This window comes from Littorina saxatilis, linkage group LG8 (assembly GCF_037325665.1).
Source record: "Littorina saxatilis isolate snail1 linkage group LG8, US_GU_Lsax_2.0, whole genome shotgun sequence".
Lineage (NCBI taxonomy): Eukaryota > Metazoa > Mollusca > Gastropoda > Littorinimorpha > Littorinidae > Littorina > Littorina saxatilis.
Genome location: NC_090252.1, coordinates 44,390,677 through 44,462,765, shown reverse-complemented (window position 1 = coordinate 44,462,765; position 72,089 = coordinate 44,390,677). Strand labels below are relative to the sequence as shown.

The 72,089-nt window shown below is 41.6% G+C and overlaps 2 protein-coding genes and 1 long non-coding RNA gene across 4 annotated transcripts; 2 read left to right on the top strand and 1 right to left on the bottom strand.

Moving 5' to 3' along the window:
• The first annotated feature begins 13,602 nt into the window (after window positions 1-13,602).
• On the top strand, window positions 13,603-19,924 carry LOC138974366 (kelch-like protein 17). Its single transcript, XM_070347082.1, has 4 exons — window positions 13,603-13,712; window positions 16,272-16,294; window positions 16,636-16,992; window positions 17,463-19,924. The coding sequence occupies exons 1-4, from the start codon at window positions 13,603-13,605 to the stop codon at window positions 17,996-17,998; spliced, it is 1,026 nt and encodes a 341-aa protein (XP_070203183.1). The 3' UTR covers window positions 17,999-19,924.
• Window positions 19,925-33,459: 13,535 nt separating this feature from the next.
• On the bottom strand, window positions 33,460-52,991 carry LOC138973626 (uncharacterized). Of its 2 annotated transcripts, XM_070346356.1 has the most exons (6): window positions 52,901-52,991; window positions 52,221-52,325; window positions 37,369-37,489; window positions 36,380-36,649; window positions 35,560-35,787; window positions 33,460-34,575 (listed from the first exon to the last, which is right to left on the bottom strand). In XM_070346356.1, the coding sequence occupies exons 3-6, from the start codon at window positions 37,477-37,479 to the stop codon at window positions 33,496-33,498; spliced, it is 1,689 nt and encodes a 562-aa protein (XP_070202457.1). In that variant the 5' UTR covers window positions 37,480-37,489; window positions 52,221-52,325; window positions 52,901-52,991; the 3' UTR covers window positions 33,460-33,495. The 2 variants fall into 2 exon arrangements, with proteins under 2 accessions (XP_070202457.1, XP_070202455.1); XM_070346354.1 differs by lacking the exons at window positions 52,221-52,325; window positions 52,901-52,991 and having other exon boundaries at window positions 37,369-37,722.
• Window positions 52,992-60,136: 7,145 nt separating this feature from the next.
• On the top strand, window positions 60,137-68,027 carry LOC138973625 (uncharacterized). Its single transcript, XR_011458084.1, has 3 exons — window positions 60,137-60,526; window positions 61,293-61,343; window positions 67,943-68,027. It is a non-coding gene; the product is annotated as an uncharacterized lncRNA (long non-coding RNA).
• Window positions 68,028-72,089: the final 4,062 nt, after the last annotated feature.

Genomic DNA, 72,089 nt, shown 5'->3' with positions numbered 1-72,089 from the left:
CTTTCATTGAAATGGTTTTTAGAAGGAAAACATCGGCGCAGCTATTTTTTTTCGAAGGAATGGAGACAACAATGTCGATATTGTGTATGCATTTTCTGTACCATGGCAGTCAATTTCCACTATCCAATGACCAAATTAATTATTTGTGCTTAATTTTGGAGCTTAATCCGTCAATCAATTTCACGGTAAATATTCGTTTATTTGATTCAAGGGACTTGTACTAGTATCAAAAACATAAGTCAATAAAGCCACTGGATAATGAGCTCTGAAATAACAACGCTAAAGTTCAACATTACAATATACGAACCACTTATTTGACTGTTCGAAGTTGGTTCTCTGAGAAAGAGAGTGTTGAAGAACAGCACCATGTCGTCATAGCTCTTGTCGGGAAGAGGAATTTTGGCTTCAGATTTCTCCTTGAAGTCAGAGAAAAACATTTTCCGAAACACGGGAGAGTAGTGCGCTAGCACAGCGCGGTTGGCGTGGAGTTCCCTCCCTTCCACTTCCAGAATGACGTCAGTGGTTTCATTTGGGTTTTCCAACACGTTGGGTTTTTTTTCTTCCTCTTCAATGGCTGCTTCGGTACTTGAATCTTGAAAGAATAAAGTCAGTCCAAGCACAAAATGAACAATTGAGCATACAACATGCCCCGCCTCTCTCTCTCTCTCTCTCTCTCTCTCTCTCTCTCTCTCTCTCTCTCTCTCTCTCTCTCTCTCTCTCTCTCTCTCTCTCTGCCGGGTATCACTCTCTCTCTCACTCCCTCTCTCTCACTCCCTCTCTTTCACTCCCTCTCTCACTCCCTCTCTCACTCCCTCTCTCTCTCACCCCCTCTCTCACTCCCTCTCTCACTCTCTCTCACTCCCTCTCTCAGGCTCTCTCTCTCACTCTCACTCTCTCTCTCACTCTCTCTCTCCCTCTCTGTCTCTTTCTTCGTCACTCTCTTTCTCTCTCTCTCTCTCTCTCTCTCTCTCTCTCTCTCTCTCTCTGTGCACACATTATAGCATAATTTATCATCTGTGACTGTCACACACACACACACACACACACACACACACACACACACACACACACACCCCAACACACACACGCACATTCACCCACACACACACACATACACACACAAACACACACACACACACACCAACACACACATACACACACACGCAAATTCACACACACACACACACACACACACACGTGTGATTTACCTGACTCAGAATCCGACATGTTGGTTATTCACACCAAGTAATCTTCCGAAGAACACAGAAGAAAGTTCCAGCGTCTGATGAGCACAGTGTGTGGGGTATCATAAACCAGCAAGCGTGCAGAAAAACAGCGAAATTGAAGTTGAAGTGTCTCACCGTAACACTGAATCAGCATGTGGTAACATGTTCTGCAAGCCTTCTATAATACAGACTGTTTATTTAGAATTCTCCCGCTCACTTCTCGTCGTACGTAGATTGAACTGAAAGTAGCGCTTCTGGAAAGTTCATTGAGTGGATTGAAGACTGCATTCATGAACAGACTCACACTGACAACATCGATTTTCTTTATGCCGCCGAGCCCGTTTGCGGCGTGCGTGTTTATGTGTGTGTGTGGTGTGTGTGTATGGTGTGTGTGTGTGAGTGTGTGTGTGTGTGTGTGTGTGTTTGTTGTTGTTGTTGTTGGTGGTGGTGGTGTGTGTGTGTGTTGTTGTTGATTGTGGTGGCCGTCGTGTTTGTGGATTTACCACAATATGCGGACCAAATAGGACCAAATGGGGTCGTCCGTCGCTATATCGCAGCAATTTGCGGACATCGGCCAAAAAATGCGACTATTTGCGGACGTCCCCAAATAGGCGGTCTTTGGTCCGCAAATTGCTGCAATATAGTGACGGACGTCCGCAAATTGCTGCACCCCACTAAAAATTAATTTGCAAGTTGTCCTCATATTGCTGCGATATAGGTGTGGACAACGAGCCCTGTTTCACACAAATTTCAGATCCATTGTGATATCCATTTTCAGATCATACACAGATTTTACACATTTGCAGAGCATCTCTGTATTTAGTGCCAACTGCTGCCAGCGATGTTATGTCGTTTTTAAACTGCTGTAAAATATTAACCAGATATAGCACGTCAAAAACAAAAGCAGATTTGCGGAGGAAACTTTATGGCTGTTCGATTAGTGCATAGTTTGTAGTTGCTGTATTATTTTTACCTCCTCATAAAGTGTGTGATACGGGGTAAGGATGAAGTGACTCTTGATTGCATGCAAACACGCTACAAACATCGTAAAAATGCATTGTTTTGTTCGAGGTTAAGATAGTCGTTGACGAATTGCATCCCTCTTTATGATCTACCAACGTGTTAGATAATCACATAAGTAAACAAGGTGTCGTTAACTGCAACGTGTGTGTACTACATGTACATACATGAACTAGATTGTTTTCTCTTTTTTGTGTATATTACCACCGTTATTCTCAACAGAGCCAGTAAAGAACTTTGTTTGTTAGTTTGTTTCTCTGTTTGTTTCTCTGTCTACGGATTAGACTTGTTTCCCTGGTACTCTGGGGTCAATGTGTGTGTGTGTCCTTGTAAAATAAAGTTCAGTGCAGTTCAGTTCAGCTCGCGGCGAGAATTGCCTAAGAAACGCTAATTCCTCGCCACACTCGCCAAATCTAGCGTCTAAGAAACGGAGGACTGGCTGTACAAGAGCAGTACAAAACATTGAAAGGAGGAAGGCCCAGCGACTGTGCTCTCTCTGCCTGCTTCTGTGGATTAGGTCAGCACGTTTTTCGCGTGGAATTGCGTTAAGTTACCGCACACACGTAGGCAGTCTCCAGTTATACGGCAAATAGCAGATCGTTATCATACACACACACACACACACACACACACACAACTACACAAGAGGTGTCTTCTTATTCCTAGCCGAAGGAAAGCAAGTCAGAGTGCACACTGTTCAGTTCACTCCTTGCACGCATATGAAAGCAGCTGTGCGGGTTTGTTGCTCAGGTTTAAGGAGTTTAACATGCAGGTTTCATGTTCTATTCGACGGATGACTGATTTTGTGTAGTTTATTAAAGTATAATACTTGTGAAAGTCCCCCCCCCCCTCCTTACCATACCTCTTTCAACCGATACCCCCATCCCTTCCCCCCGTCGCAACCCCCTCCCCCATCTTAAACTTGTTTGACGAGTTCGGGGTATACTGCATTGCTCTAAGAAATAACATCCTGTTTCTTTTACTAATTTGAATGGCGATAATAATTTAAGACCCCCCCCCCCCCCTCCCATGGATGACCTACTTTCCCGTCCTTGCCATTCGCTCAAGAAGCAGGTAAGGTGTTTCTATAACATAACAGACGACTCTGTGACATTGGTGTCTCGAAACAGGGTCGATGGAGGTTTCAGAAATGTTTACTTACTGCAAGTGGAGGAGAGGCCCCTAATATGGATGTCTTTAGCTTCACGCTGATAACTAGCTTGTAATCTTGCGAACAAGTTTAATGGTAGTTTTACTCTTTTTAGTTAGCCTTTAGGCCTAATTGGAGCAAACTAGGTTTGATAGAAATTGATCCAAAAATGAATACAGAAACATTCACAACTGGTCCTTATCAAGCGCCCATGCTCCTAATGTGGACCAGTAAAGAGGCTAATCACTGTAAAAAGGCTCCTATACTTCAAAATAGCATGATACTTTTTCTTCAGCATTCCAGAAATTCTGGTGACGTGTGAGCTCGTTTGCCCATTTGGGTTCCCCATAGTCAGCTTCACTCCGCTTTCGTTGGGTATAGGCATGCTGGGTATTTTCGTGTTTCCATAACCCACCGAACTCCGGCATGGATTACAGGATCTGTTCCGTGCGCACTTGGTCTTGTACTTGCGTGTACACACGAAGGGGGTTAAGCCACTAGCAGGTCTGCACATAAGTTGACATGGGAGATCGGAAAAATCTTCACTCCTAACCCACCAGGCGGCAGCGACCGAGATTCGAACTGACGACCCCCCGATTAGGAGGCCGACGTCTTACCAGTGCGCCACTTCGCCCGAATGATACAACTTAGTGAGCAAGTCAGACTGATTAAAAAAAGCTTCACATTTATCTGTTTCGGTTCGACAAGAAAATTATTTGAAGCACAAGAGGACACTAAAGAAACATATCAAAAATACAAAGAGAAAATAAACGAAATGTCCGTCGGTCCGTCCGTCCTTCTGTGTGTGTGTGTGTGTGTGTGTTTGTGTGTGTGTGTGTGTGTGTGTGTGTGTGTGTGTGTGTGTGTGTGTGTGTGTGCCTCTCTCTCTATCTTCCTCTTCCTCTCTGTCTGTCTGTCCGTATGTCTGTTTATCTCTCTCTCTCTCTCTCTCTCTCTCTTTCTCTCTCTCTCTCTCTCTCTCTCTCTCTCTCTCTCTCTCTCTCTCTCTCTCTCTCTCTCTCTCTCTCTCTTCCTCTCTGTACATACTTAGCAAGAGATTGCCGGCGAAGGTTACCCGAAGTTGTCACTCAGCGCTTTTTCAAGAGGCAATTGTTAAAGCAAGCTTTGTCATGAAAGACTGATGGAAAGGGCTTTCAAGTCCATGAGGAGAGAGCAGCAGACACAACAATTGCATTCGGACTTGTAAAGGATCCTACTTCATAGGTCACACATCATTACGTCCGGCTGAGTTGGCCACCGTCGTCAGCTGGATAGTTTATGTTATTCTACATACGTGAGAGAGACACTCGTGATATAATAATCGTTCAAATCACACGTGTGTATATCATGTAAATGAGGTCATATCAAGCAAGTCTGGCAGGGACCTGTTTTCCACTGCTTATGATGCCAGAGTCACCGAGACGAACGTCATTATAGAAAAAAAATTGCGCTCGCTAATTACCCTCGATGAATTTTTAGAACTAACACCTCACGCCACACTTTCAGAGTGACGTTTCTTTACTTTGACGTAATATATTGCACGAGGCTTTAGAAGAGATCGAGGTTCCAAAACAAGCGTCTTCAATATAGCTGCCTCGACTGCAGGAAATGTTCAGTAAAATACACGTAAGTACAGTGTGTAGGATAAACAGAATACTACATGGCTTGCTGTGTCGTACCAGATTTACACTCGTTGCTTTTTCAAATAATGAACAGCTCGCTTTCGCTCGCAGTTCAATATTTAAAAAAAAAACTCGTGTAAATTTGGTACGACACAGCAAGCCATGTAGTATTCTCTATGTCTCTGTGTTCCCGTCAAACCAACTGAGCTACACCCGTTTGTTCTTTTAAACAAAGGTGGTTAATTTATATTCAGAATTCATTCTTATCATACTGACATAATACAGTTCACTTTTGTTTTAATTTGCCAAGTTGTACCTGTTACTCATTTTCGTAAATGTTATGTCATAATGATAAGCGCACCAGCACATTGTGTGTAAAAAATGTTAGTGTCTCGGATGTTTAGTTTTTTGTCCATTTGAACTTGTTTAAGTTATTAAAAATGAACGGCAGAACACAGCAACTGACGTAGATTTGGATCGTGGGTGGCACTCGAACTTCCCAGTAGTAGTATAGTAAGGGGGATCTCATGCCTTTTTGAGGACGCCATTTTGAGGACGCATCTTGAGGACGCAATCTTGAAACGTCTTGAAACATCTTACGTTTTGAGACCATGTCTTGGAACGTCTTACATCTTCGTCTTCGTTCACATCTTTGTCTTAACGCCATCTTGAAACGTCTTACGTCTTGAGACCATGTCTTAGAACATCTTAAAACGTCTTGAAACGTCTTACGTTCAAATCTTCGTCTTGACGCCATCTTGAAACGTCTTACGTCTCCATCTTTGTTTAAATCTTCGTCTTGAAACGTCTTACGTCTTGAGTTTTGTTTAAGTCTTCGTCTTGACACCATCTTGAAACGTCTTACGTCACCATCTTCGTCTTATAACATCTTACAGTCTAATCTTTGTCTTGACGCCATCTTGAAACGTCTTACGTCTCCATCTCTATCTTGACGCCATCTTGAAACGTCTTACGTCTTTATCGTTGTACGGATTGTGCAATCTTTGCCTCTAGCTCTCATTTTCTTTGTTTTTAAAATTATTTATTTCGTTGTCGAGGGTATAAAATAAGGAACCTAAGGAAGTGTATGTCGACTTACAGCAATGGATCCACGATGGAAACATCCTTTTACCTGTGTCTTGACGCCGTCTTGAAACGTCTTACGTTTCCATCTTGAACCATCCCTTAACCTGTGTCTTACGTCTCCATCTTCGTATACCATTTTGTCTTTGTCATTATCAATGTACACAGTTTTGTCTTTCCACTGACCACACCATACACTCAGAGGATAGCTGGTGGTGGTGGTGGTGGGAGGGTGCGGGGTCGATTGCATCAGACGATCAGTACACAAGGTGTTCTACATATGACAGGTCGGTATAAACTGGTCATCAAACCATGATGCAAGAGTTATTGTTGAATAAGAAGTTCCAACTGATTGTGCATACACCAACAACTTTAGTGGCACAAGCTGTGGACAGATTTAAAACTCTAAGCCTAGGAGATAATGAATGAGGTGGGGGACAGCAAAACAAAATAAACAACACATGGAAAGAGTGGAAGGTTGCTGGGGTCGATTGCATATACGGGTACATAGGGTATCAAACTTATGACAGTTCGGGGTGCAAGCTGTAATTATCAAATACGCACAGAGAGCAAACGTTCAGAGAGATCGAGAAAGAGAAAGAGAGAGAGAGAGAGAGAGAGAGAGAGAGAGAGAGAGAGAGAGAGATGACAGTGAATTATTACTTTACAGGCCATTGGCCCCTGGAAAGGGGTAATATAATTATTCAGTGACTACTTTACCTAAAGCTTGCAGCGTAGAAAAACACTATAATCGGCAATGCGCGATGACGTAGGTGTTCCCATGCACGCGTGATGCGTCGGCCATCTTGGTAAGCAGCACTGAGAGGTGACTGTGCGTGAGGCGTGCAATGATACATGTTTCTGTTTGTCGTTGCAAAGTGATGGGGAATTTGTACTGAAACCTGGCCATCCCTATTACGCCCAGGTTCAGTGTCAGCTTCTTGCAACCAAGGCTGATTACTGTGACTTTGTTGTGTGGACCACAGTAGATTTTGGTTGTGAGGGTGGAGCCAGACGCTGCCTTTTTGCAGCGCGCAGAGGAAAAAGCCAAGGCATTTTTTCAAAGAGTTGTCCTGCCAGAGATGGTTGCAAAACACTTCACAAACATTCACACAGCTTCAACATCTGTGATTGTCACTCCAGATTCACAGACACAGCATCTAACCAGAACTTCTGAAAGAATGCCACTCAGTCCTCAGAAAAGCAATCCTCCCCCGAAAAGAACCAAAAGAGTTATTTGTTCCAAGGGCAAGCCCAGGAGAAAAGTCAGTGTGTGGTGTTTGTGTCGCAAGCCTGAAAGTGGTGACATGGTTGCTTGTGACAGTGAAAATTGCAAAGTTCAGTGGTACCACACGGCATGTGTTGGACTTGATCATTTGCCAGGGAAAGATGATGCTTGGTTTTGTCCGGCTTGCCTTGACATGTCACTTTAGCTTAGTGTAGCTGTCTGGGGGTTTTCTGTCAGTGTCATGCTGTTTGAGGTTATAAGACTGAGTGACTGCATATTTTGAAGTATGTATTTGCCTAACTGTGCAAGTCTTGCACACTTACTTGTTGTTTCATTTGTGTGCCAAATCTGAATTCACACACACACACACATTACAAATATTTGGTTGACTTCATAAACAAATGTGTTCTGTTTTTATTTTTTTATTTTTGTACTGTGAGCACATGCACAGAAAAGTACAACATTGGAAAAAGAATGTGCAGCTGTCTACTAGTACTAGACTCATAGAATGTACATGCATGTGTATGTTATAATGATAATGTGACACAAAATAAATCTTTCTTCTGTCCCATACACATGACTTGAGCTGTTCATACATATGTGCCTGTTTCAGTGTTTGTTGGTGTGACTGTTACTTAATGTAAGCCATTTAAACTCTGAAAATAACAGAACAAATCACCATGTCACTGCACATACAAGTCAGAGCACAACACTTGAAGAAAGTTGTAAACACAATTCAGCTGATACAATGGGATGATTCCAGAATGCTATACACACACATCTTCAGAGTCAAACACAATCACACCACACTTGGACACATGTTGGTCAGGGCACAGCAAACAACCACTATTTTGTCGAGGAATGTTACATCCTCGCCTTCACAAGGCAGTATTAGATTGATGGGGATAGTACTACTCAGAATGGTATATTTCATTACAACATTGCCAATTACACGTTCAACATGGATCCTTAAATGTGCAATTTTCCTTGTCTGCTCAATGTCCTGGGAATGCATCTGACACTTTCCCCTAGTAAATGCAGGGATTTTCACCTCTGCACATGCAAGACCTACAATCTCCTCTATATCAAAGCCGCGATCTGCTAGCACTTTGTCTCCTGGTAACAGATGATTCAGAAATCCACTATTTTCTGTTATCATCTTATCACTTGCCTTCCCTTCCCACCCCTTCGACAGAAATGAAATAACCCCCTGTGGTGTTATGCCTATGAGATATTTCATGGTGTGGTTGTGTTTATAATTTGACCATGTCTCTGAGTGAGCCCTACAATTTGAAGGTTTTTCAATAAAAATCTCAAAGCAGTCAATGATCACAGCAACATTTCTTCCAAAGGCCTCAATGAACTCATGTGGCATGCTGTCATGCAGAGACTGCCTATCTGGCCAGTGAATAAGTCCCACTAAGCGTTCATACAGAACATTCATGGTTTCCATGATGACAGCCGAAGAACTTCCCAAACGCTAACTGAACCAGTACTAGCACTAGTAGCAGCCGAACCACGCAATATCCTGCTTACCAAGATGGCCGCCGCTTAGAAAACCACTGGCTGTGACGTCACGATCGCATTGCCGATATGGTGTAATGAATAAGACCGGTACATAGCTGCATTCTGCTCCTGTTATAGCACACGGCGGGTACAACGTGTCCCCAATGTGCAGCAGAGCGGAACGACACAAGGGTCCGGGTAGGATTGTACCTGTCATCATGGCCTGCCTTTTATGACAGCCAGTGTTGTGTAGACTTGTTTTCTCTGAGCCTCAGTGTACTTGTCATGCATCATGGATTACCTTTTTGCCCACCAGTGTTGTGCAGACTTGTTTTCTCTGAGCGTCAGCCCCCACCCACACACATACATACACACACACCTTGGATTATCTCTTTTATAAACAGAGAGATTGCGAGAGACAGAGATAGACAGACAGACAGAGACAGTCAGTCAGCGAGACATTGAGACAGACAGTGAAACAGAAAGGGGGGGGAGAGACAAAGACAGAGACGGTTGGGTAGTTATTGTTGTTTAACGTCCCTTTAGCCATTCTGGCGATACCGGACTGGGACAGAGGCAGACAGACAGACAGATAGAGGTAGACAAATAGAAACATAAAGAGAGAGAGACCCAGTTTTTGTTCTGCGTAAATGTTTCAGTTTTCAAAAACACATGCATAATTGCATTTCTGCCGAGTAAGGTCCTCGGCTGCGTTCACCAACTTCCCTGGCAAAAACTCAAGTTGGTGTGTCATCCTCATCACAATCTCTGAAAACCCATGTCTGAACCTCGCATTTTTCATGATCCGCTAACTTCGACCATTATCTTAAATATTTACTGAGACTCGGCGTGTATCCTCTATCCTCCTCATGTGTGGGTATCATACCACACAACGTCATAAAACCTGAATAGTTTAAAGGTGGTCGTCTACATTTTTGCTTTTTTTCAATAAACTTATGGTTAGATTTCGTTAAAAAGTTATGTCAGATGATGAATGAACCATGGGGAAAAAAGTTATAGAAAAAAAAATATATGTAAAAAAAGATTTTATTTTTGGGTAGCGTGACTCACGCTTCCAATATTTTGTTTTCTGTTTGCTGAGAACATGTGCTTTGCCTGAAAATACTGACCAATCAAATTCATGTCACTATGCTTATAGCCACGCCCAAACAAGTGCAGCAACAGTTTGACACTGGAGCGCTACTACGCTGGAATACTACAATGAATTTTCAAACGGCTACACTGGCTTCGTCTTTCCTGATCGAAAGGGGGTGTATTGTTGATATTTGTAGATAATAGACTGCATTTTAATGGTCAAATGGCGATTTCGGTATAAAAATGAAGACAAGGGCCTTTAATACACAAAAAAACGGCCAAACTACTTTATCCCAAATACATTGTAGCTAACTCATGACATTACAGCATGTGCAAACTGCATACGTGGGAAGCGTGCAAAGGTCAAACGTACCAATATTCCACAAAAAGTAAGAATCTGGGAGAGTTGATGATGCTGAAGCAACTGTTAAAATCGCATTTAAGCAAATATAGTATGTGGGTACAAAGAAACATATATGCTGAACATTCTTCATCTACAAAATGTTAAGAACAGGCTGTTTAGCGCCTCTCTGAGCAACAAATATAGAGCCACCCATCTCAAGTTTTTCTCGCGAGCTAATGCGAATCGTATATTTTGTGTTACGCCAACAAAACACGATGTATCTATTTTTCCGGCGTGAAGATAAAGGACTCCTCACGGTCACACGATACGTGTACCCGGATCCTCGAGACGTCTCACTCTACTGCATGTACGGGTCGCGAAGAGTTCATCGTGGGATCGTGGTGGTTGGGGGTTGAGCGTTGGGTTAGCACAAATACAGATACAAATATGTATTTGTGTGTAAGTTGATACGTTTACGTCGGACAAAAGCTGCTGTCTTTCACATTTCTGTAACCCGGTTAATTGAGTCACGACTTGCTATAATCACGAGTACGCTGACGTTCGAAGCAAACACAGGCCGTGAAAACAGGCTTGCCTTTTTGAAAGGAGCAAGCATACCCGGACTCTTGTTCGTCTCATGTAACTGCACATCCAGATCGCGATGAACTCAGCCGAGGACCTTACTCGGCAGAAATGCAATTATGTATGTGTTTATGTATGGGGATCGCCATAACGGTTAAAGGGACGTTAAACAACAATAACTACCCAACCGTCTTAGTCTTTGTCTCTCTCGATCTCTCCCCTCCCCTTCCCTTCTTTTCCTCACCCCCTCTTTCCCTTAATCCCCCCCCCTACACTTTATCACAAACATCATAGACAATAAAAAAAAAAATAGGCAGAACAAGTAAGTTCTTTTTGTTTTGGCCTGCCGGTTTTTTTTTCTTTTTACATTTAGTCAAGTTTTGACTAAATGTTTTAACATAGAGGGGGGAATCGAGACGAGGGTCGTGGTGTATGTGTGTCTGTCTGTCTGTCTGTCTGTCTGTGAGTGTGTGTAGAGCGATTCAGACTAAACTACTGGACCGATCTTTATGAAATTTTACATGAGAGTTCCTGGGTATGATATCCTCAGACGTTTTTTCATTTTTCTGATAAATGTCTTTGATGACGTCATATCCGGCTTTTCGTGAAAGTTGAGGCGGCACTGTCACGCTATCATTTTTCAACCAAATTGGTTGAAATTTTGGTCAAGTAATTTCCGACGAAGCCCGGAATTCGGTATTGCATTTCAGCGTGGTGGCTTAAAAATTAATTAATGACTTTGGTCATTAAAAATCTAAAAATTGTAAAAAAAAATAAAAAATTATAAAACGATCCAAATTTACGTTCATCTTATTCTCCATCATTTTCTGATTCCAAAAACATATACATATGTTATATTTGGATTAACAACAAGCTCTGAAAATTAAAAATATAAAAATTATGATCAAAATTAAATTTTCGAAATCAATTTAAAAACACTTTCATCTTATTCCTTGTCGGTTCCTGATTCCAAAAACATATAGATATGATATGTTTGGATTTAAAACACGCTCAGAAAGTTAAAACGAAGAGAGGTACAGAAAAGCGTGCTATCCTTCTCAGCGCAACTACTACCCCGCTCTTCTTGTCAATTTCACTGCCTTTGCCGTGAGCGGTGGACTGACGATGCTACGAGTATACGGTCTTGCTGCGTTGCATTGCGTTCAGTTTCATTCTGTGAGTTCGACAGCTACTTGACTAAATGTTGTATTTTCGCCTTACGCGACTTGTTCTTTCTCAGAAAGATTGGGCCTTTTGAAGACAAAATCCAAGTTCAGTTAACGTTTCATTTCCAAAGACGATCGTGTAATTTCTTCCCTGTACAGAAAGAAAGGGCTTCATTGGTGTTGACATTTCGACATTTCATCAAGTTTCTTTTTCCCGGAATTGTGTTGTTATTGTTTGTCCTTGCAAAGGTCTGGCGATTTTCTTTTTACTCAAATTTATATGAATGACTATGCTCGTGTTGTTTTCAGAAGAGCCAGTCCTTTTCTCTCTCTCTCTCTCTCTCTCTCTCTCTCTCTCTCTCTCTCTCTCTCTCTCTCTCTCTCTCTCTCTCTCTCTCTCTCTCTCTCTCTCTCTCTCTCTCTCTCTCTCTCTCTCTCTCTCTCTCTCTCTCTCTCTCTCTCTCTCTATCTCTCATGGTTGGCCTTCTTTGCCTCAAAGTCCTTTTTTTTTCTTTTTTCCTTCACTTCTACTCACACGACCTAACTTACATGCTTTCGGGGTTTGTATTAACTCAATCACACGGTTGAGCACAAAACTTACTTTGTGCAAAGGGGTCTATCCCTAGCAAACGACCACCCCCCAATTTTGCCCTAAATCTGTGCACAGGGGGGGGGGGGGGGGGTGGGCTTATGCTAGGGATTTTACGGTATATGTTAAGCAACAACTTCATAAAAAAAGTCCTGGAAAGGCAGCACTCGTTTATGATTTTATTGCCTTTACAACGTACTGCTCCTGTGTCAACGGTATTTGCTCAACCGACCGCTCATTTTCTCTTACCAGCTCTGTAGATTAGCATATGTAAGTCCAGGATTTACCCTTAAACAACAAATGCAGCAATTTGACTTATTCCTGTAGACTCCCTGTGGAGCATAGGGCCGCAAATGCAGCAATTTGCGGACCACTAAAATTCAGAGCTAGCTGTGTAGTTTTGAGGTCCGCAAATTGCTTCGAAATCGTGACTTGTCCGCATATGGCTGCTTTTTCAAATCGTTCCTAACGCTATATTTAGCGAAATATCGAAGTAAAAGTTTTTTTGACACCTTTATATCGAATTCCCTAAACATTCCATTTATTTTCAACTTTCTATTTCTTCAAACAAAAAAGTCAAAACAGGTCCTCATATTACCGCATTTTGACGGAAGTACAACAATGATACACAATGTCCGCAAATAGGCGAAAATCCCCCTATGTGTGGTGGTGTGTGTGTGTGTGTGTGTGTGTATGTAGCTGTGTGTTGTTTTTATTGTTGTTCGTGGTGGTGGTGGTGGTGTGTGTCCCGGGGTGATGTGTGTGTGTATACGTGCGTGTGTGTGAGCGTGTGTGTGTGTGTGACACGGCTATAATAAATACTTTCTATTTATAACTCTACAGCTCGGTTCTAGCAGAGACTGTAGAGTACACAGAGACGCTTCATTCGGCGCTGAAAATTGAAACAGGAAGCCCTGTGGCGCCACCACGCGGAAACATGTAAAAACCTACTTTCCCTTTCCACAGCAGTAGCGATATCGTGCAGCACAACCATGGCCGCACCAGAAAGAAAACACAGCGGGGCATGGTCTTTGGCCATCAATTGCTCAAACTCACATGCCAAAGGCTTCAGGATGTTCAAATTTCCTGAGGAAGAGACCAAGTGAGGATTGTTTTTTTGTTTTTTTTCTCTCGTTAAATGTCGGAAATCAGTAAAAAGTGTAGCGTCGAACTGCGTGTATTCTACCAGAACAGAGAAAACACACACTGTATACAAGCTCAACAATGTGATTGCGCAGTTGTTTAATTAACATCAGGCTTAATTTTGTTTTGAAGGACAACTGAACAATTGATTCTATTCTTCGTCCAAGCGCAAAACTGAGTCGAAAACTTCTCAAACTAGAATACTTGTGACGATGCTGTTCAGTCATCCAGTCGGTCCGTACCTCGTTAATTCATCTCAATTCATGTGTGTGTGTGTGTGTGTGTGTGTGTGTGTGTGTGTGTGTGTGTGTGTGTGTGTGTGTGTGTGTGCGTGTGTGTGTGTGTGCGGCGTGCGTGCGTGTGTGTGTGTGTGTGTGTGTGTGTGTGTGTGTGTAACTGACTCAGAGAGAGAGAGAGAGAGAGAGAGAGAGAGAGAGAGAGAGAGAGAGAGAGAGAGAGAGAGAGAGAGAGAGAGAATGACAATGACAATGACAAATCTTTATTTTTCGAGGGTGACAAGAATAAGCATAGATATGCTTTTTTGCATCTGGCCCTCGCCCTAAAGAGAGACTAAACTATTTTACTATAACTATGACTAGGAAAAAAAAAAAAGAGAGAGAGAGAGAGAGAGAGAGAGAGAGAGAGAGAGAGAGAGAGAGAGAGAGCTTTCTGAACAAGAAATAAGCAACCGATAAGAAATAAGACAATCATCGATCGATCAAGATTCTTTATTTAAAGTCAGCTAGGTCACAATAATGTTGTTTAAGTTGCTGTATTTTACAGTTTTCCTTACATGATAATTTCTTAGCACCGTGCAATTGACTACCCATTTCACTTTAGAGGTGCTGGGACGACGCCAAGTTGACTAAATGCCTTAGTTACCGATTTGACCGGGAACTATTTCGTTAACGATTTATTCCTGACATATTTTCTCAGGCTTAAGTGACCATGTATACAGTATGTATTTGTATTTGACTAAAACACACAAAAATAACGACGGTTAGTTCGTGAAAAGACACTGACTTGAATCATGTTTGCATAACTACAGCGATGCAGCGGGTATTGCCGCCTAAGTAAATTTGATTTAATTTTAATCTACACCATTTTCTGCGGTGTTTTTATGGTCATTTAAAAAGGATGTTCACAAACAAACATATTTTTTCGTTCAGTTACTTTTTGCAGCACTGTCAGCCGGACAGAACAGACAGTATGTTAAAGGCACAGTAAGCCTCCCGTAAACCATCACAGAGCTCTCCGAGCGTCTAAATACAGTACAAGCATACTTCCATTTGAACGCTCACCGAACGGGAACATCCTGGCTGCTTTCTGTCGAGCGTGAGACATTTTCAAAGAATTTATTTTCGTAGACTTGTTCCGTTAACAACAACGGCGCCTCGTTTTTGCGCTAGACCTAACTTTTAAAATCTAAATAATAAATTGACAGCTTGTTACACAAACATTCTTTAATCATAAAAGAATTCGTTTTTCATCAAGACAAGATCAGAACAATTCGAAGTTGTGAAAGTTTAAAAAAAGAAAAGCCCGGAAGCAGGGTCACGCAAGGGTCGTAGCAGACGACGGCCGGTTTATCAGTGCAAATCGCCTTTCCTCTCAACAGTCAAAAGCCATCGCTAGAGTTCTTGTGAACCACAGCCGTTGTTTCGTGCATAAAAAAACGTGCTATTGTAGATAAGCTCACGTCGAGTCGCATTCAAATGACTAACTATGACGACTGCATTGTGAAAAGGGAAAACTGGATCACACGGGTTCACGATGGCTCAGGGGTAAGATAAACCACGCAAAAATAAATTCTTTGAAAATTGTTCGCTCTTTACGGAGGGCACCTAGGATGTTCTCAATTGGTGAGTGTTTAAATGAAATGGTGTTTGTACTGTGTGTAAAAGCCTGACCGTATCTGTGATGGTTTACGGGAGGCTTACTCTGCCTTTAATATAAACGTGATATAAACACAGCCGACAGCAGCCGCTATACGCGAACTTCCTTGTGCGGCAGGGAGTGGCTCTTTTCCCGCGCGCTGGCTGGCCGGTCTCACTTTCGCACCGCAGCCCAAAGAAGGATGAAGCGTCTCTGTATACTCTATAGTCTCTGGTTCTAGTCAAACTGAGGTCACGGAACTGAAAGTAGGATTGTGAGAAAGCACCTATTGCGGACATAACTGATATATATAGTGGCTCCACTTCAAAACCGAATGTAGGATTGGAAGAAGGACCTGTGTGCTACATTGTATAATTTCTCCTTTGCCTTTAAACTGAGGAAAGGAGACACCACACAGGGTAAATGCACCCGGAATGTTTGTGTTGACTGCGTCGTTATGCCACTGCTTTGAATCATAATATAACTCCGTGACCCGAATGCAGTAAAGACTGAGACGAATTCTTGCACAGACAAGGCTTGAGGCGACCAGTGTGTGAAGGGCGTACTTGACTAACTTACTGTAACTGTCGGTTTTCAAAGAAGCTCCCCCATTACTCTAACGTCAACACCTGTGATTCTTCAGCATAGAGCTTGACCCAACAAAAGGTAGGCAGTTTGTAGGATACATGAACAACGTGTACAATCGGTAGTAGGCCTAACTCAGTATCATGGCATACCGTACTCGGCAAGTGTGACTGCTGTCGTTCTGTAATGGCGGCCGCATTTCTGAGAAGTTACATTTTATTCACGAACCAAGGACCGAGCTACACGTAGATATAGAAGCAATTGTCCTTTCTGTGTTCGCTGTTTACTCAAATATATATATTTAATTTTAAAAGATGTTGTGTTTTGGTTTGCTTTTCCTATCCGTCAGATCAATTGCTTGATTAGTGTTGGGTTGTTAGTGTTTTTTTTAATTTATTTATTTTTTTATTGTTTTCTATCAGTCTATTTGATTTGTCTTTCAGTTGAGGCTCTTCAGAAGGGCCATGGCGAAGTTGACGAAGCCACGGCCGCAGATTCAACAACACCGCCAAAAGCAGAAGACCCCTGTGACGCACAAAACGTGCTGGCACTTCCCGACGAGACGAGTGACGTCATCCTCGAGGTGGAAGGGAGAGAACTCCACGCCAGTCGCGCTGTTTTGGCGCACTACTCTCCCGTCTTTCGCAAGATGTTTTATTCCGACTTCAGAGAAAAATCTCAGGCCAAAGTTCCTTTGCATGGAAAGGAGTTCAAGAGCGTGGTGAAGTTCTTCAACGTTATGTTCCCTCGTACAGCTGCGTCAAAGACCTTGGTTGCAGGTATGTACCATCGTTTTCTCAGTTTCTTTGCTAGCCTCCATGAAAAATCCGTGTCAATTCTTATTCAAGCATTCCTACATTTGCTTTCAAATTGTAATACACATGCAGAGGCCCGCCCAGAGAGAAAGAGAGAGAGAAAGAGAGAGAGAGAGAGAGAGAGAGAGAGAGAGAGAGAGAGGGGGGGAGAGAGAGGGAGAGAGAGAGAGGTTAGATAGATATATATCAAGAGTGTGTTGTCCTATACAATTGTTGTTATATTCGTTTACATGCAGGCAGGGTGTGCCGAAGAAAATTGTCCATTTTTATGTAATATTCTAATTATGGACAAAGAAGTGCTGTTTTTGTTATTGTTATTATAATTGTTATATATACATTCCTTGGATCTCCAAAAGTGTTCAAAAGTGATCCTCTGGTGTAAAAAAGAAAGTGTTCTTTGAATGTCCAAAACTTATGGTGTTTGTATTTTGCAGATGCCAATCTTATTGAGCTCCTGACCTTGGCGGACGAATACCAGGCAGACCAGGTCAAGGTCGTTTGCCAGTACTACATAGGGGAGCAGCTCTCGCTCTACTTCCATAACTTCTACAACCGCCATGCGAGGGACGCAGCAAATAATCCGGCACCGCTGAACACCCCACGACTTGTAAAAGGCAACATGGAGGGTCAGAATGTCAGCAAAACGGAGCTGATACAAAAACTGGTGTTGTATATGTGGGCTTGTGACCAGTACGAATTGCCTGAGCACAGAGAAGTCGTGAAATCTCTGCTGGTTTCTTTGATCAGCAAGCTGAAAGAGGTGACCGAATCTCGGCACTATCCGTCTCTTCCACCTCTCAGTAAAGTCGACCTGCTCGAGACCCTTTGCAGTAAATTTGAAAAAGGCTCTTCCGAACTCCAGGACTCCAGCTCTGAAGGACAACCTCTTTTACAAAGTTCCACACCATTCGGTTTCGGTTCTGACCCAACAACTGTCGCATACAAAAACCCGAGGGGTTTAAGAAAATAGGGAAACTTGGACAAAATTGGAATATTAATTTGTTTGCAATGTACTGGCTTTGTTAGCGCCATAAAACAATTATATATTAGAAAAGTAACATGTCGAGCACTTTTCAGAAATTGTACAGATCAACCAAACAACACCTATGCTTAAAGATACTTATTTTAGCACACAGTTAATCCTGGTTGTATACATGTTATAGGGAAGGGAGAAGACGGAAGACTTTATTGGTGTGTCAGTTTTTGATGTTGGTTTTTGTATTTCACAATTATCTTATGTGGAATGACTCTCACTGTGAATGCAGTATTAGTACGTGCATCTTTTAATATGAGATTTACAAGCAATCCAAACGGGCTTTTTCATACCACTGTAATAAAGGGTCCAGCATAGCCATGACAGTTAAAGGGACGTTAGAAATCACAACTGTGAGACAATTCTACTTTCAGTAAATTTGGTACCAGTATCCTGTACAACTGAAATAATTTCTGCAGATTTTTTTTTCGGCACTTGTTATACACACCGCAATTTCTAACTCGAGCAACGCTTTTTCTCAACTCAAACAAAACCCCACTGAATTACGCATTTAAGATACTATTGATCTGACCGTCTTGTAGGAGTTGCTGGCGAATGCGACTGAACAATCATAGGAAAATGTCACAGGTATGTTAATGAGTTAGAATCAAAGTGAATGAATGAGCATCCAGGCGCCTGTTTTCCCGTGTGCTGAAGTTTACAGATAAAACTAAGCCTGTCTGCCAGCGGCCCTTATAACTGATAACATCTTGTCGAGTAGTCAAGGGAAATAACCAAATTCTCACACAAGAGTCACTGTACATTGAATTTGACGACAACTTTTGTGCTTTCGATATACATGTTTTTGTAAAGTGAAGGCAGTCTTGCTGCATGGTGCCTTCGTTTTAAACCCTGATCCTTATCGCATAACCTTCAACGCCATCTGAGAGCGTTTTTCCTTGGATATGTAATGAATAAAATCTTTATCTATAGGTGCCCTTATCCATGACAAATGATGTCACTGAGGCTCAGAAAGGGAAGGTTTAAAGGCACAATAAGCCTCCCGTAAACCATCACAGATACTGTCAGGCTTTTACACACAGTACAAACACCCTTCCATTTGAACGCTCACCGAACGGGAACATCCTAGGTGCCCTACGTAAAGAGCGAGCAATTTTCAAAGAATTAATTTTTCGGATTGTCTCCATCACAATCGGACCGTGGTGCGTTTTGGCGCTAGACCTAACTTTTAAAATCTAAATAATAAATTGACAGCTTGTTACACAAACATTCTTAAATCATAAAAGAATTATTTTTTCATCAAGACAAGATCAGTACAATTCGAAGGTTTGAAAGTTTCAAAAAAGAAAAGCCCGGAAGCAGGGCCACGCAAGGTCGTGGTTCTCGTAGCAGACGACGGTTTATGCATATCGCCAGTTCCTCTGAACAGTCAAAAGCCATCGCTAGAGTTCTTGTGAACCACAGCCGTTTGTTTCGTGCATAGTCAGAGGTATGTATAATAACGTGCTTTTGCAGATAAGCTCACAGCGAGTCGCATTCAAATTACAAACTGACGACTGCATTGTGAAACAAGTCGCGTAAGGCGAAAATACAACATTTAGTCAAGTAGCTGTCGAACTCACAGAATGAAACGGAACGCAATGCAATTTTTCAGCAAGACCGTATACTCGTAGCATCGTCAGTCCACCGCTCATGGCACAGGCAGTGAAATTGACAAGAAGAGCGGTTTAGTAGTTGCGCTGAGAAGGTTAGCACGCTTTTCTGTACCTTTCTTCGTTTTAACTTCCTGAGCGTGTTTTTAATCCAAACATATCATATCTATATGTTTTTGGAATCAGGAACCGACAAGGAATAAGATGAAAGTGTTTTTAAATTGATTTCGACAATTTAATTTTGATAATAATTTTTATATTTTTTATTTTTATGTTTTTAATCTAAATATAACATATTTATATGTTTTTGGAATCAGAAAATGATGGAGAATAAGATGATCGTAAATTTGAATCGTTTTATAAAATAAATATTTTTTTTACAATTTTCCGATTTTTAATGACCAAAGTCATTAATTAATTTTTAAGCCACCAAGCTGAAATGCAATACCGAAGTCCGGGCTTCGTCGAAGACTACTTGACGAAAATGTCAACCAATTTGGATGAAAAATGAGAGCGTGACAGTGCCGCCTCAACTTTCACGAAAAACCGGATATGACGTCATCAAAGACATTTATCAAAAAAACGAAAAAAACGTTCGGGGATATCAATCCCAGGAACTCTCATGGAAAATTTCATAAAGATCGGTCCAGTAGTTTGGTCTGAATCGCTCTACACACACGCACGCACGCACACACACACATACACCACGACCCTCGTTTCGATTCCCCCTCTATGTTAAAACATTTAGTCAAAACTTGACTAAATGTAAAAAGGAAACTGGATCACACGGGTTCACGATGGCTCAGGGGTAAGATAAACCACGCAAAAATAATTTCTTTGAAAATTGCTCGCTCTTTACGGAGGGCACCTGGGATGTTCTCAAGCGTTGAGTGTTTAAATGAACGGTGAGCGTTTAAATGAAAGGGTGTTTATACTGTGTGTAAAAGGCTGACAGTATCTGTGATGGCTTACGGGAGGCTTATTGTGCCTTTAAGCTTTATGTGCTGGTTATTGTTGGTTTTATAACACACACGCACGCACACACACATACACACACACACACACACACGCACACAAACACAAAACCCTGATGTTTGTCAAAACATGTTGCATGTTCCTGCTTCCCAAACAAATGACTGCACAAAAGCACAAGTGTACTTACTTACTTACTTAGGCCATTATGAACCCCCGGGGGAGCATAGGCCATCGACGACAATTCTCCATCCGACACGGTCCTGGGCTGCCCTTTCGATCTGGCTCCAGGTCTTCCCCTGCCTGTTGATCTCTGCTTCAGTGTCTCGTCTCCAGCTGTTGCGCGGCCGGCCTCTCTTCCTTTTCCCTTGTGGATTCCACTTCAGGGCTTGCCTCGTGATACTGGATGCTGGCTTTCAAGTGTACACCCCAGCCCTACACATTTACCGAAAAGGTGTCTGATAGTGGCAATCGTGGTACTGAACGGGAAACTCTACTTTCATTGTCCGGTGCATGTGGTCTAGGTCTCATTTCATACATGCATTTTAACCACCCTTACAAAATAAAAAGCCACACATCGTGTAAGCTAATTGACTAAAAAACGAACCCTTTGATTTTTAACAATCTTGATAACAGATTTAGGTAAATGCCATGCAAGGAACATTTTTATTGATGTGGGTCGATGCTTAGATCTGGAAAAGCACCAGCTCACTCCATGGGGAAACATTTGCGATTTGAAAAGTGCTGTTTCATGAGTTTCAGATATAGACAAGGTAGTAGCGATTTTATTTTTAGCTAGCAAAATCAAACTAGCCCTGCAGTCACGTCGTCGAACGGCTTTCCCTGCCACCGTGGGTGGCAGTTTAGTATGGAAAGCCGTTTGGCTCATAACTATTACAGCTGTAATTTAAAATAAATACACCTGTATTTAATGATAAATACAGCTGTATTTATTTCTTAAACGTATACAATAAGTATACAATATTAATTACAGGTGTATTTTTTTTTATTAATGACAGGTGTATTTTTTTATTAAATACAGGTGTATTTACTATTTACTACAGGTGTATTTATTATTAAATACAGGTGTATTTATTCTTAAATACAGGTGTATTTATTTTTAAATACAGGTGTATTTATTATTAAATACATGTGTATTTATTATTATATACAGGTGTATTTATTATAAAATACAGGTGTAATTAATAATAAATACACCTGTATTTAAAAATAAATACACCTGTATTTAAAAATAAATACACCTGTAATTAATAATAAATACACCTGTAGTAAATAGTAAATACACCTGTATTTAATAAACAATACACCTGTATTTAAAAATAAATACACCTGTATTATTCAGTTATTAGTCACGTGGTTAAGCGACTTAAAAACTTGGACTGGGAATCCACATGAAAAACACTAAGCTTAAATACGCGTCTTCATCGCCTCGCTTTGCCGCCTTTTGACAGAACAGCTCAAGATGGCGGGGGCGGGGGCGGCAAATGTCCCTGATGTTTTGGAAGGTTTGCGAGTGCAGTTTAACGCTGTTGCCCAGGCTCGCACAGCACTGGGTGGGGGTAAGTTAATTGTTTTATCAGACGAATTCGGTTCTGGTAATCTTGAACTTTAGCGTGTTAAATTCATAGCTCATAATTCAGAGGCATTTAAGTCTCCAAATTTGTAGAACCTGTACTTGTAATCATAACAAGTCATTTTAGATCCCTTTGAAGTTACGGAATGAACTCCGATGAACTGTACGAATGCATTTCGTTTACATGGGTCAAAGAAGGAATTATCCGTGTGACCGGACAAGGGAGACAACTCTTTCGTGTAGATGAGGTCCCATGGTTGACAACGTACGCCATTTTTGGTGCATTTTCGTCACTCTAAAGTTCAAGATTACCTTTGTGTGTGTGTGTGTGTGTGTGTGTGTGTGTGTGTGTGTGTGTGTGTGTGTGTGTGTGTAAACTGTAATCCGTTGTAAAGTGTATAATATGATTATTTGGTGGCGCCGGCAGTGGTACGTATATAATCTCATATGGAAAGCCGTTTGGCTCATAACAAACCTTGATTGATATGGGTTAATCTCCAGAGCTGTGTACCAGGGAAAAGCATGTAATGAAGTAGACTTTTTATTAAATTTAACTTGAGACATTTAAGCTCTACAAATTAATTTCATTCACAAATACTAGTTTCATAAATATCCTTGGCCTGCAGAGATAGAATAACAAATACCCGTCTTGCTGCAGTTAGTTGCCAACAATATAGGAGCCTTAACGCTTAACAAGCTTCCCTTTACATAATAAAGCAAACATACTGAGTCATCGGACCAAGGACAAATCAAGAGAGCATTCTGGAAAGGCATATCTTTTCTTCAATGACTTCAGTGCCCTTTTGTGATTGGTCAAGACGTTTCGGTGTTATAAGTGGCAATATAGTCAATGTCGGTCGCGCTTTTAATAATACAATAGGGGCAGCCGTCACTAGAACAGTGAGATCGATCGAGCGTAGAGCATAGACACTACGAACAGCTGGAAAACCGACGTTTCAGTAACAGACCCGAATGCTCAATAACTCACGAGTACTCTCGAATTGAAAACTTTTCTTTTTGCCCCGAGAGCAGCGAGTACCGTCAGCTCATTTGGTTGAGCGCCAGACCGCAAATCCGGTACGTCGGGTTCATCGTACAGCCAGAAAATTTTAAAATCAAAATCAACTGCTTCTTCCTTTTTTCTAAACTATAAATTTCAGTTTCTTTAAAATGTGTGTGTAGAAAATCTACCACAAGCATCCGATTGGTTTGAACGGTTTCTTTGCTTTTTGGACGCCAAAAGGCAATGGGAGAGAAGTTACTTTTGGCGTCGATCGATTAAGGGACGTAACCCAATAGTGATATTGCAGAAGGAAAAAGTATGACGGCTTACTAGTGCCAAAACCTCATAATTGTAATTATCAAGGGAAAATTAGTAATTTTCCCTTGATAATTACCATTTTCACGTGTTTATTACTAATTTTCCCGGGAAAATTACTAACTTTCACCTGTTAATTACTCATTTTTAGTTTTGGCTCACTTCCTGACGGATTGCTAGTGCCAAAACTAAAAATTAGTAATTTTCCTGTGAAAATGAGTAACTAACAGGTGAAAACAGTAACTGACAGCGTTAATTAGTAATTATCACGTGATAATGGGTAACCCCAGGTTTTGGCACTAGTAAGCCGTCATAGGGCTTACTAGTGCCAAAACCTCATAATTGTAATTATCAAGGGAAAATTTTCTCTCGATAATTACCATTTCACGTGTTAATTACTCATTTTCCCGGGAAAATTACTAACTTTCACCTGTTAATTTCTAATTTTTATATTTAGTCAAGTTTTGACTAAATATTTTAACATCGAGGGGGAATCGAAACGAGGGTATGGTGTATGTGCGTCTGTCTGTGTGTGTGTGTGTGTAGAGCGATTCAGACTAAACTACTGGACCGATCTTTACGAAATTTGACATGAGAGTTCCTGGGTATGAAATGCCCGAACGTTTTTTTCATTTTTTTGATAAATGTCTTTGATGACGTCATATCCGGCTTTTCGTGAAAGTTGGGGCGGCACTGTCACGCCCTCATTTTTCAACCAAATTGGTTGAAATTTTGGTCAAGTAATCTTCGACGAAGCCCGGGGTTCGGTATTGCATTTCAGCTTGGTGGCTTAAAAATTAATTAATGACTTTGGTCATTAAAAATCGGAAAATTGTAAAAAAAAATAAAAATTTATAAAACGATCCAAATTTACGTTTATCTTAATCTCCATCATTTTCTGATTCCAAAAACATATAAATATGTTATATTCGGATTCAAAACAAGCTCTGAAAATTAAATATATAAAAATTATTATCAAAATTAAATTGTCCAAATCAATTTAAAAACACTTTCATCTTATTCCTTGTCGGTTCCTGATTCCAAAAACATATAGATATGATATGTTTGGATTAAAAACACGCTCAGAAAGTTAAAACAAAGAGAGGTACAGAAAAGCGTGCTATCCTTCTTAGCGCAACTACTACCCCGCTCTTCTTGTCAATTTCACTGCCTTTGCCATGAGCGGTGGACTGACGATGCTACGAGTATACGGTCTTGCTGAAAAATGGCAGCTACTTGACTAAATATTGTATTTTCGCCTTACGCGACTTGTTAGTTTTGGCTCACTTCCTGACGGATTGCTAATGCCAAAACTAACAAGTCGCGTAAGGCGAAAATACAACATTTAGTCAAGTAGCTGTCGAACACACAGAATGAAACTGAACGCAATGCAACGCAGCAAGACCGTATACTCGTAGCATCGTCAGTCCACCGCGCACGGCAAAGGCAGTGAAATTGACAAGAAGAGCGGGGTAGTACTTGCGCTGAGAAGGATAGCACGCTTTTCTGTACCTCTCTTCGTTTTAACTTTCTGAGCGTGTTTTTAATCCAAACATATCATATCTATATGTTTTGGGAATCAGGAACCGACAAGGAATAAGATGAAGGTGTTTTTAAATTGATTTGGACAATTTAATTTTGATAATAATTTTTATATTTTTAATTTTCAGAGCTTGTTTTTAATCCAAATATAACATATTTATATATTTTTGGAATCAGAAAATGATAAAGAATAAGATGTACGTAAATTTGGATCGTTTTATAAAACATTTTTTTTTTTACAATTTTCAGATTTTTAATGACCAAACTCACTCATTAGTTTTTAAGCCACCAAGCTGAAATGCAATACCAAACCCCGGCCTTCGTCGAAGATTACTTGACCAAAATTTCAACCAATTTGGTTGAAAAATGAGAGCGTGACAGTGCCGCCTCAACTTTCACGAAAAGCCGGATATGACGTCATCAAAGACATTTATCAAAAAAATGAAAAAAACGTATGGGGATTTCATACCCAGGAACTCTCATGTCAAATTTCATAAAGATCGGTCCAGTAGTTTAGTCTGAATCGCTCTACACACACACACAGACAGACAGACACACACACACACACACACACACACACATACACCACGACCCTCGTCTCGATTCCCCCCTCTACGTTAAAATATTTAGTCAAAACTTGACTAAATATAAAAATTAGTCATTTTCCCGTGAAAATCACTAATTATCCCGTGAAAATGAGTGACTAACGAGTGAAAACAGTAACTGACAGCGTTAATTAGTAATTATCACGTGATAATGAGTAACCCCAGGTTTTGGCACTAGTACGCCGTCATAAAAAGTGCATCGGGTGAACTCATATGCACCAAATGTACCAAGTGTACCGTCTGCACATTCCAAACTACGACAATGTTGTTTTTTTTTAAATTTTTTTCCGCATTAGCTTGACCTCTCATAATCCTAAAACCACAAGTTTAGACGCATATATCTAGAAATTCGATCACCACCTTGAGTGAAACTCATGTATAGCCTACCTTAGTTTGTTGATTTATGTACAATGATTTCATTTATTTTTGATATATTTGTTTTATTGGTTTTTGACTTTCCCAGTCTTTATGTTACTGCTTTGAGTTTTGTCTTTAGTTCTTTGTACATTTGAGTACGTTTGTTTTGTTTTATGTGTGTTTCTTTGCATAGCTGATACTAGCTGAAATAAAGTGAAAATCCAAAGTGTGTGTGTGTGTGTGTGTGTGTGTGTGTGTGTGTGTGTGTGCGTGTGTATGTGTGTGTGTGTGTGTGTGTGTGTGTGTGTGTGTGTGTGACATGAGAGTTCCTGGGAATGATATCCCCGGACGTTTTTTTCATTTTTTCGATAAATGTCTTTGATGACGTCATATCCGGCTTTTTGTAAAAGTTGAGGCGGCACTGTCACACCCTCATTTTTCAATCAAATTGATTGAAATTTTGGCCAAGCAATTTTCGACGAAGGCCGGACTTCGGTATTGCATTTCAGCTTGGTGGCTTAAAAATTAGTTAATGACTTTGGTCATCAAAAATCTGAAAATTGTAAAAAAAAACTTTTTTCATAAAACGATCCAAATTTACGTTCATCTTATTCTTCATCTTTTCCTGATTCCAAAAACATATAAATATGTTATATTTGGATTAAAAACAAGCTCTGAAAATTAAAAATATAAAAATTATGATCAAAATTAAATTTTCGAAATCAATTTAAAAACACTTTCATCTTATTCCTTGTCGGTTCCTGATTCCAAAAACATATAGATATGATATGTTTGGATTGAAAACACGCTCGGAAAGTTAAATCGAAGAGAGGTACAGAAAAGCGTGCTATCCTTCTCAGCGCAACTACTACCCCGCTCTTCTTGTCAATTTCACTGCCTTTGCCACGAGCGGTGGACTGACGATGCTACGAGTATACGGTCTTGCTGAAAAATTGCATTGCGTTCAGTTTCATTCTGTGAGTTCGACAGCTTGACTAAATGTTGTATTTTCGCCTTACGCGACTTGTTAATTCTATAATCGATTGCCGTCATCGACCATGTGCAAGAGAGTGCAGATATTTTACGCAGTAAATAATGTATACCATGGCATAAATAATTTGGCACATTCTCGTGGTATTTTCAGATGAGACTGCATCACACAGAAGCCAATAGGAAGGAGCCACCAAGGTGAACTAATGTAGTAATGATAGCCCGTCAAGATGGTAATGACATTAATTCTTTAACGTTGCAGTGCATGTATGTAATTTTTTTAATTTCGTCTCCACTTAAGGGGTTACTTGTGTGTTCAAATCGCGTGAAAGAAACATTACACATTTTGTGCACAGGTTCCTTTAAGCAATATGGACACATCTGTGCAAAGAAAAAAGGGGGTCAACGTATTAACTTTTTTTTTAGAATTTTTTTACTGGGGGTTGTCAAGTACGATTTTGCGAAAAACACTGCGATTTTTAACATGATCCCAACTGACATATTTAGCTCTACAAATAATAAATGAGACATTAGTTTGTGTATATAAATGAATGGAGAGTATAACTTTATCATAAAACGGTACTTATCAACGTGCATTTTCAGAAAATGATCGAGGTTTATCGAGGGCGTACACATAAAATTATCACTCCTTTAGTAGTAAAAACGTATTTTAAAAAAATTCGCGTGAAAGAAACATTACACATTTTGTGCACAGGTTCCTCTAAGCAATATGGACACATCTGTGCAAAGAAAAAAGGGGGTCGACGTATTAATTTTTTTGTTAGAATTTTTTTACCGGGGGTTGTCAAGTACGATTTTGCGAAAAACACTGCGATTCTTAAGGGGTTACTTGTGTGTTCAAATCGCGTGAAAGAAACATTACACATTTTGTGCACAGGTTCCTCTAAGCAATATGGACACATCTGTGCAAAGAAAAAAAGAGGTTGACGTATTAACTTTTGTTTTAGAATTTTTTTACTGGGGGTTGTCAAGTACGATTTTGCGAAAAACACTGCGATTCTTAACATGATCCCGACTGACATATTTAGCTCTACAAATAATAAATGAAACATTAGTTTGTGTATATAAATGAATGGAGAGTATAACTTTATCATAAAACGGTACTTATCAACGTGCATTTTCAGAAAATGATCGAGGTTTCTCGAGGGCGAACACATAAAATTATCACTCCTTTAGTAGTAAAAACGTATTTAAAAAAAATTCGCTCGACAGAAAACATAACTAAACTTGAACACAGCTAAGTTCACTGTATACATATACAATACCTGTAAACAAAATAAGTTGTTGCCTTATTGTCTGCTTCACAATTATTCCCGTACCAACCCCAACCCCATTATCTTGACTGACAAAAATGATAAAAAGAAATAATTTGGGAGCGCTGGACTTGTGATACATGAGTTTGAATCAGGGTGAAGGGTTGGGGGTCGGAACATTTGTGTGCAAAGTTTCATGAAGATCTGTCCAGTAAATTTCTATGAATCGCACACCACACACACACACACACATATATATAATATATATGGCCTGGGGCGATTGTAGCTTCCCTTCTTCGTGTCCAGCTCTCTCTCTCTCTCTCTCTCTCTCTCTCTCTCTCTCTCTCTCTCTCTCTCTCTCTCTCTCTCTCTCTCTTTGCGAATATGATTTTGAAGCGCATTACATAAAGTCGGTATCTGATATCTAAAGTCCTGATATTTTGGATGCGGAGGAATTTTTCCTGGTGATGATCTGAGGTAACGGAATTGTTCATGCATTCTGAGGGAATTTGACAGGTATCGGGGTGTGTGTGTGTGTGTGTGGGGGGGGGGGGTTGGTGGTGTGGGGGGGGGGCTTTTGGTGTGGGGTAAATGATTAAAAACGCCTGCACCCTAACTATGAAAGCAGCCACACGCATACTCACAGAGACACAGAGGCACGCATGTTTGTGTGACGGTTTGCACGAATGACCATTGAAAATTAGTTTTTGATAAAAACAAGCGACATTTCCTTTGAGCACACAGGTGCTCAGCCAATAAGTATTGAAACTTGTTCAATTATCTCAAAATGTCATAACGTTTGGCAATATAATTATTTAACAACAACAAAAAGACTACCGGATTCCGTACATAAAAAATCAGGGACTGTAACAACAATTCGCGGTATTGAACTGTGGGAGCACGGACCTACATTCTAATGGATGGCTGGCTTTGGATCTAGGTCACTTTAGTGGGAATATCGGTCAACTTTGAAACCTGAGGACCAGCCACTTCCGGTTCCCCTTTCAGAGTAATGAGATTGCTGGGGCCGTAGAATTTTTCATCCAGTTTTGTCCTTTTTTTCTCCAAAATTGATATTAGTCGGAAGAAACAAGCACACGTGTGACACGTGTGGTGGGGGTATTTCCCGGCGAGTTTTCAGTGTTGTTGTTGTTGCGAAGCGAAGCGGCTTCCCAGTGCGGAAGGCAGGCAGTTTGTGCATCAAACAGTGTTGTTGTGATGGATGGATGAGTGAGTGATGAGGGTGAATGAGTTAGTTAAACTGTGACTGAATATCTATTGATTTATTGATATTAAAGTGAACATTAGGGGGGGGGGGTTCGAAATGCACCATTGTGCACTCGCCTTGATGTAAGGAACACTACTGCAGTCTCTAACAGCTTCAAAGTGGGTTAGACAGGCTCTTGATAAAGACTGAGGCAAAATGTGCCAAATCACACATTGTCTTGAAAGAAGGAAAAATCTTCATTTGTCACCTTTCTGCACTTTTTTGACTTTGAGTGCATAGCCACAATGGTCACAGACAAGATGCATCAAACAGATTTGAAAAAGACCCCAAACTGAACTTGTTATGACTATTTGTAACCCCTCTCACCTTTTTGACTTGGCCGTACCCAAGCAAAAAGGCAAAAAAAATCATAACTAATTCCATGTTGACTTTTTGGTGGGGTGGACCTATTGTTCCAGACTCGCCTTGATTAGAGCAACACTAGTTGGCGGGGATATAGCTCAGTTGGTAGCGCGCTGGATTTGTATTCAGTTGGTCGCTGTCAGCGTGAGTTCGATCCCAGGTTCGGCGAAAATTTATTTCAGAGTCAACTTTGTGTGCAGACTCTCTTCGGTGTCCGAACCACCCCCCGTGTATACTACATTGGGTGTGCACGTTAAAGATCCCACGATTGACAAAAGGGTCTTTCCTGGCAAAATTGCTTAGGCACAGTTAATAATTGTCTACCATACCCGTGTGACGCTGCCCTACACGCCACCAGGCGTGAAAGGCAGTAAGTAAGTATACCCGTGTGACTTGGAATAAGGCCGTGAAAGGTAAATATGCGCCGACATGGCTGCAATCTACTGGCCGTATAAAATTTCATCTCACACGGCATCACTGCAGAGCGCCTAGAACTGTACCCACGGAATATGCGCGATATAAGCCTCATTGATTCATTGATTGAATCCCTGACTGTTGTGTAGTGAGAAAAAAATCTTCATTTTTCCCCTTTCTCCACCTTTTTGAGTGTCAGTGCATAGCCACAATGGTCACAGAAAAGATGCAGCAAACAGATTTGAAAAAGACCCAAAAGTGAACTTGTTATGACTATTTCTAACCTTTCCTACCTTGTTCACTTGGCCGTACCCAAGCCAAAAAATCATAACTAATTCCATGTTCACTTTTTGGTGGGATGAACCTATTGTTCCAGACTCGCCTTGATTAGAGCAACACTAGTGCAGTGTTCAACAGCTTTTAAAATTTGTTTTGACCTCTTGACAATGTACATGTAAACATGTAACCCTAATCCCTGACTGTTGTGCAGTGAGAAAAAATCTTCATTTCTCCCTTTTCTCCACTTATTTGTGTGTCAGTGCATAGCCACAATGGTCACAGAAAAGATGCATCAAACAGATTTGAAAAAGACCCAAAACTGAATTTGTTATGAATATTTCTCATCTTTTTTGGACTTAAAAAAATGTGTAAAAAAAAACACATTTCTTCATTTTCCCCCTTTCTCCACTTTCTCTTTCATGAGGAAGGGATAATCACACATAGTACGCCAGTGAGGTTAGAATGGTGAGGTGGGGTCTGAGGCTGGTAAGGGATTTGGGGGTAGGACCGACGAGAGGACACGGATTCGGCAGTTCGCCGTGTCGAGTCAACTTCATATAGATCTGTGTAGGCGATCAACAGCCCCAGCTGATCTGGATCTGTTCAAGTCAAAAGTAAAGTCAAGGATACGAAGAAGTTTACCGAAAAACATCGATCCCAAGGACTCATGTTGTAACTTTTCAAAGCAGTTACATTCAATCAAAGCTCTATCCACATTAAACCGAACGGGAATCGTCGAAGATCCACGCAACTTCACTGCAATGTCGAAAACGAACTCATAATGTCACCGCAGATCTATAGTTGGTTTTGGTTTTGTGTCGCAGCAAAGAAACGAAGCAAATCTCCGGCTTTTATTTCACACTAAAAAACCGTTCATTTAGCGGGTTATTAAAATATATTTCTTTGAGGTTGCAAGGCAATGGCATCGCTGAGATGTACTCCTTCGAACACACGACACAGGTTAGAAATTGACTTCATTTGGGCGCTTTTTACGGCCAAAACAGAGTGAGCTTTTTGACGGGTTTATGGAAAAATCACTTCGGGGGCAGGTCTAAAATCCTGTGTACAGTGCCAAATCATACATCATTCAAAAGAGCAAAGTATGTTCTTTATTCTAACATATGGGCTAGGGTAAGTCATAGATATAAATAGACAGTGTCTGTCTATTATATCTGTAGGCAAGTGTATTCCATTCCTTCGATAGTCTCGTCATCTACACTTGCGTGAACAATGCAATTTTGAGTCTGTTTTGCATAAAAGACCTGCGAGATTTGTAGAAGTCAAAACAACAACTTACAGTCCAGCCTCTCAACTTTCGTTCCATGCAATTTGTTTGTCTGTACGTATAGACTGAGGGGTGCCCCGAAATGATTTGTAATCACAACATTCACAGACTTCAAATACGCCATTGAAAACTCGTCCACGTGCGTTTTAGATATACTTGGGTGACTAAAACTGTCGTACCTACCAAAGGCCGCTTCGCGTAAGAAAATGACTACCAGAGTCGCAAGGCTCGGGATTTTTTTACAAGAAATTTATATTTCGTTGTTCTAGTCCGAATGAATATGAAGATATGGCGAGTTGAAAACGCCGATTCTTTCGCCAGAAACACGTCTGTTTCCACACCGGAAAGAAGGAATGGACTGAGCTACTAGAAGCACGGCGCCGTGCGTACAATCGATCGAATGATGTTATTCACACAATACCATTTGGCGATCTCTAAAAAATCATTTAAAAACGAACTAGTTGACATGTAATGAAACTATTTACTGAAATCAAGAAGTATCTTAGTTCTAGCCGTGCATATGACACACCCTTTCGCGAAAGCACACTGAACCGTGCGTATACGCATTCGCACCCGCAAACCACCAACCCAGGCGGGTTATCCAGATCCAGATTCAGATCCTGATCCAAGGGAAGTAACTCAGTGAGTATAAACATGAGCAAGAACCGCAACCCGAACACACTCGTAACACCTTAACACTTCGCAGTATTCAATGAGTACCATAAAATGATGTATTTAACCACAACTTTTCGTCGACGACGCCATTTTGAAGACGTATTTTTGTGTGTGTGGCGAATAGACGATTTTTTAAAAATAACTCTGTCAGGATTAACAAGCGTTGTGGAAGAGTTGTGCCCCTTACCTCGTACAAACAAGAAACGTGTGGTCGACCCGTTAAAACCACGATATCAGGGAAAAACTATTTGATCGTAGAAGTCTACAGGACATTATTTTACCAAACAGGATAGGATCTTCACTGACGTAACGGTCACGTTTCATGAAATACGAGTATCGAGCAATTATTGATCTGAGCTCGCTTGTCTAAACGGCTTTGTGGTTGTTTGATTTACATGCACAAACATACAGAGACGTCAAGGCAAATCCATGTTATTTTTGACTTAATTCCCCTTCGATTTTCTACGGTTTACACCCACACACACAAACACACTCGAACGCACGTAACCCCCCCCCCCCCCCCCCCCCCGCCGCACACACACCAACATTAACACTAACACATCGGTAAAAATATAACAATATTTTAATGAGACGAATTAACGGAAACATCTTCTCACGAACCAAAACAACCTCACATGATTTTTAATTTCTAGCCGCGCTCCCTTCTTTCCTTACAGTACAATTCAATCCAATCCAATCCATTACAAATCAATCCAATCCAATTCAATATAATACAGAACAATACAATTATTCATACATACAATTATAAATTAGAAATGCCGGAACGCGGGAGAGTAGTGCGCAAGTACAACATCCCCCCCCCCCCACCCCTCCCCCCCCCCCCCCCCATCACCTTCGCCTCACCCTTTCTGTCTTACCCCCAACTTTATTTCGACGGACACATTTTGTTTCGTGCACTTTTCACCAAGTCTGCTACCACTTTGGGAGGGATATAAGTCTCAGCGTTTTCGCCTTCACGTTTCATGTCCTTATTTTGCCAGACGGAATAACCAAGTCCTCTCCATCCCGCGATCGCCCTGAACGGTTTATGTGCCATACTGAAACTTGTCGGATAAAACTCCACCAGCGAAGCATGTCTGGGCAAGAAGAGACTATGGACGAGCCCCGCCCCGTGCATGCCAATCAAAACGTCTGTCTCGGTCACGCGCCGAAACTGCTCTCTCATTGGCTCGGCGTCAAGCTGCCGACCTTCGACCCGGTCGTTGGGGGCAACGGCCTTGACCGCGTTGAGAAGTTGCTGCTCGTTGACAATTTTTCGGCTGACTTTTCCCCCTTTGTTGCGCGGATGCGCTACATAGTTGTGCCGCCATATGAAGAGAATGTTGAGACAAGCACAGTCGAGCACTCTTGTGTCATTCACTCCGTAGCCAGCCAGAACGAAACGCCGAAACTCTTCAATGTAGTTCACTCGCTCTGCGTTCATCTTTCTCAGGGGGCTATTGTGCGTGTACGGAATCCACCCGAGGGCAGAAAAGCGGGTAGGCCCGGGTAGATGACCTGCTCTGATGACCTCCCCGAAGAGGGTGGTCCACACGGAGTCCGTGCTTCCCGCTGGGTGGGCGTCGACCCAGAGAATGGTCACGTCCTTGGGCTGAGCGTTGAAGGTCAACATGGCTAGGAAGGCGTTGTAGAGAGTCAGCATGACGAAATAGATGTTGACGTACTCCTGACGTTGAAATGTTAACGTCAACCCTTTGACGTTTTTCACCAATTCTGTGACGTTTTGCACAGATTTTCGCCCATCACTGAAAGATTTTCCCTTGCCATCGCTTCTCTTTTCGTTTTGGATTGTATCATCTCTTCCATCAACACGGAGCGTTTTTGCATTTGTATGGTTTGTTGTCAGGCACTTGACGGCTGGAATCCAGGTGTTGAGATGGTTCTTCTCTCCCCCGTTGAACTTGGCTTTTGGTGGAAGCTTGCACTCCAGTTGGAAATAACCCTCCTGAATAAAAAGAGTATTTGTGATTAAATTTAAAGCCAAGCGATTGTGGTATAAACACGTGCCCGCACCCACACACAAACACACCCTTTACCGTACCCCCCCCCCACACACACACACACACACGCACAAGCTTTACGTTCAATGCACGATATGTACCTTTTTTCTATCCAAAACAATTGGATATTCTTAATTGTACAATTATAGACATTGGACATGCAAATACATGCAAAAAACACGCGAGGTACCGTGAGAACAGAGAAAGTGAATAAACTTGTGTCGGTTACGGGCATGAAAGGGACGTTAAACAAAAATTAAGTAGAAGTGCAATGTCAAGGCACTGCGCACCCCTAGTGAAGGACAAATCGGCTTTCTCTCTCTCTCTCTCTCTCTCTCTTATTTCTCTCTCACCCCCAAAGTCACAAACACACACACACACTCACACGAACACACATATACACACACACAATCTCTCTTTTCTTTCTCTCTTGCTATCTCTCTCTCTCTCTTTAACACACATGCTCACACAAACACAAACACATACGCACACACACACCCACACCCCCGCACACACACACTCACAATAACACATGTGCATACAAACACACACACACACACACACATACACACGCAAAGCGCGCGAGAGAATGGCCCAAGAGGGGATGACGTCACGATGCATTGACGTCAAAACATCTTGACGTCGTCTACTTGCGCGAGCATTATGTTGTAGACTCGGAGTGTACACCCGCTTATTGTGGCCTTGGGTGGCGTTTAATCACAAATCGAATCCGTAGAGAACACCCACGGTATCTAAGTCAGTTCCCAAAGTTTGGTGAACTTCTGTCCCCAACTGTAGCCACAGTTTGGCAAGAAAAAATGCTTCTTTATCATGTATTATCGGGAAGAACATTTCTCAAGTCGCGGAGATAAAAACCCAACGAACTTAGCCTATATGCGTGTGACTGTTGGATATTTTTTTTTAATTACCTTCACCGCGATATATTCATATGTTTCCGGTTGGTTCCACACTGCTTCCATGTCCTCTCCTCCTTTTGGTCCGGGATGACGTTGTGCGGGGTCTACAATGACGTCATACAAGAGCGCCATTTCGTCACCGTAGAGGTAAAAGTTGTCTGCCTTTTTCAGGAGTGGGTTCAGTAACCACTGACACAGCGGCGAACCGGCTAGTGGTATCTTTCTGCCCATGAAGTTAGCCTGCACAAAGTGCACACGACAGGTTCTGAGATAGAGGGAAGGAAGGGAGAGCGATATATATAGAGAGAGAGAGCGAGAGAGAGAGCGAGAGACAGAGATAGAGAGAGACAGAGATAGAGAGAGACAGACAGACAGAGACAGACAGACAGACAGACAGAGACACAGAGAGAGACAAGCACAGACACCCATATGCCACACAGACATACACAGGGAGACAGACACAGAGACAGTCAGACAGAGAGACAGACAGATAAACGGACAGACAGACAGAGCAAGAGAGAGAGAGATGTTGACAGAGAGGGACTCTCTCTCTCTCTCTCTCTCTCTCTCTCTCTCTCTCTCTCTCTCTCTCTCTCTGTGCTAACCAATCTAAAGGTATCATACAGCTATTCCAACAATTGTAAATCAACAGTTAGTGGGGCAAAGGTTTGAAGCTATAAGGCTCTCTTCCTTTCATGCATGCATCTTTCCTTCCTTCCTTCCTTCTTTCTCTCCTTCCTTTTTTCTTTCCTTCCTTCCTTCCTGTGTTTCTTCATCCTGCGTTCCTTCTTTCTTTCCTCCTTCCTGAATTTCTTCATCCTTCCATATTTACCATTCTAACGACGGCACACTCCTGATCCAACAACTGTCCATCAACAGTGAAATTGGCAAGGGGTGGCAGGGGCCGCACCGAATCGTGGACATTGGCTGCTGAGCTCTTTTTCCACGCGGTTGTAACTGTGACGTGGTGTGTTCTGAATGGTTGTTTTTGGTGACCCGGAAGAACTGAGTCAACCAGTCTTTTGTCAGTGTTGTCGGTTGGGTAAACCGGTGCTGGGTCTTCGTCGGGTCCAAGGTAGAAAGTTGGTTCTCGTCTCGACGTCTGCAATTCAGAATCAGTAAACTCCGGTGAAGAATAATATGTACGTGATTCAACACGGGGAAATGCACGAATTATTTTGTGTCAACAATTCGCCACTTAGGCTAGTTATATCCCTTGAAGATGGAAGTAAAATTTGCGGATTTAATCAAATTTCACAGTTAAAAGTACCGCGTTTCTCTACGAGTTTGTGTCAGTCACAACAAGCCACCAAGGTACTCTCCGTGTGTAAAGTTTGGAGCAAGAGACAGAGCTAGAGAGAGACAGAGACAAAGAGAGACAGAGAGAAAGAGACAGAAAGGGAGAAAGAGAGACACAGAATGAGAGAGAGACAGAGAGAGAGACAAAAAAAGACAGAGAGAGAGAGAGAAAAAGACAGAGAGAGAGAGAGAGAGAGAGAGAGAGAGAGAGACAGACAGACAGACAGAGACAGAGATAGAGAAAGAGACAAACAGAGAGAGAAAGAGACAGCGAGAGAGAGAGAGAGACAGAGACAGAGAAAGCGAGAGACAGAGAGAGAGAGAAAGAGACAGAGAGAGCGAGAGAGATAGAGAGACAGACAGACAGACAGACAGAGAGAGACAGAGAGAGGGAGAGAGGGGGGAGGGAGGGCGCCCAAGAGTGACAGAGAGTGGGATACACAGACAGTCATACAGCTAAAGAGAGGGGCGGGGGCTGGAGGGAAGGTTGTCCAGACTCAGAGGGTCCAACATGAGGTGTACCTCTATGGGGGTCATCATGACGTTAATGAGGCCAACGAGACACACCAACACAATGCAGCAGGCGGTCAGCTTGTTGATGCGTTTTGGTCTTAATGCGCGCACGCATCTCATCTCGCTCTCTCTGAAAAAAAATAAATTAAAAATAAAAATCAGAACCAAACCAAACATATCGTCCGAAACTAAACCACATTGAACCATTTTTAACTGAACTATACTAAACTTATGTCACCAGCTAACTAGCTAACTTCAAACCAACCTACCCTACAAACCAACCAGCCAACTAACTTGCTAACTAAGTAACTACGTAACTTAGTAAATAAATAACTCCGGCCGTCCGTCTATACAGAATCACCCATTACTCAGTTGAGTAAAAAAAACAAGTCGCGTAAGGCGAAAATACAACATTTAGTCAAGTAGCTGTCGAACTCGCAGAATGAAACTGAACGCAATGCAACGCAGCAAGACCGTATACTCGTAGCATCGTCAGTCCACCGCTCATGGCAAAGGCAGTGAAATTGACAAGAAGAGCGGGGTAGTAGTTGCGCTGAGAAGGATAGCACGCTTTTCTGTACCTCTCTTCGTTTTAACTTTCTGAGCGTGTTTTCAATCCAAACATATCATATCTATATGTTTTTGGAATCAGGAACCGACAAGGAATAAGATGAAAGTGTTTTTAAATTGATTTGGAAAATTTAATTTTGATCATAATTTTTATATTTTTAATTTTCAGAGCTTGTTTTTAATCCATATATAACATATATATTTATATGTTTTTGGAATGAGAAAATGATGGAGAATAAGTTGAACGTAAATTTGGATCGTTTTATAAATTTTTTTTTTTTTTTACAATTTTCAGATTTTTAATGACCAAAGTCATTAATTAATTTTTCTTATTGAAATCAGATCCTTTGATCGGAAAAAACCTGCGCCTTGGGGCCCATCGGTCCCAAAAACATGAAACATATCAGTCACTGCGGACACTGGGCATAAAGGATGTGAAGGGATTGCAGGAAGCCCTTTTTGTTTCCACGGAGCGTTCTTTACGCTGAATTGTCTTACTCCATTGAAAAGTTATTGACACACTGTCCGTCTCCAAAATCACCACGCGATCTCGTGTAAGCTGCTTATCGGGATCAAGATTCCCGTTGTCCTGGAACAAGTTCGATTTTTTGGAGAACTCCACAAAGAAAAAAAAACACACCAAACACGCCGCCCAAGAACACAATGTCTTGTTTACAATGTTTACATAAACATTATTCGCATCCTTCATCTGGAAAGAAGGAACACAAGGGCTTGGTCAGACATATGATCACACAGGTTCACGTTGGGGGGTCTCCCCCGGTGCCAGAAAGTCAACAGCCGCACTAACTCTTCGCGCCGCCTAGGCTCGTGAAGACGTGAAATAGTGTCAGCCATAATGTTTACACAACCGGCCACATGCACCGCCGCAATGCTACAGTTTACTTTAGCACATTCCCATGCCATTTTCCGAAGTAAGCTGTTGACATACTTATTAGTAGATCTGCCTTTATTGATAATTGATTTTGTCACAGTGCTATCAGTATGCACAATCACTTCTTGTCCGCACCACATCGGTGCCCATCGTGTCACAGCTTGTAACACAGCACATACTTCTTTAAAGTTTATGTGTAAATTGTTCGCTGCCGGCATGTCTTTTTTAAAATAGGTGTACTGCCAGTCGCCCTGCCAAAAGGCACCTGCTGCAATATTACATGCGTCCACATGGACATGCTGTTTTGCATTGTGGAAATAATACACTGTTCCATTAAATACATGCATAAAAGAAAGCCACCATTGCACATCTTTTTGGAATTCGCTAGAAAGCTTTGCTTTGTGCCGCTGCTGCTGAAGGGGTTTTATTGTGTCCAGTATCCGCCGCAGAAAGAATTTTCCTCCTCTGACAGCTTGACAGGCCCAATTAAGAGAACCCGCGATGCTTTGAAGCTGAGTTTTTGTCGCGCGCTTCTTTCCTCGAAATTGCAGTAGTCGCCGCCGCAGTTGCTGCAGTTTGTTACTTCCAAGTGACAGAGTGTTGTTTCGCGTGTCGATGTCGACTCCAAGAAATGTGATACGTTGGGTGGGCCCCACCACCTTCTTCCAGCTAATGTTGAAGCCTAGTTCCCTCAATAATCTAATCAAAGAAAATAACATGTCGTTGCACTCCTCTTTTGTTGCTGCTACTAAAAGAAAATCATCTATGTATGCTAACACACCAGGCATGCCTCTCCTGGCCATGCACCTGCGAATTGACTGTGAAAGTCTATGAAAATGTGACGGTCCTACATTGCTACCAAATGGAAGTCGACTGTCAAACAAATAAGTCGGTCTGTTTTTACCTTTGAAATGCCACTTGAGTCCCGTTACACAATAATCATCCGGACTGATGCACACTGAGCGATATGCGGACTGCAAGTCGACTTTAGCACACCAATAATCTGTCTTCGCTAAGGCGCACGCATCAGAGACTGTTTGAAACTTCACTGACTCAGGGATGGAGTAATCGTTCATTGCCCTACCTGTTGGTTTGCTGGCATCATGAATTAGCCTAACGCTACCATCTTCTTTGGGGATCGCGGCTAGTGCGCTTACGACCGTTGGCTTCTTACTTGCCACTATATAATTTCCTTTTGCTATTTGATCTAACAGTTCTTGTTCTACCACGTCGCGATGATCGTACGCTGATTTATGATTGCTTTGTTCTGCTGCTAACACACATGTTTTATGTTTTTCTGTTACCCGAAAACCGTGCTGTATACCGTCTAACAAAAATTCTCTGTCACAATCGCCCTCTAGCACTGAGTGCCACATTTGAGATTTTGCACTAATAGATGCATGATTTCCCAAAAACGCACAGTCATGAGGATCTAATTGAGGGAACGGGCTGGAATAGGTGGGGCCTACCGTTGTGTTGTCAGTTCGCTGCGCTGTATCCTAGGCACTGGTGTTTGCTGTCGCCTGGTGGTCTTTGCCGGGGTGCTCCTTTCCACACGTGTCACACACGTGTTCGAACCTGCAGCGGGACCCGTAGAGGCATGTGCCTTTGTTTGTGTACTGCAGGCACACCTCCTTCCCACTGGGTCCCACAGGTCGTCGAATACCGCCGCTTCCCGTCATGGCCTTGCCGCTTTTGTTGCCAGGAACTTGTTGGGCACGCTCACGGAGAATCACTGTGGACAGGTGGGGGTTGGGGGTTCCCCAAGCAAACCCGCTGGTAGACTGGCGCTTCCTGTACTCGTCATCGTAAAGGAGCACCGACTGCCAGGAAAATCTTGCGCCGAGCTCGCCCACCATCTCTGTATAACAGAGGTAAGCTTCGTGGTCGAAGTCCACGGCGGTGTTCATGAGTTTTGCCATTATTTTAGCATTTGCCACGATCCAGTGGCAGGGGGATACTTTCTCCAACTTTGATTTGTTGGCCAGCTTGAGCGTGACACCTCCCCCGAGTGTCACCTCTTCCTCCACCGCCATAGAAGCCGGTACGAAGTCAACAATTCGTAAATAAGTCTCACCTGGTGAAGCAGACTGTATGGCCATGTTGCCAAGAAGACCCTGGAGCGGTGCCACTTGGTCGGCAGCACGCAACGGCCCTCCCCCGTACTTCTGTTGCAGGTCTGCCACTGCCGCTTTTAATTCCACTATGTGGCCTCGTTTTAACTTAAGGCTTTCCAGGTCCTTTTCTCCTGCATATTTCAAGGCACTGAGGCTTGTGAACTCCTCTTTTTCCAGAACCTCAATTACAGGTTGGGGCAGATTTTTTGCCCAAGAAGAAAAATTGAACTCCATAGTTTGCAGAACTGAAAATCGCTGAACTTGCTTGCTGGCCGCTGCGCTGCTACTAATGACTTCGGTCCTCGCTCTCTCTCGCTCTCTCTCGGACTCCCTTATCTGTTACCATTGTTTCATTCCAGACTGCTCTCCTTCACTCATCACCTCCCCCCTGCCCTCCAACCCTCTTCATTCCCCGCATTCGTTCCCACGGGACTCTGCTATCACTTCCTCCTGCATTACCTCTACTGACACCTCCTCCCCCCCCTCCTTTTGCTGCATATCTGTCTCGTTTAAATAGAGTTTATGGTCGCTGACCGCTCCCTCTAAACTCACACATAATTTTTATATATTTAATTTTTAGAGCTTGTTGTTAATCCAAATATAACATATTTATATGTTTTTGGAATCAGCAAATGATGGAGAATAAGATGAACGTAAATTTGGATCGTTTTATAAATTTTTTATTTTTTTTTACAATTTTCAGATTTTTAATGACCAAAGTCATTAATTAATTTTTAAGCCACCAAGCTGAAATGCAATACCGAAGTCCGGGCTTCGTCGGAGATTACTTGACCAAAATTTCAACCAATTTGGTTGAAAAATGAGAGCGTGACAGTGCCGCCTCAACTTTCACGAAAAGCCGGATATGACGTCATCAAAGACATCAAAAAAATGGGAAAAAATCTGAGGATATCATACCCAGAAACTCTCATGTCAAATTTCATAAAGATCGGTCCAGTAGTTTAGTCTGAATCGCTCTACACACACACACAGACAGACAGACAGACAGACACACATACACCACGACCCTCGTCTCGATTCCCCCCTCTATGTTAAAACATTTAGTCAAAACTTGACTAAATGTAAAAAGAAAGAACGGTAAGTTATTGCAACGTTTATTTTTTGACAAAAATAATTATTTACATAGTGGACAGTCTTAGAAATAATTGAGAAAAAAACAGGAAAGCTAAGTATAAGCTCACACACACACACACACACACACACACACACACACACACACACACACACACACACACACACACACACACACACACACACACACATATATATATACCACGACCCTCGTCTCGATTCCCCCTCTATGTTAAAACATTTAGTCAAAACTTGACTAAATGTAAAAATAAAGACAATTAAAGGACAGTTGTCAATCGCAATCATACAGTATTACTAAAGAGAGAGAGAGAGAGAGAGATAGAGAGAGAGAGAGAGAGAGAGAGAGAGAGAGAGAGAGAGAGAGAGAGAGAGAGAGAGAGAGAGAGAGAGAGAGAGACGGACGGACGGACGGAATGGCGGGCGGGTGGGGTGGCATAATCGAAATCTACGCATTTTGGATCAAACCCTGTGAAAGTTGGTCGAAAGTCAATAGTACATGTACTTGGCTCACCGACACGAGCTTCAGTCAATAAACATTTCCGCATTCAAAACTATTCTGTTCCAAGACGCTTGAGCGATTTGAGCATATAAAACGCCCTTGCAAATGTTTACATTTTGGCTTTTTTTCCTCTAAAAATGTTTTTTGTCCTCTGAAATTTTAATTCTAAACCTTTGAAATTAGTCAAACCGAGGACCATTCCCATGCCTGCTTTTTGCTACCTTTTCTAGATGCACTGTCAATAATATGGTTTGATGCGATTTGGTCGTTTGCTCACAAAAATAAGATATTTTATTATCAGATCAGCTTTGTAAAGAAGATACTTGAAACAAAGTCGGATGCCGGTGACTACTGCCGCTCCGACTGAGGGGCTATTTACTAACAAGGAAGGGGATGGGGGGGTGGGGGGTGGAGGCGGGGAGGGGTCTGGGAAAGGTGGAGGGCAACGGGGGACAGAGCCAATACGATTACGATGTTGAAGGGGGGGGGGGGGGGGGCAGCAAATATTCGCATGCACGTGGTGCTCAGTAACATTTGTCACACAACTTGCTGTTTGCTTTTAATCGCACATGTGGTGTGCAGCTCAAGTTGTGTCTTCCGCGTGTGAAGTTTCACAAGTGGGCCTAGTTGGACAAAGCTAAGTAGATGGGGAGTACGATTTTACGATCCTGGAGGATATGCGCAGAGACTGTCAAGTGGTCTTACAAGAACCAGTCGGTCCGACCGAGTCAAGGTGTGATTTTCGCGTTATTCTCAGTTCACAACTCCTTGCAAAAACTCTCAAAGAAAAGTGACATCGCATGAGTCGGAAAGATAATAGGAAAGAATTGAGACCTCAGAATAGGGTCCTTTTAATTAGAGACGATAACTCACCGACGCCTTTGAAGTACGAACCGGAGTGAGGCAAGGCTGCCTGCTCTCACCTTTCCTGTTCCTGTTAGCGATCGACTGGGTCATGAAGACGTCGACTGACCAGAAACGAAATGGCATCCAGTGGACACTTTGGACACAGCTGGACGACCTTGATTTTGCTGATGATCTGGCTCTTCTCTCTCACACCCAACAACAGATGCAGGAAAAGACCGGCATTGTTGCGGACAACTCAGCTAGCCTGGGCCTCCACATCAACAGAGGGAAGAGCAAGGTGTTCAAGACAAATGCACCTAACAACACACCCATCACAGTCGAAGGCAGTGCGCTGGAAGAGGTGGACAGCTTCACCTATCTCGGCAGCATCTTGGACAAGCAGGGAGGAACGGACGCAGACGTCAAAACCCGCATCGGCAAGGCCAGAGCAGCATTCCATCAGCTGAAGAAGATCTGGGGATCCAGCAAAGTCAGTATCACTACAAAGATCAGGGTTTTCAAAACCATCGTGAAGCCGATCCTACTATACGGAGCCGAGACCTGGAGAACCACCGTCACCACCATGAAGAAAATCCAGGTCTTCATCAATACCTGCCTCAGGAAGATCCTCAAGATTCGCTGGCCAGAAAAAATCAGCAACGAAGACCTGTGGCTGAGAACCAGACAGCAGCCCGTCGAGGAGGACATCCTACAGAGACGCTGGCGGTGGATAGGCCACACCCTTCGCAAACCTGCTTCAAACATCACAAGGCAAGCCCTCACGTGGAACCCTCAAGGCAAGAGAAAGAGAGGGCGACCCAGGAACACATGGCGCCGAGATTTGGACGCAGACGCAAAGCACATGGGAAAGACGTGGGGAATGCTGGAAAGACTCGCCCAAAACAGAGATGCATGGAGGGAGCTGATTGGCGGCCTATACCCCAGACGGGGTCACAGGCGTAGGTGAGGTGAGGTGAATTAGAGACGATAAATCAAAGCACAAAGAATAGGACAACACAGCATTACGTATATTTTTTTGCACGCGATCTGTTTCTCGTAAGGCACGCAATAAGGACGCCCCGGTGGCTACGCGAAGCATCCAGTGGGCAACGAATAAAGTATGGTCGCCGAAAACATGTCCGAAACGTCGTAAGCGAAGATTGCCTTAAATGAACAACTGCCAAATAGTATATCGTCATGGCCAACGCGTGGGACCCACCCCTCCCCCTCCCCCCCTACCACACACAGACACGCGTATACACACAAACACATGGACACACACAAAACCAGACAAACAAAGAGCAGAGAGCATTCTCAAAAGAGACAGAGAAGATGCTAGTTCGTCCTTGCTCTGCGAAGCGCGCATGAGCGTCTGCATAACTATGTTTGCTAGTGAGGTGTTGTTTTTGTGTTTGCTCTGAGCGCGCGTCTACCTGAGTGTATGTAGTAATGTGTTTTAATCAATTGGTTCTGTTTCGTCTTGTTCGTACTTCTCCAAAGTTTTGCTCACTGTGCGTGTGTGTGCGTGCCCGCGCGCTTGCGCGTTTGTATGTCTTGTAATGTTTGTAAGCCGCTTTAATGTAATAAAGCGGCTTGTATGTCTTGTAATGTGTGTAAGCCGCTTTAATGTAATAAAGCGGCTTGTATGTCTTGTAATGTGTGTAAGCCGCTTTAATGTAATAAAGCGGCTTGTATGTCTTGTAATGTTTGTAAGCCGCTTTAATGTAATAAAGCTGCTTGCATGTCTTGTAATGTTTGTAAGCCGCTTTAATGTAATAAAGGCTTGTATGTCTTGTAATGTTTGTAAGCCGCTTTAATGTAATAAAGCGGCTTGTATGTCTTGTAATGTTTGTAAGCCGCTTTAATGTAATAAAGCGGCTTGTATGTCTTGTAATGTTTGTAAGCCGCTTTAATATGTAATAAAGCGGCTTGTATGTCTTGTAATGTTTGTAAGCCGCTTTAATGTAATAAAGGCTTTTATTTTTCACTCTGTCTGTTTGTGTGCTTGATAGTTTGTTTCTCTGTTGTTTGTTTCTCTGTCTACGGATTAGAGTTTTTATCTCTGGTACTCAGGGGTCAATTGAACTCAAATGTGGTGAATAGCTTGGCTTACGATGGCATAGTGTGTGTTTTACTGAACAAATCCTGTGGGTTTGTTGTTTTGTTTTTTGTGAGTAAAAATATTTTTTATGTGCACCCCAACCCCCTCCCCAAATTTGATTTGGTACGGTGAAAAGATAAGAAAATCTTCCAAGCCATTTGGTCGTTTCAATGACGCAAACTAGTTATAACAAAAACTAAAACCCATCTGCCTACTTTTTTATGACGTGTAGAATAGACCTCCGCACCGCATATCTACACTATGTTGTATTCCAACCATCCCCTAACTTAATAAGGTTGGCACTGACAAACATATCTGACTGCCCTGCCCAACTGACCATCGAGTGCGATCCAGAGCAGCTGAATAATAGTGACTATCCACAATAAACAGATTTTCTGTTCATAACCTCTGTAAAATGACCCCCATTTTAAGACTCCCTCATTTTTAATACCTTGTTTTTTCAGATGTTTGGAGGTCTAAAAATGGGGGTTCCACTGTAGCAGCTAGCATGGCTCTGGTAATTACGTTGCTTGGTCAGTTGATCAAACAATCTGTTCGACCGGGTAGATCATAAACTGTTCAAGGAAGATAGATAACTCGGCTGAAGAAAAGACTACCAGTTACAGCACACCAAAACTCCTATTCAACCTCCATCACCTCTCCCCTTCACATTTTTAGACAAGGAGGGTGTGTGTGTGTGGGGGGGGGGGGGGGTGAGAGGGGAGGGATGGGAGGTAGCTAGTTACAGTGAAGACACACGCGCCAACCCGGCAAAATTATGAAAAGTTCATAATGACCTTGGTTATCAAGACAGAAAATTATTAACAAGTGAAACACAAAAGACAAAACAAGTCGCGTAAGGCGAAAATACAATATTTAGTCAAGTAGCTGTCGAACTCACAGAATGAAACTGAACGCAATGCCATTTTTCAGCAAGACCGTATACTCGTAGCATCGTCAGTCCACCGCTCACGGCAAAGGCAGTGAAATTGACAAGAAGAGCGGGGTAGTAGTTGCGCTAAGAAGGATAGCACGCTTTTCTGTACCTCTCTTTGTTTTAACTTTCTGAGCGTGTTTTTAATCCAAACATATCATATCTATATGTTTTTGGAATCAGAAACCGACAAGGAATAAGATGAAAGTGTTTTTAAATTGATTTGGACAATTTAATTTTAATAATAATTTTTATATATTTAATTTTCAGAGCTTGTTTTTAATCCGAATATAACATATTTATATGTTTTTGGAATCAGCAAATGATGGAAAATAAGATAAACGTAAATTTGGATCGTTTTATAAATTTTTAATTTTTTTTACAATTTTCCGATTTTTAATGACCAAAGTCATTAATTAATTTTTAAGCCACCAAGCTGAAATGCAATACCGAACCCCGGGCTTCGTCGAAGATTACTTGACCAAATTTTCAACCAATTTGGTTGAAAAATGAGGGCGTGACAGTGCCGCCTCAACTTTCACGAAAAGCCGGATATGACGTCATCAAAGACATTCATCAAAAAAATGAAAAAAACGTTCGGGGATTTCATACCCAGGAACTCTCATGTCAAATTTCATAAAGATCGGTCCAGTAGTTTAGTCTGAATCGCTCTACACACACACACACACACACACACACACGCACATACACCACGACCCTCGTTTCGATTCCCCCTCGATGTTAAAATATTTAGTCAAAACTTGACTAAATATAACAAGCAAGAGAGATCATAGCGTGAGAGAGAGACAGAACAAGTACAAGAACAAGAACAAGAACAAATCTGTAATTGTCTAAGGCCACAGCCCCTTACAATAGTGGGCAATAGTATCTGCACTGTTATAAATTATAGTCACGCAAACAATAATTCAACAAATACATTAAAATCCTGATGACATGTCACTGAACCTGATTAATAAGGGTTCGTCTCTTCTGGAACACGAAGAACACAAATCTGCTGAAGCGAGAAAGAGAGAGAGAGAGAGAGAGAGAGAGATAGAGAGAGACAGAGAGAGAGAGAGAGAGAGAGACACACAGACACAGACACAGAGAGAGATAGAGACAGAGACAGAGACGCAAAGAGAGACAGAGAGAGAGAGACAGAGAGAGAGACAGAGAGGGAGAGAGAGACAGAGAGACAGAGAGAGAGAGAGAGAGAGAGAAAGAGAGAGAGAGAGAGAGAGAGAGAGAGAGAGAGAGAGAGAGAGAGAGAGAGAGAGAGAGAGAGAGAGAGAGAGACTACATGGCTTGCTGTGTTGTACCAGATTTACACGAGTTGTTTTGGTTTTTTTCATTTAGTCAAGTTTTGACTAAATATTTTAACATCGAGGGGGAATCGAAACGAGGGTCGTGGTGTATGTGCGTGCGTGTGCGGACTTCGGTATTGCATTTCAGCATGGAGGCTTAAAAATTAATTAATGACTTTGTGCATTCAAAATCTGAAAATTGTAATTAAAATTATTTTTTTGTAAAACGATCCAAAATTACTTTTATTTTATTTTTCATCATGTTTTGATTCCAAAAACATATAAATATGTTATATTCGGATTAAAAACAAGCTCTGAAAATTAAAAATATAAAAATTATGATTAAAATTAAATTTCCGAAATCGTTTTAAAAACAATTTCATCTTATTCCTTGTCGGTTCCTGATTCAAAAAACATATATAGATATGATATGTTTGGATTAAAAACACGCTCAGAAAGTTAAAACGAAGAGAGGTACAGTAAAGCGTGCTATGCAGCACAGCGCAACCGCTACCGCGCTAAACAGGGTCGTCACTTTCACTGCCTTTTGCACTAGCGGCGGACTACGGTCATTGTGAAAAAATGCAGTGCGTTCAGTTTCATTCTGTGAGTTCCACAGTTTTACCAAGTTTGGATGTTTGGATGTGGAAAAGAGAGGGTGTTTTTTGCAGAACTGAAGGAGAGGCTCTGCAGTTCCTTCTGTCATGATTGGCGTAATCATTTGGACTCGAGTGAGCGCCTATCACTGTATGGAAAATATAAAGCCTGTTTTGAAAAAGAACGTTATGTGGACATTTTATGGAAAGATGTGTACAGAAATGTCATCGCTCAATTTAGAATGGGTGTTTCACAGATAAATATCCACAGATATCGCTTCCAAAATTCAACAGAAAACAAGTGTTGCCCCTTTTGTGAAGATAAATTAGAGACCGAAATCCATTTTTTTTTTAATGCCAAACATATTGTGAGTTAAGAAGAAAGTATTTAGCACGGTTTTTAAGTGTTGGTGATCAGTTGGGCAGTATGATTTCCATGTTTAAAAAACAAGACACAGAAACAATTGTAGATTTAGCAAAGTGTTTGTTTTTTGCATTTCAGTTAAGATTGTCAATGTTAAATAGTAATGAGGATTCATTGTCGCTGAAGGTTTTGTTGTTGCTGTATTTATTGTTCGGTTGTATGTATATTTTAGGCAGCATTGATGTGCAAGATTATTGATGGAGGAAAGCTTGGAACAAACCACTGTGTATTTTGCATACGTTTAAATATCATGTTTTCTATTTTTTCCGGTGATTCATGTGTACCCCCCCCCATTGAAAGGGGCTGTAGGCCCATATTCAATTAAACTGTGTCAGTGTCAGTGTCTCACTCTCTCTCTAATAATGTATCGATTGAACACTGTTTTCCCGTATTTGAAACATATGACGTCAGAGGCCTTGTTTAAACGCACACAAAAATGCTTGGAAAATGCCTAGGACGACATTTTCGCTTAATGAGTCAACTTCTTAACAACTACTTTCGCGTTGAAATCATCTTACCACCCATGTCTGATAAGATATGTACATGAAATTGATTATGTGGCGTGTTTTGAAGATTTTAACAAATTAAATGTTTTCGATGAATCAGCAAAAACCTACCGTCAATTTAGGAACTTTTTCTGACATGACAAATAACAGCAGACCTAATGTCTCAAATGACTTGAAATTCCGTATTTACTTTACGACACGTGTTAGCACCAATCTCCAAAAGTTTGAAGGTAATGCGTTGGCGAGTTACTCAAATGTATAATTTTTTGTCTCATTACCCGCTAAAACGGCTTCAAAAACTGCCTTTTATGCCTTCTGAGAGGATTGGCACCTACACCGCGTCCTTGGTAGACAAGATATGTGAACAAAGCTGACTGATTTGAATGCAGATTTGATTGTTCTGTCTAAGGACATGCTTAACATGTTTCGTTTTAGCAGTTCTGATTTGTTGTCAATTTTAACGCGGGAACCTTGATTTTGTGAATTTGATTTTGGGGGGTGTCTGTATTGTTGGTTCCACTGTATCGACACTACGTCATGTAATCTCAATCTGTTTACTGAATAAGTTAGGGGAATAAACGACCTTTCCAGTCATATAATTGGATTTACGATCAACAGACTCATCAGAAAGTTCTGCCCTCAAACGCATGTGTAAAGTTTTGGTTTTTTTGACGAGTAGTGTAATTCATGTCTGTACATGTAGTACACACACGTTGTAGTTAACAACACCTTGTTCACTTATGTGATTGTTTAACACGTTGGTAGATCATAAAGAGGGATGAAATTCGTCAACGACTATCTTTACCTCAATGACAAAAATGCATTTTTACGATTTGTGTACCTTGTTTACCCCGTATTACACACTTTATGAGGAAGTGAACATAAGACAGCAACTGCACACTATTTACTAATCGGACAGCCATTACGTGTCCTCCGCAAATCTGCTTTTGTTTATGACGTGCTTTATCTGGTTCATATTTTACAGCAGTTTGAAAACTACGTAAACTCGCTTGCAACAGTACGCACTAAATACAGAGCTGCTCTGCAAATGTGTGAAATCTGTGTATAATCTGAAAATGGATATGACAATGGATATCAAATTTGTGTAAAACAGGGCTCGTTGTCCACACCTATATTGCAGCAATATGAGGACAACTTGCATTTCCATTTTTAGGGAGGTGCAGCTATTTGCGGACATCCGTCACTATATTGCAGCAAATTGCGGACCAAAGCCTATTTGAGGACGTCCGCAGATAGTCGCATTTTTCGGCCGATGTCCACAAATTGCTGCGATATAGCGATGGACGACCCCATTTGATCCCATTTGGTCCGCATATGGCTGGAAATCCACCAACACACACATACACACACACACACACACACACACACACACACACACACACACACACACACACACACACACACACACACTCACACACACACAGAAAATAAAACAAACCTTATCCCCACAGATATCAGAAAATCCTCACTGATACTTCTGATGCGAACGACTGAGACGACAAAAGACACGAAGGGATCATAACTGTTTGTAATCCGAACATCGAACACCCCAACACCCCCCCCCCCCCCCACGATCCCCACCACCACCACCACAAAACCCCCACCCCACCTTCCCCAGCCAATCTCCCATCACCTTCGCATTCTGGCTCGTCACACAAAAGCACAGCTGTCTTTCCTTCTCATATCACACGGTGTGGGATGCGTTCCATGCACAAAAAGCTATGAGACAGTGATGTTCCAACTATGTGTGTCATTTTTTGCAGGTGTCTCAGATCGCTCATAACACACGGTGTGGGATGCATTCCATGCACAAAAAGCTATGAGACGGTGATGTTCCAACTCTGTGTGTCTATTTTTGCAGCTGTCTCAGATCGCTCATAACAGTAACACACGGTGTGGGATACGTTCCATGCATAAAAAGCTATGAGACGGTGATGTTCCAACTATGTGTGTCATTTTTTGCAGGTGTCTCAGATCGCTCATAACACACGGTGTGGGAGGCGTTCCATGCATAAAAAGCTATGAGACGGTGATGTTCCAACTATGTGTGTCTATTTTTGCAGCTGTCTCAGATCGCTCATAACACACGGTGTGGGAGGCGTTCCATGCATAAAAAGCTATGAGACGGTGATGTTCCAACTATGTGTGTCATTTTTTGCAGCTGTCTCTGATCGCTCATAACACACGGTGTGGGAGGCGTTCCATGCATACAAAGCTCTGAGACGGTGATGTTCCAACTATGTGTGTCATTTTCTCAAGCTGTCTCAGATCGCTCATTACACACGGTGTGAGAGGCGTTCCATGCGGCATACAAAGCTCTGAGACGGTGATGTTCCAACTATGTGTGTCATTTTCTGCAGCTGTCTCAGATCGCTCATAACACACCGTCACACGGTGTGGGAGACATTCCATGCGTAAAACGCTCTGAGACGGTGATGTTCCAACTCTGTGTGTCATTTTCTGCAGGTGTCTCAGATCGCTCATAACACACGGTGTGGGAGACGTTCCATGCGTAAAAAGCTCTGAGACGGTGATGTTCCAGCTCTGATGGAGTAATTTTATGCAGGTGTATCAGATGATAGATCGCTCTTAACGGTACAGCTGTGTCAGGCTAAGGTCCGTTTTACTTTTCAGTTTACAACGTTCTCATATATGCCTTGGGTATCACCACAAACATTATCGTTTGCTGTTTCCCTGCCTTTGGGAGATGCAAGTCCATCGTTTCCTCCTCCTCCGCCTTGTCAAAATTTCTGAAAATCTTTTTCTTCTTACTTTTTCGGTTGTGTAAACTTACGCTCAAACTCGTCACTTGTTAACTCCGGCCCTGTTCTTTTTTTCGTCACTCGTCACTGCCCCCCCCCCCCCCCCCCCCCTCATTAAGGGCATGTGAGACGGTAAAACCCGACTTTGTATTAAAAACAACGAAGGAAAAACTGACCTTTTCGATTTCCAGACATCTGTGCCTGTGATATTTCAATGGCAGGTGTTTGCTCTCATTGTGTCGACATGCCACAGAATGATAGGGCCTACAGCCGCCATGCATCTGGAATCATTCAAAAATGCTGTAGGCCCTATACATCACTATTTTTCAACTATCATGCAACACAAACTTCAGGGCCGGACTAGGCAAAGAGGAGGGGGGGGGGGGGGTTGCCAGTGGTGGTTCAGGGGGATGTTCCCCCTGGCGGGGTCAAGGGGCAGAGCCCCTTGTGGGGGTCAGAGGGCGAAGCCCCCTGAAGCTGATGAGTAGGTCATATTCTGAGATAGGAAAATGGTCGCTCCTTGCATGAAACGGCATAAAATAAACAATAATAAATGCTATTATTTTCAATTGTGACTTCGCATCAGCTGCAACAGACTGTGGAATGATATATATAGTCTATATATAATATATGCATTGGTAAAAGTATTATTCTGTCATACAGAATACAAAACTTGCGCTGTAGATCTACCTTTCAAACAGACTGAAGTCTTCACGAAACGATAAACTTGGCTTGAAACGGCACCTCTGCACTTACCAAAGCCGCATACGCGGTGCAGTGAACTGAATTCTTCAATAGTATGCCTGCAAATACTTTCTAAAATAATGAAAACTTCAAAAACAGTGAAGAAACTCACCAGTCAGGCAGACTCCTGCTATCATCTGCAGATTTTTGTTGACCGTTTCTCTGATCTGCGGGGCTTGCAAAACAAACCCCGAAAACAGAGTTGTTTCCCCTCGTAAAAGCAGACGACATTGTCACCGCAATGCTGCTTTTACATTGATTATGTGACATAAAAGCAGTTTTGACCTATGTAAGTGTTCTTGCACATTCTATGTTACCTTTTATATGCAGATCTATATCGTGTGAATTCCAGAGATAGCCATCTAGAGGCAAAACCAGTCATGATATTAGATTTCGAAAAACCGGAAGAAAAGAAGTCGGAGCAAAATGTTTCCAAAAGAAATTTGCGCTGATAAAATATAAACTTGAGATTGAGTTTGCTGTGGGATCATCATCGATTTACTTTCATTTTTTAACTTAAAAATTCGCTTTTCTTCAATCTAAAGAGATTCAAAATAGCACAGAGCATCGTCGCTGACAGGCATGACGTCAAATGCAAATAGCAGCTAGAGCTCGAGACGAACGCGTCACGCAGTGTGGAAAATGACGTGCACGCACTAGATTCGCAGTATGAAATCTTCGGTAGAATGTTTGCATGCGAGCGGAACAAGCTCGATTCGAGTGCAGAAATCGGCGCCGAGTGCCAATCCAGGATTTACGCTTACGATCCGATGGCGAAATGTTTGCTGGAGAAGTGAACTGAAAGGAGTAAGCTTATGTGAAGAGAACGGAATCATGTCGGCCGTGTTGCAATCGCATGAAAGTTGGAACAAATTCGGTGACAGATTGAATTAGGTCTACAATAACATTGACAAGCTTCCATTTGACACTTTTCGGTGATAATGTTGTTGTTGTTGTTGTTGTTGATGATGATGTTATTGTTGTCGTTGTTGATGATGATGTTGTCGTTGTTAATGATGATGTTGTTGTTAATGATGCTAATGTTGTTGTTGTTGTTGTTGTTGTTGTTGTTGTTGTTGGTGGTGGTGGTGGTGGTGTTGTTGTTGTTGTTGTTGTTGTTGTTGTTGTTGCTGCTGCTGCTGCTGCCGACTGCTGCTGTTAAGAAAGGGCAGCGTTCTCAAAGCCTAGTTGAAGCCCTTGACTTCAATCCGTCGGGTTCGGCTGTGGTTGGGCGTCAATCCGCGATCATCAAAACCATCACCTCGTAGTTTCAAATGGAAGCCTATTATATCAATGTTATCTGTCTTATGTGACCAAAATATGAACAGTGACGTACTGTCGAGGTCAAAGTCAAACGTCATATTCTGGTGAAAAATAGAAATGACGTATATAGTGGCTTTACATCGTGTCTCCAGTGTTATTCTAGTTGTCGTTGTTGTTGTTGTTACGGCTGTTGTTGCTGCTGTTGATGTTGTTGCTCTGATTTGTTGTTGTTGTTTTTGTTACCACCGCTGTCGCTGTTACCGCTAAAACTGGTGTTGTTACTGTCGTCACTGTTGTTGTTGTTGTTGTTGTTCTTGTTGTTGTTGTTGGTGGTGGTGGTGGTGGTGTTGTCGTCGCTGTTGTTGTTGTTGTTATTGTTGTTGATGATGTTGTTGTTGATGATGAGGATGTTATTGTTGTTGTTGATGATGATGTTGTTGTTGATGATGATGTTATTGTTGATGATGCTAGTGTTGTTGATGATGATGATGATGATGATAATGTTGTTGTTGTTGTTGTTGCTACTGCTGCTGCCGACTGAGGCTGTTGTTAAGAACGGACAGCGTTCTCAAAGGGGAGAATTTTTGTCACCGTCAACCTTAGGAAGAACACTTGTATGATGTTACTGTCAGTGTGTCACTCGTCCAATCGTGTGCAGTCGATAAAAGGCTAAAAGCGCAGCAATATGATTCATGGACCTTTCATATTTGATGCCCTTTTAAGTTATGGTATGTCATCGTAAACGTATAATGCTTGCAGTAAAAAGAAAGAAAGAAAATCTTTACTGGATCCACTTTTTCTCGTTTTAGCCTGATTTCTTGGTTAAAACTTGTCTAAATTTCAAAATCTTTCTGAACAAATTGTAATTCTACACTCTGACCTTAAATCAAAGTTTTCTGGTACAGAGCATTACCTCCCTTGAGGCCGTTTAAAATTTTCCTCGTTTTAGCCTAATTCAGTTCTTGGTTAAAACTTGTCTTAATTTCAAAATCTTTCTGAACAAATTTTAATTCTACACTCTGACCTTAAATCACAGTTTTTCCCTTCACAGATGTCATCTTTGGATTGTCAGATGAGAGTAATATCCCATGCCAACAGAAGCTACAACTCAGAGAGTGGTTTGGTTCTTGGTTGGATACCATGGGTTGACCACTCTCGCCATCTCTACCATTCGACCACTGATGAGATACGTTAGTGTCTGGTACTAAAACAATGGTCCTCCTAAGTACTAGATTTATCTGTGATACGTCCCCCGCAAAGGGACTTGAAATATCGGAGCACCCGAGGAGGGTCTGATGTTCCCAATGGGTTATCTGTGAAGGGATACGTATTTCTCTTTCTCTTTTACTCTGCTGACTGTTGCTCTCACATCTTCTGATATTTTGAATATGGCTTTTAAAGCCATATGTACTCGATGACTATACACGCTAATTGCTTTACCAACAGCTGGAGACATGCTAAATTAAGTTCCCTGCAAAATATTGTGGTCTAGGACCCCTTCAATGTTGAGATATGTTAATTTTCATTTTGATCTGGATCGTCCTATTTATAGATTTGCCAACAGAGGTAGCGTTGACGCAAGGGAAATAACTCCGCGTCTTTGTTTACATCCAAAGTTTTTGAGACTTTTTTTTCGTGAAGGCATTTTAATTAGATCTTCATAAAGACTACTAAATGTTCTGGCAAACCCTTCCTTCTATCAGGTCTCACGTACCACTGGGCCACCAGGTAAGCACGTGAAATTCAGCGGACGGGTGTTTTGCACGTGTGAAGTATGCGTGAAAAAGAAGTTTACTGTTGAACGAAAACATTACATAGCTTGCTTTGAGGCCTTGGCGAGGAGTGTAGCTCTGTTGTTTGTTAGTAGTCATTATACAAAAAAACCCAATTCGTATCTAAATCACAATCATTATTACTTTCGCAAAATCAGAATGGTCTGATTGTCTTAAATCAACGTTGAGAGGAATGCAACGCAAAGAATGCACATATTTTGAAATATATGGGAACATTTAAGCACCAGATGTGACCCTCTACCACGAAATGAGTCGGATGTCGCCTCGCGCGGTTCTGCGTTAGACCGAATACACGGTTCGGGGCACCTTAGTCACAGGCTTATAACTAACAAAATATTTGCTCATTTTTAAAACGGTTTTCACCACTGGATAGAGCATAACAAACTCTTCAAGAAAATGGAAAAAATATAACAATCACATGCAAAGGTGACATGCGACTCATTCCGTGGTGGAGGGTCACAAATGAACTTTACCAACGTTTCCCGTGGTCTCGTGTGGTGCTCGATTCGACTCCGAAGACTCGATTCAGAAGAAAAAAAATTACAACGACATCAGTTGTTGCCATTTGGTTGTCACCATCGGGTTGTCGTTTTACGCTTATATTTCATTTACTCGTGAAAAAAAAGATAATCTAATGTCTCCACATGCATGAAAAACGCTTTGTCAGTTCTGTCACTAAACAAGCCCACAAGGGACTCAATCAAGTATTCGATGTCTCAAAATCAAATGAAAGCCGTGTCACAAGCATTTTTTTTTTTTACATGTAATTTTTCAATATGGTAGGAAAAGATAATCTAATGTCTCCACATGCATGAAAAACGCTTTGTCAGTTCTGTCACTAAACAAGCCCACGAGGGTTCAATCAAACAGTCGTTGTCTCAAAATCAAATGAAAGCCGTGTCACAAGCATTTTGTTCTACCTGTCATTATTCAATATTGACCCCCCCCCCCCCCCCAACACGTTTTACCCAGTGGCGCTGCAGTGCGTAAATTCATCTATTGAGAAATGAACCCCGAGTCATGTTTTGTATCATTTGCTAAAAATCAGCATATTAGAACTAATGGTAATATTACCGGTGTAACACACCATTCTGTCACCCACCTGGAAGCGTCTCCCGGGGTTCCATTCGGTATCAGTAGTTTGTAACCACTGGGGGGAAGGGCAATATATATGGGAAAGCCCTACACGTTCTGCATTTGTCCCCCATCCCACAAACATACACACACACACATACATACACACACACACATACACAAACCATTAAAGGCACACTCAGCTTCACGTAAATCATCAGTTTCTGGTCACAGATACTGTCAGGCTTTTACACACAGTGCTCACCGCCTGAGTACATCCTAGGTGCCCTCCGTAAAGAGCGAGCATTTTTCAAAGAATTAATTTTTGCGTGGCCAGCCGGATTGTCTGGTACCAAAATCGGACGCCTCGTTTTGGCGCTAGAACTAACTTTTAAAATCTAAATAATAAATTGACAGCTATTAACACAAACATTCTTAAATATTAAAAAAATCTTTTTTTCATCAAGACAAGATCAGTACAACTCGCTGTTTTGAAAGTTTTAAACAAGTCGCGTAAGGCGAAAATACATTTAGTCAAGTAGCCGTCGAACTCACAGAATGAAACTGAACGCAATGCCATTTTTCAGCAAGACCGTATAGGTCCAATTCATTCTTCTTACTCGGCGTGACATTATCAAATGGATCGGCTAGCTTTAGCCCTAAGGGGCACAACTCCGCTCATGAATACTCTCTTCGCGCCGCCATATTGGATGCCGTCTTTGTTAGTTTTCTTCATTGCACTCTTGTTCTTTTTGCGTATTTCACTGTGTATGCAGACAAAATGAAGAAAACAACCGTCAAGGCTCAAAAGCTGGAAGTTGGGAAGTACATTGACAGTCTTGTGCCGATTGTAAGAGCCCGATATGTTGAGAAACTGAAAGATATCGACGGCATAGACCCGTACGACTCATCGACAATGTTTGACTCGGTTGATGAGACCAACGTCGATGTGGACGTTGGTTATGAAGAAATCGTGGATTATTTCATACTCAGAACGAGTGCGTTCACAAAGGATCAGCTGAAGTCTGTGAAAGCATTGGGCGCGCATAATCAACTGACATCAGGATGGGTGAGAGATGTGAGGCGACTGAGATCAACATCTACAGCCAACTCGTCAAAAGTGTGCTTCACAGGGAAGGTGTGTACTAATTTGTGATCGTTTGGATACACGTCTGTGTTTTAGGGATCCTAAAGTGTGCCTGCTCACTGCAGTTTTTGGCCACACAACGTGTCATTTTCACTTTTGTCACCTTCAAGGCTCACGTAAGAAATCGACAAACAGTAACACAAACTCAATCACTCCGTCACACATACACACACACACACACACACACACACACACACACACACACACACACACACACACACACACACACACACACAGTAAGCATAGGTGAAACTGTGCAAGAAAGCGAGACCCTGGATCTGCCAAGTAGTCTCGGCCCGCTCACAAGAACAATGACCGAGACTTTCAGTAATTCCTTTGCGTGACGTCTAACCCTCTTACGTCATAATGTGACGTCTTCAAATAGTTTCTATCACACACGTCGAACACTTTTGACCGAGACTGACGTAATCCATAGACTCGGAAATGTTAAAGTTTCTATCACACACACACACACACACACACACACACGCACGCACGCACGCACGCACAGACAGACAAAGTTTATCATCGCATAAAGTTCGATCTGTCTGCTATGCATTCAGCATGAAAAAAATATAGGGTAGTGGGTTCGTTTCGGAGCTATGAGTCTCGGAAGACAGTGCCCGTTTTGAATTTTGGACCGAAAAATCGAAAAATGGGTATGTTTTGAAAACGGCCAATTACACAAACATCTGCATAGGAATAGTCATTTTAAAAATATCACCCAAAGCAGCAATGGGCAGGTAACGAAGTGCACTGGTAAACGAAAATGTTGCGCATACTCAAACTTTGTGACGTCACATCTTTTGCCAGAGTTTATTTTAAATTTGTTCCTCATGTTGAGGTATTTTATTGCTGGTAGCCTGGAAATAAATTACGATTTGATGAGATGGGTTGTAAACGCAAGAGCGATCAAAACGGCATTAAAAAAACCAAAAAAAACGACAGGTTGGTGGTGTTTTTAGGGGGGGTTCACTCCCTTGATTAACCCCACCCTTTGCACTATTACTGTCCAGTGTGCCTCAGAAAAATATGTGTCACGATAATGTAAAGGGCTGTTGTCCGATCATTTGTCTCAGATATATGAGCCAACTAAATTATGTTTTTAAAAACCACTGTTACATATGACCTCTGTTGAAAGTCAAAGGTCACCGCAACTTTGAAAGGCCACAAGTCCGATTCAAATGTAATAAAAACACCAATCAAAAGGTGGAGGTCACTTGTTTGATACAAGTGTAATAATAAAAATTAATAATCAAGGCTTGGTTTATAATTTTGCTTAATAGTGCGTACTGTTATTTGTTACGGTTTGAAGGCTGGGACTTTTTGAGGGTGGAATTAAAGCAATTTTTCGCCTTATGGGCCCCTTATGCCTCGAAGGACTTCAATTATTGTATTATCTGCTGCCAGCGTACAGTAGAAAGAGGGCTGCATACACAAGACACTTGTTCTTAATACTACTGGCTGTTATTCTAGTTCAAACACCGGTTTTAACATGTGGTATTCTGATGCAATCACGCTGTGAGCATCACGGGTTGGGAGACACTCTCTTACCTGCTACCGGAGCTTCAATGTTAGCTTTGGTGATTATTACGATGTCACTGGCAAAGAGAACGGCTTTGTACCGATTTCATTAGATGCCCACGTGTTTTTGACCTCGTGGTTGGGAGGCGTGTCGCATTGTTTTTATTTCTGGCGGTGTCGTCATTTTCTGACGTCATTCACTTACGCTGCCTGAAAAATGTGACGTTTGTTCTATTTACGTCATTCGAATGTTCGACGTGTTCTTCTTCTTCTTCTTCTTCTTCTGCGTTCCCTGTTCGATGTGTTCGAATTCCCAGCCTGCCAGGAAAAAATGGCGACACAACTCAGTGGCTTCCCTTTGTGTATGAAGAGTAATATCCCTGTCACCATTTGACCTACCTTAAAGGTGGTCGTCTACATTTTGACTTTTTTCCAATAATCGTATGGTTAGATTTCGCTAAAAAGTTATTTCAGATGATGAATGAACCATGGGGCAAAAAGTTACAGAAAAAAAAATAATGTAGAAAAAGTTTTTATTTTTTGGGAGCGTGACTCACGCTTCCAATGTTTACTTTTCTGTTTTCTGAGACCATGTGCTTTGCCTAAAAATATCGACCAATCAAATTATTAGCGGCGCATGCGCAAAGAGTCATTTATGGTCCAAAGATGTCTGCCATCTTGCGCCAGTTACGTAAAAAGCAAAATTGTGATCGATCAGGGCGGCATAGGTCTGAATGTGTACATTTGGGGGACCAGAAACAACCCTGAGATGCAGCGAAGTTGGAATTAGGCGCCAAATTCAACCGGCAAGTGGCAAAAACACTATGATGCTCATTGAAAGTTACGTCGGGGGTGTGCTCAAAGTACTTTTGGCAAAATCGCAAGCAGGACAAAGCCCTGGGAGTTTTTCCTGTGGAAGAGCATGCTGAAACGGAATGTAAGTATAATTGTTGACATTACACCCAACCTTTACTTTGATCTTCCATTAACTTTACTTGTATATTTGAATTCAAACCTAGTTATTACGTTTCACAGTTCTGAAACAAAGCTTGTACGTACATGATTATCATTTGAATTTTCACTGTAGGCTGAAAGGGCGCGTCCGAACATTTCATACTCAAAGGCGGTTTGAAATCTTAAACCGGGCTTACTTTTAGATCTGGTTTTTACATTATGTATTCCTCCACACTTTTTCCTTTTCTCAGCTAGTGTCGTGTCGTGGTGTGTGTCGTGGGAAAGGGAGGGGGGAGTTGCATTTTCAGTGGCCGATTCTACTTCGGACAGATCATAGATCTATACAGACGGTATCGCTAACTCGTCATCTATGGACAGATCAAGTTCATCCAGATGAATAGAACTAAAATGTCACATTTTTTTTAGAATCTTATAGATCTGTTCTTAGTTTTTACGGTATGGCTTCAGCTACATTCAATCTGCGTGTGCCTCACACGAACGACTGTTGAAAAAAAAAAATTCTCTTCAGAGATTCATGATACTATTCAGTTTTAACCACCACGTTTTTACATTGTGTGATTAAATGATAAGGTGACGTGTATCTTCACGCTGTTGCGCGCGCGCGCGCGCGTGTGTGTGTGTGTGTGTGTGTGTGTGTGTGTGTAGGGGGGGGGGGGGGATATGTCTGTCTGTGCCCTCTGACTTCAACATAAATTGTGTGTATTCAACAGTAACGTTGCACATTGCAGATCTGTGCGCCAGGAATGTGGACAAGGAAGCCGCAGTTTGAGCAAGCAACGGTAAGCTATTTTATTCGAAAGCTGTTTTATTCGATTACAGCGAGTCCGTTTGTAAGCAAGCTTTTATGATGTTCCTGTACACAACCTTCATCGATGCTACAGGGATACTGTTTCAAGTTTTTAACATTGAAACTGTGTGTGTGTGTGTATACGTGTACGTGTGTGTGTGTGTGTGGGTGGGAGAGAGAGAGAGAAAGAGAGAGAAAGAGAGACTCTGTGTGTGTGTGTGTGTGTGTGTGTGTGTGTGTGTGTGTGTGTGTGTGTGTGTGTGTGTGTTCGCTCTGAAAAAACGAGAACACGCAAAAATAAACATCGTATTTGGTCAAGGTATCAGAAATATTTAGTATAATAGCTAATAGTGAAGGGTAACATTTTTTTTTCTCATAGCCTTTATTCATCAAGCTGACAGTGACAACATAATAAGGGAACACAGACAAATTAAATAACATATCCACAATTACTATAACAACAAATGCAAGCGGACCAATAGTTGCAACAAACTTCAGGCTAAATAACATCAAAAAGAAAGGACCAGGGGAAAAAGAGAGATCACACGTATCTAAGAAAACAGCGGTAACCATTTGTATGTCCGAATGTATCATTAAAACCACGATATCCACATCTTGCCTGTTCTTAGTGTCATGCAATCATGAGTAGCATGTGGTGTAAAAATTGAGACACAGAAAGGCACAGTCGTTCCCATGAAAACTTTTGGCTCACCATCTCAGATTTAGACTCAACTCAACTCAACTCAACTCAAATTTTATTGGCTTCAATTTTCACATAGAAGAATTTGTCTTGCGCTTGGGATTAAGACATAGGCAGAAAGTAAGAGTATAACATATAAAAACAGCATTCATATCACATTTCATGTATCACACACAGTAATCACTAGTATAGGCCTAGGCCTACAGATATCACATTGTCCCTGTATCACACATGCAAATAAATAGTATCACATTTTCCACGTATCACACACAATATATACATTACATAACATACAGCAAGTTTCCATCTCCCGCGCCCCCCCCCCCCCCTCCCACACATACATATCCTCGCACGTGCGTCGACTCCATACAGATGACATCATCAGTCCATTAACTAAAATGCACAGTGACTAGTAGAGGGCACATGATACGCAATACGTGCTCAACTAGACCTGCTAACTAGAATAATAACAGAGACAGAAGCAGGAACTGGGCACAACATTTACACGTGTGTGACCTACTTTACATCAAGTGCCTGTGATCTATAAATAACAATGATTGCGTTTAAAATAAAACATGAATAATGCCAATGTTTGCTAACAATGGATACATAAAAACTAAGATAAGAATGTATGTGCTTTCATAATATGATTATTTTATAAAACACAGTGGGGAAATTGGAAGATAATTTTTATACGAAACTGCGCACATTGAGTCGAGCTCTGTAGCGTGTGTGTTCGGAGGCAGAAGACACACATGGCTGTGGATATTAATTGTTGTGAGATTCGATGGATTAAAAAGGATACAAGATTGTACATGAACAAAGACTTAGATTCGACAACCTGGCTGCTTCGTGCGCAAGGTTATAATTTATTGTGATGTGTTATCATCACAGATTCCTGCTTGTGTTCGTTCACAAATCAGGCAATAAAAAACAATCACAAACTGCACCCAGGCTGATTAGTTGATGTGTTTAGCGATGGTCTTTTCAGGCCTGGTCTGTTCTGAGACTGTAAATCGAATAGTTTACTCGGGAAGGACTGAACCTTTCACATCAATATTCAACAAAAACCAACAAAACGTCTGAATAACACATACGAGAAGGGGGGAAAAATTAATTTGTGTGCTTTTGTTATCAGGGGAGGGAACCATCTAATCCGAGCAAAATTACCTCCCTTGATTTGTCTTACGTGATACATGTGCAAAGTGAATAAAAAGTGCATCAGTCACAAACAAATACAACTATTTAGCAGGATTAGTTAGTACACTTGATGCATATATGAATGTTGATCTATTCAGAATAATAAATAATGTCCCGGCTGATACTCCCTGCTAAATTATTAGCAGATTATCATCGATATTTGTGTTCCCTATGCACAGCGTTTGTTTTTCGGTTGTTGTTTTGGTTCATGTAACGTTTCAGGCGTATTCTCAAGACATTTAGAGAACTGTTATGGAAGCCTGAAGATCAAAGACAAAAATGTATTTACCGTAAAATGCAAAAAAAAAAGAAAACGGGTTTTCCAATAGCTCCTGCCATTCTGATTGTGGACTTTAGCATGCATAGCCGTGTCAGAAGACAACAAATATAGGCCTACATGCAGCCCGATTACTTGAAATGTGGCATCGGTATTAAGTGTGTGTGTGTGTGTGTGTGTGTGTGTGTGTGTGTGTGTGTGTGTGTGTGTGTGTGTGTGTTTTGATCCAGCTACAGAAGTAAAGAAGCTAATGTCTTACAATATTTTCAGAAATGATCGCTCTATGTTTTACTACAGAACTGAAGGAGCAATGGTTGTGAGTGAGGGGGTACAAGTGGGTAGATTTGTGAACCATCTGTGTGCCCGCTAGGTGGAAGGCGTCCATGGCAACCATGTAAGAATACATCGCTGCTCTGCCGATTCAGGATAAAGTCATAAGTGTCCAAGCCATTGTCCTGCAAGAAAAAACACGTCATTTTTAGTCCATATATGCATTTCCGTGACTAAGCTTTGGTTTAATCATCGGCCTGATAATGATGACCTAGAAGCAATAGATTTGTTATCAAAAACAATTGAAAAAAAAAGTAAATTAATTCTTTCCTTCTCCTTGTATTTATCAATGTGTTTATTCTTTTTTTCTTCTTTTTTTCTTGGGTGGGAAGGGGGGGGTGGTGGTGGTGGAGGTGGGAAGGGGGGGTGGTGGAGGTTGGGTGGGGGTGGTGGTGGAGGTTGGGAGGGGGGTGTGTGTGTTGTAATTAGTTGTTTTCAAACACTTCGGACAGATACTGATGCGCCGGAGACATAGCAGAATTTTTCGGGGATGCATAATCTTGCGATCAGATGTGCAAGATGGTGATTGTTCTACACTACTCGTCATAAAAAAACTTTACAGATGCGTTTGAGGGCAGATCTTTATGATGAGGCCGTTTATCGTAAAACCAATTATATGACTGGAAAGGCCTTTTATGCCCCTAACTTATTCAGAAAACAGATTGAGTTTACATGACGTAGTGTCGATACAGTGAAGCCTACAACACAAACACACCCCAAAATCAAATTCGCAAAATCAAGGTTCCCACGTTAAAATTGACAACGAATCAGAACTGCTAAAACAAAACATGTTTAGCATGTTCTTAGACAAAACAATCAAATTTGCATCCAAATCAGTAAGTTTTGTTCACATATCTTGTCTAACATGGACGCTATGGCATGCTGAGCGGTGTAGGTGTCAATCCTCTCAGCAGGCATACAAGGCAGTTTTTAAAGCCGCTTTAGCGGGTAATGAGAAAAATAAATGGTACAAATCACGGTAAACATTTTTACAAATCACGTTTATGCGCCCGATATTTTCTTGTCAACTCCAAAGTCAAGGGACGAATACGAAATCCCTTGACTTTTGGGGTAGCGCGACTCTGTTACTGTTAATTTTAAGATTTTTATTTTTTATTTTTATTTTCATTACTCGGAGGTCCCATCGTTGGGAAATTCCTGTCGCTTCCTCCAAGTGGAAAGCTAGCAGTGACAGAGTCGCACTACCCCAAAGTCAAGGGATCTATTAGTCCCCTTTCGCCGTTATCCCAATTCGCCCCCATCACATTTTGACAACATTTCTTAGGCCAAGTGTCATTTTACCACCATATCATGTACCATTAGCTCCACATCCCATTTTGGCGCAATCCCGTTTCGCCGTTAGCCCATTTCGCCCCCATCCCATTTTCGCGACATTTTACAGGCCAAGTGTCATTTTACCACCATATCATGTACCATTAGCTCCACATCCCCTTTTGGCGCAATCCCGTTTCGCCGTTATCCCATTTTGCCCCCATCCCATTTTTGCGACATTTCACAGGCCAAGTGTCATTTTACCACGGTGTCATACCACTAGCACCACATTCCATTTTGTCGCCATGCCGTTTTGCCGTCATCCCATTTCGCCGCCATCCCTATTTCGTGACATTTTGGATTGTGGCAAAAATGGGATTTGGCGTAAACGGAATGTATTCCTTTTTTTTATAAGGGGTTTATTGTCCGTCAGGTCTTAATTGCCTATATTGGACATGAATTGGTTTATACGATTCGAGTTTTTACGCCCTCACAGCTTTTTATGTATGCGTGTTTAGGTGGTATCAGCCATCTGCACTTATGGTAGAATGACCAAGATCTTTAACGTGCCATTGTGGTGACACGGGGGTGGGAGATGGATACCGTCTCTGGGTCTGCACATAAAGTTGACCCGTGTCCGTCCCGGCCCGGATTCGAACTAGCGACCTTTCGATCACAAGTCTAGTGCTCTACCACCTGAGCTACCCGGGCCCCATGTCTTCCTAGTTGAATAACGCAGTATAGTAGTATAGTGAGGCTTGGCAAGAAGAATAAATAAAAAATGGGATGGCGGCCAAATGGGATGGTGTCAAAATGGGATGTCGCGCTATTGTTATGACACGGTAGTAAAATGACGCTTGGCTTGTGAAATGTGGCGACAATGGAATGGGGGCAAAATGGAATGCGGTGAAACGGCATGGCGGCCAAATGGGATATGGTGTCAAAATGGGATGTCGCGCTATTGTTATGACATGTTTGTAAAATGACGCTTGGCTTGTGAAATGTCGCAAAAATGGGATGGGGAAAAAAATGGGACGGTGGCAAAATGGGATTGCACCAACATGGGATGTGGAACTAAAACCACCCCCACCACTCAGCGTAGAGGCTCTAAACAAGAAAAATTAATAAAAATAAAAGGCATGCATTACTTTGTGGAATGCGATATTTTTACATTTTTACAAATCGCGGTTTTAGGTTCGACGTGATTTGTAAAATGTTTTACAAACCACGGGTTAACAGTAACTCGCTAACGCATTGCCTTCAAACTTTCGGAGAGTTGTGCTAACACATGTTGTAAAGTACTTTCGGAATTTCAAGTAATTTGAGACATTAGGTCTGCTGTTATTTGTCATGTCAGAAACAGTTCTTAAATTGACGATAGGTTTTTGCTGAATCATTGAACAAATTTTATTTGTTGAAATCTTCAAGAACAATGACAGATGCGCCACATACTCAAATTTCATGTACATATTTTATCAGACATGGGTGGTATGAGGATTTCAACGCGAAAGTAGTTTTTTTAAGAAGTTGACTCATTCAGAGCGCTGAGCGCAAATGTCGGCCTACGCATAGCAAAGCTCACTGCCAACACGCTTAACTGATCAATGGCTCTTGAAAAAGCATTTTCCAAAAATGTGTGTGTGCGTTTAAACAAGTGCACTTTGAACAGCCATTGGTGAAACTGTATTAAATTTAAGGGTAAATTGAAGCTTTCATTTCTAATGCATGCTAATTCTAAAAAAAAATCTGTTCAATCGGACAGGGTACATCTTTATTTTTAAAACTCTTTCTGGGATGTCGCATAACAGCAGAACTAATACCTCACATGACTTGAGATTTCATGTGTACTTTACGACATGTGTTAACACAAATCTCCGAAAGTTTGAAGGCAATGCGTTTGCGAGTTACTCAAATGTACCATTCTTTGTCTTATTACCCGCTAAAATGGCTTCAAAACTGCCTTTTATGCCTGCTGAGAGTATTGACACCTACACCGCTCAGCATGCCATAGCGTCCATGTTAGACAAGATATGTGAACAACACATACTGATTTGGATGCAGATTTGATTGTGTGAGCAAGAGTGACCCTGTTTTTTTATTTTTTTTATTATCTCAAATTGAAGAACAACTCATTTTTTGGCCACACAAATTGATTTGTTTCAGCTGTTGTGCCTAGCAGTGTTGTTTTGCCATTTTGAAGAAGACTGGGTGACAGGGTGACCCCCCAAAAATGCAACCCTCAAAAATGCTAATAACTTCTACATCTGTTGACCGAATCACTTTATATTTGGGTGACATAAACTTCAGCTACCGTGAATTTCACAAAGGGGCAATTTTGCAGATCAAATGGTCAGACTTTTGTGCTATTTCAAAAAAAAAAGTTGCCAAGATGTGGAAGGGTCATGCATAGGCTTAAGTTTATGTCCCCCAAATATAAAGTGATTTGGTCAACAGATGTAGAAGTTATTAACATTTTTGAGGGTTGCATTTTTTTTAAGGTCAACCTGTATTTGCCAAAAAATCAGCCTGACTGGGCCATTTCAGTATTACGAAGTGAATTTCCAGGATGTTGTTATAACATTTAAAGATTAATAACTGAAACAGGACACATTTCTAAAGATTTCATATAACGATTATCCGCCCTATCCTGACACGCCCATCACTTTTCAGGTTGTTGTTTTTTCATCATAATTTTAATGCATAATTACGGCACATCATAGTCGAGTCATGCACAACTTATGGCGATTAACAGCAGTGTGCTAACAGTTTTGAAACTGTTTCAGATTTTTAAGTACTATTTTTGTAATTACAGGTCTTTGACGGGTGGTTATCAACCTCCCTTCACCTATCTTGGTAGTGGTGACAAACACACCTGGAAGGACATGTGGCTGCACTTGAAAAGTAGGCTCCTCTGGGAAGGATCCTGTGCAGACCATGCCCAAAACCGGGGATGGGAGCCGCTCAGCAATGGACAGGACCAGCTAGCTCCCACGCGGTCATCTCGTTAATCATGTTCTGACCAACACAGTTATAAGTCCTATTGTCATGAAATAATGTGATGCATTCAAATTTGTATCCATTTTATCTGTTTTAGTAGATGTAGTATTATGAAACCAGCGGCATATAGATATAATTATTAGCCATGCGCACTTGACCGGCATTCATGAAACTTTGTGGAATTATTATCCCATATCTCAGGCCAATATACACTAAATTTGAAGTAAGTTGCATAAGTAATTCATGAGTTATCAGCATTTTAATGGGTGGCATGTTTTTTTAATTTTTTTTTGTTGGGGGGGGGGGGGGTGGTACTTTGTACATGTTTGTGTGTGTGCGCTTTATGCATTCAGATGTATACATATGTAAGAGTGTATGCATTAAATAAGTTGGTATATAATTAAAATTCTGTTGTTAATAAATTGTGTCTCGACTGATTGATGGGATTGTCGATTGTGTAAGTATCCTTTTAAACAGCAAACGGAAGTATAGTGTGTCACCAACGCCCCCCCTCCCCCCCCCCCCCCTCTCTCTCTCTCTCTCTCTCTCTCTCTCTCTCTCTCTCTCTCTCTCTCTCTCTCTCTCTCTCTCTCTCTCTCATATGCACACACACGCATTTACAATATACAGCCCATACTTGAATAACTGAGATTAACATAAGCACTCAAGCAATAACAGAGAGAAGAAATCTTCAAACCATTACATTTGTAACTACACAAACTCACTGTTAGACTAAGAGACTGGATGTTTCTTCCCGATAACTCTTGGCGGCAGCTTCTTGAGTTGCTGTCCGCATGCGGACTCTCTGTGTCCTTGATTCCCTTTAACGTCCCCGATTGCGCTGACAAACAATGTAACACTGCCGCACCTGCTGGCCCTGCCCTGCCTCTTCTGCCCGGTGGAGACGATGTTTAGCTCAGAGTTGAGACATGAGATAAGCGTACTTTGTTCGACCTGAGTATCGAAATGGACAGCTTTTGCAGAAAAAAAAAGAAACAACAAAACAAAACTGTTAAAAGACATGGACAAACGGTTATACTTGACGGACATGAATCATAAGTGAATAAAATACGTGGCTTATACCTACCATGCAATACAGTACAGTGTTAGTTTATTTATGCCATAAGGGGCAAATGTATAATGAGTTACACGTTTGGCATTTTTAAGAACTATAAATGCATACAGTTACATGAATCGTCTAAAACATGATCAGGTATAAGAAAACATGATCAGGTATAAGAAAACAAACACGTACAGATACTCCGATTCACTCAATCACTCGTACTACCACGTGAATGTCACACACACACACACACACACACACACACACACACACACACACACACACTGACACGCACGCACGCGCGTACGCACGCATCTACGTACACACACATGCACACACGCACAAACACACACATCTACAGACATACGCACGCACATTTTACACATACACACAAACACGCACATTTTACACACATACGGCACACACATAGACCTAAGAAATACAAAAATAAAAACCAGCTGCATTCTAAGATTCGACCGGAGAATCTGGATCTCTGATTCAACTGATTCGGTTAGATCTGTATAGTTGTTAATCTTGCAGGAAAATCAATGGCGATTCTGACATCGATGTTGCGGGTATAGTAGTCTACGTAAACTCATTATAAATGAAAGCACACAAATCAAGGACTCTTGTTGGAAAATACCATTGTTTTTGATTCCGATCCTTATTTTGTAGTCGAAATGTTTTGTGTGTGCAGAAATACAAATTTAGATCGATTGCAAGCGTTTTAGATTTCATTGTCAGTGTACGTGTGTCACTGTGTCGGAACTGTGCCTCTCGAAACATTCAGTTATCGTTAGACCTATGCTTTTGCTTTATTTTTAGGATGACTCATTAATTCCTGAACCGAATCATTAAGCAGAGCCTCTTTGTAAACCGCCATAAAACAAAGTACCGTAATGTGCAATGCTGAAAGCGTAAATCTGCCTTTGAGAGGTTCCCTGAAATGCGTCAACTCGGCTAAGATTTAATATCTACGAATGACGAACACAGTACGTGAACAGAGCAAACACATTGCTTGAAACTGTTTTGTTGCATTATGAAGCCTTGTTTGCAGCCACTTAAAAGTCTTATACGACAAGAATGTATTGCATAATTGATAAAAAGAACTTACCAGAGAACTTTCGTCAAGCCAGCGGCTGCTCACCGCTAGGAATTCTGGGTGGTTGAGCACTTTGAAAACTTCCGGTTTACATTATGTTCCAAATAAGGATATCCTACTACGATTATGTTCCAAATAAGGATATCCTACTACGATGGAATACATCAATGAATTTTCAAACGGCTACACTTGCTCCGTCCTTTCTGATCGGAGGGGGGTGTTTTTTTGAAAGTGTTAGTGAATGGATTAAACATTTTAGCGGTCAAATCTCAATTTCTGTGAGAAAATGTAGACGAGGACCTTTAAGTAAAAAAAAAATTCAAAATAAAGACTTTTTTTCGTGAAGGCATTTTAATTAGATCTTCATAAAGACTACTAAATGTTCTGGCAAACCCTTCCTTCTATCAGGTCTCACGTACCACTGGGCCACCAGGTAAGCACGTGAAATTCAGCGGACGGGTGTTTTGCACGTGTGAAGTATGCGTGAAAAAGAAGTTTACTGTTGAACGAAAACCTCACATAGCTTGCTTTGAGGCCTTGGCGAGGAGTGTAGCTCTGTTCTTTATTAGTAGTCATTATACAAAAAAAACCAATTCGTACCTAAATCTCAATCATTATTACTTTCGCAAAATCAGAATGGTCTGATTGTCTTAAATCAACGTTGAGAGGAATGCAACGCAAAGAATGCACATATTTTGAAAAATAGGGGAACATTTAAGCACCACGAAATGAGTCGGATGTCGCCTCGCGCGGTTCTGCGTTAGGCCGAATACACGGGGGTCACAGGCTTATAACTAACAAAATATTTGCTCTTTTTTAAAACGGTTTTCACCACTGGATAGAGCATAACAAACTCTTCAAGAAAATTGAAAAATATAAAAATCATGCAAAAGTGACATGCGACTCATTCCGTGGTGGAGGGTCACAAATGAACTTTACCAACGTTTCCCGTGGTCTCGTGTGGTGCTCGATTCGACTCCGAAGACTCGATTCAGAAGAAAAAAAATTACAACGACATCAGTTGTTGCCATTTGGTTGTCACCATCGGGTTGTCGTTTTACGCTTATATTTCATTTACTCGTGAAAAAAAAAATCTAATGTCTCCACATGCATGAAAAACGCTTTGTCAGTTCTGTCACTAAACAAGCCCACAAGGGACTCAATCAAGTATTCGATGTCTCAAAATCAAATGAAAGCCGTGTCACAAGCATTTTTTTTTTTAACATGTAATTTTTCAAATATGGTAGGAAAAGATAATCTAATGTCACCACATGCATGAAAAACGCTTTGTCAGTTCTGTCACTAAACAAGCCCACGAGGGTTCAATCAAACAGTCGTTGTCTCAAAATCAAATGAAAGCCGTGTCACAAGCATTTTGTTCTACCTGTCATTTCAAGTTTCAATATTGACCACCTCCCCCCCCCCCCCCCCCCCCAACACGTTATACCCAGTGGCGCTGCAGTGCGTAAATTCATCTATTGAGAAATGAACTCCGGCAGGTGAATGTTAATATATCTATTTCGAGTCATGTTTTGTATCATTTGCTAAAAATCAGCATATTAGAACTAATGGTAATATTACCGGTGTAACACACCATCCTGTCACCCACCTGGAAGCGTCTCCCGGGGTTCCATTCGGTATCAGTAGTTTGTAACCACTGGGGGGAAGGGCAATATATATGGGAAAGCCCTACACGTGCGGCATTTGTCCCCCATCCCACAAACACACACACACACACACATACATACACACACACACATACCATTAAAGGCACACTCAGCTTCACGTAAATCATCA

Excerpts from the sequence above, each read along its gene's own strand:
- LOC138974366 (XM_070347082.1), top strand. The coding sequence starts at position 13,603 with ATGGCCGCACCAGAAAGAAAACACAGCGGGGCATGGTCTTTGGCCATC. Across the intron at positions 13,713-16,271 it reads TTTCCTGAGGAAGAGACCAA|CATAGAGCTTGACCCAACAA; the intron begins GTGAGGATTGTT and ends GTGATTCTTCAG. Across the intron at positions 16,993-17,462 it reads GTCAAAGACCTTGGTTGCAG|ATGCCAATCTTATTGAGCTC; the intron begins GTATGTACCATC and ends TGTATTTTGCAG.
- LOC138973626 (XM_070346354.1), bottom strand. The coding sequence starts at position 37,566 with ATGGTTCAATGTGGTTTAGTTTCGGACGATATGTTTGGTTTGGTTCTG. Across the intron at positions 36,650-37,368 it reads TCATGATGACCCCCATAGAG|ACGTCGAGACGAGAACCAAC; the intron begins GTACACCTCATG and ends TCTGAATTGCAG. Across the intron at positions 34,576-35,559 it reads ATGAATATATCGCGGTGAAG|GAGGGTTATTTCCAACTGGA; the intron begins GTAATTAAAAAA and ends CTTTTTATTCAG.